The sequence below is a fragment of the Sinohyriopsis cumingii genome, chromosome 16 (genome assembly GCF_028554795.1).
Source record: "Sinohyriopsis cumingii isolate HCF-2022 chromosome 16, ASM2855479v2, whole genome shotgun sequence".
In the NCBI taxonomy this organism is placed as follows: domain Eukaryota; kingdom Metazoa; phylum Mollusca; class Bivalvia; order Unionida; family Unionidae; genus Sinohyriopsis; species Sinohyriopsis cumingii.
In genome coordinates this window covers 51,971,878-52,043,966 of record NC_142976.1, presented here as the reverse complement: position 1 = coordinate 52,043,966, position 72,089 = coordinate 51,971,878, and the positions used below count along the sequence as shown (strand labels likewise).

Below are 72,089 nucleotides of genomic sequence, written 5' to 3'. Positions count from 1 at the left end.
GTTGCTTTGGAAAATTTCGAGAAATGTTCATGGAACACGGAGGGGTCGATCCTTTGAAAGAAGCTTGCACCATTGCCAAAGCGTGTTCCTTAGTGTACAGACAAAGATTCATGCCTGAAAACACCGTGGCGGTCATCAGTCCTCAATCGACCAACTATGTCAAACGTCAATACTCGGTCAAAGCCCTACGTTGGTTACATTACTTGTCCGACAAGGAAGACAAATGGATTCAGCATGCCCGCAACGGAGGGGGCGAAAAGACCATTGGACCGCATTCGGTAGATGGCTGGGACTTAGAAAACCCCAAGATTGTGTACGAGTTTAACGGCTGCTTATTTCACTGATGTCCTGTCTGTTACCCTGACCGTAAAACTAAAAATCAGTTTCTACAACGAACCATGGAAGACTTGTACCAGGCCACTTGTCAGCGACGCCTAAAGTTAGAACAGGAAGGATAACCAAGTGGTGGAAATGTGGGAACACGAGTACGATCACCGTTTGAAAACCGATCCCGAGTTTAAATGTCTCGTGGAAAGTTACAAGCTGGTGGACCCCCTGAACCCGAGAGATAGTTTGTACGGAGGAAGGACCAATGCCACCTGTTTGATGTACCAAGCCGACGAAGAGAAAGGAGAAGAAATCAAATACTTGGACGTGTGTTCGCTGTATCCCTACGTGTGCAAATATTGTCGCATTCTTGCAGGGCACCCACAATTGTTCACGGAACACATCGACCTGAAAAACATTCGACAATACGAAGGCTTGATCAAGTGCAAAGTTTCGCCTCCCACGGACTTGTACCATCCCGTCTTACCTTACCATTGTCAAGGCAAACTGATGTTTCGAACATGTGCCGAAACGTGCAACCAAGACCAGCCTTGTCAGCACACCCAGGAAGAACGGGCCTTGACGAGAACCTGGGTCAGCGTAGAATTGTTCAAAGCTCTGGAAATGGGATACCAACTGTTAGAAGTGTACGAAATTTGTCACTTTCCCAAGACACAACAATACCACTAGGGTGACCCCACGCAGAAAGGGATTTTCGCAGACTACGTGGATGCTTTTTTGAAACTGAAACAAGAAGCCAGTGGCTATCCGTCCTGGTGTCACACTCCCGAAGACCAAAAGACATTCAAAGAGAAATACTATGCACAAGAAGGCATCTGACCACATCGAGAAAAACGAAGGCAGGCGATCGTTTGCCAAAGTGATGTTAAATTGTTTGTGGGGCAAAATGGCACAACGTCCGTGTTTACCCAAGACGGAGTATTTGACTGAACCTTCCCGCTACTTTCAGATGATTCACGACAAAACCAAATACATGAAACACGTGGACGTCGTTCGCGAGGATTTGATCTTGGTCAATTACGAAGACGATCTGGACTTTGTACAAGACGACCCTTTTGGAAATGTCATCATTGCGGCTTACGTGACAGCTCATGCTCGCTTAAAACTGTACGAAGCTTTAGAACTGTTAAGGGAACGCGTCCTGTACTTTGACACGGACAGTTGCATTTACATCCATCACCCGAGTCAACAGCACCCTGACATCGAAGGAGACCGTTTAGGAGCCTGGACAGACGAGCATCCCGACGACAAGATTCTAAGTTTCGCCAGTGGTGGTCCTAAAAATTACGGTTACGAATATCGGGACAAACAAGGAGAAGTGCACACGCAGTGCAAAGTGAAAGGATTGACTTTGAATTATCGTACCAGTCGAGTGGTGAACTTTGGGGTATTGAAAGAAGCCTTGCAGTCTGGAGAGGACGAACACTTTAAAGTGACCACCTATCAACCCAACAAGATTGTACGTCGAGTGGTGAACTTTGGCGTATTGAAAGAAGCCTTGCAATCTGGAGAGTGACCACTCACCAACCCACCAAGATTGTACGTTTACCCACTCACCACATCGTCAGTCGACCCTTGCAAATAGTCTATCAAATCGTGTACCAGAAGCGAGTGTGACTTCCCAATCATTTCACCTTACCGTATGGACACGTCGATATTGGTCTGTATATGAAACGGAACCCTAGGCAAGATCGATAGTTCATTGTGACTACCAGGACCAAGTGAACAAGATGAATACTTTCAGAGAAACACAAAACAAGTTTAGACAGGCACAATTCAAGTGTAGGGTTTCTGAAGTGGAATGCGCTTGTGAGCCTTGCAACTTTTCAACCTGTGTTAGTGACAGTACCAGAAGAACCCGTCACCCAGGACAGGACTGTCGTGGACATTCCTGAAAGGTCATTCCGGGAAGACACTTGTGTGACCGTACCTCATGCAGAGACTGTAAGAACATTACACACTGTCCCTAGGACATCTTGCTTACCCAGAACATGTTGCACAGAGACTTGTTTATATTCCACTTTGATCCTTTTGATGTGTTTTTTATTCCTGTACATCACTATTTGGCTTTTATGTATTTTTGTCTTTCGTATTATTCATATTTGAAACATTCAATAAACGTGTCCTGAAAAAAGTGTATAAACTCTCGTCTTGTTTTTTCGTGTCACAAGTGACATTCCTAACACTATGGCTACTTCTACTGTCTCTGCTCCCTCTTCCTCCACTGTCAAAGTCATCGACGAACACTAAGATCGTACCAGTTGGGAGGCTTTGTATCTTCGTCATCCCTTTAACATGCTCATTGCTGGACCTAGCGGTTCAGGCAAAACAGAATTTGTCAAACGTTTGATCGAACATAAACATCATTTGATCGATCGACCACCTCAACGCATCGTGTGGTGTTACAAAGAGTGGCAATCGGCGTACAGCCTCTTGCGAGAAAGTCAAGGCGATTCCATCGTGTTTGTGGAAGGCATTCCTAAAGAAGACGATGGCATCGTCTCTGACTCCCGTCAAACCCATTTGGTCATTTTTGACGACATGTTAGGAGAAGACGAAGAAGAAATTAAACTGTGGTTCACGCGCAAAGGGCATCACCGTAATGCCAGTGTCGTAACTTTGTTTCAACAAAGTAAAGCCCATCGCACCATCAGTCTCAATGCGCATTACGTGGTCTTGTTTAAAAACCCTCGAGATAAATCGCAAGTGCAAGTCTTAGCCAAACAGTTAGGAACGCCTTGGCTGACTCAGGCGTACGACGATGCCACTCACACTCCACACGCCTATTTACTCGTCGATTTGAAACCTACGACCCCCGAGGATTTGCGATTTCGTACCCACTTGTTTCACCACTGGTGCCAAGATGGAGGGCCTGTCCTGTACACGTCTCCGTCCTCGACTTAACTTCATTCCACAAAAAATCTATAAAAACCTCAGACCCTTTTCGTCTGTCTCACACACACAGTGTGAACATGACGTCCATTCAGTCGCATCTTCCCGTCAAATTGATTCGTGTCTTGTACGGCATCAGTCGAGAAAAAAATCCACAGATACGAGCTCGTGTCTTAGAAGCTAGTCTCAAAGAAGTCTTACGATGGTTCACGGTGACGGCACGTCAATTACTCCAAGGGATCATTCAGATTCCTCATCAAACCAAACGCTTTTTCGATCGAAACAAAGTCGCTTTATCCCAACTGGCCGATCCCCGCATTGACACTCAAACCAAAAAACAAATCATTTTGAAACCTGGAGGGAGCGGTACTCTAGAAAGGGTCATTATTCGCTCTCTCTTAAGATGGGATCCTAATGCTCCCAAAATTTTCCCCAAGACAAAAAAAGCAGTCAAACGAAGCTCCAAGAAGAAAAAGAAAAAGACAAGGTCCCCAAAAAGACCCGTGTCTGCAAGAACTTCTCCAGTGGCGGGACCCTCCTCTTACCAGACACCACCCCGGCAAAAGAAAAGAAGCCCTCAGAAAAAGAAACAGAGAAAAAGTCCCCAGAAAAAGAAAAGCCCACAGAGGAAAACTAGTCGCAAGAGAGGCACTTCGGCCAGGACGCAACCTTACACTCTCAAACCACGACCTGCCACGGCAGTGATTGCGTCTCCGGTAGCCTCAGGTTCCATCACTTCTCCGTTGATGTCACCAAGAACCGAACAGTACTTGGAGACGTTGATCACACCAAGAACTTCTCCGTTGATGACCCCAAGAACTTCCCCAGTGGCAGGACCCTCCAGTTTCGCAACAGTGGCTTCGGCTCACAAAGTACCTGCTCCCAAAGTCAAAGTCCAAGAAAGATCGGGCATGTTACAAAGTTTACTGGATTTGTCCAAGCAAGAACTGGCTCGATTTAGTCCGTTGCGAACCCCTCCACGACGTGTCATGCCTCTCCTCAAGTTGATACGACGTCAAGACAATCAGTGGCGACGCGTTCCAGTATAAAAAAGACCTGTGACCAAGTAGGATATCACTGTTTTTTTGGTGCTCCTGAAGACTCAAAGATGTCACCCTCCAGAAAACCCCAAGGAAAGAAAAGGAAAGGACTACCACCACGTTTAGTCAAACATGGGGACATGTTATCTGTCCTGTCCAAAGCTTCTCCACCCCTACGAAATAAACGCATTCAAACAGCCTCCAAAGAGGTCATCGATACCGTGTGCGAATGTTGTTTGAACGTCTTGAAAGGCACGATCCCTTTGTCCAAACACCAGAAACAATGCTTAGGTAAACAGCGTCACGTTCATCGCCAAATGGTTCAAAAGAAAATTCCCATTCGTCAAAAGAAGAAGATGTTGGTCCAACGTGGAGGCATTTGTACCCCTCTTGTTAGGTTCCTTGCTGAAAGGAGTCTTGGGAACCATGTTGGGAGGACTGGTGGGAGCAAGATAAAAAGGCCCTCGGAAGTCCCAAGATCTCAGAATTGACCCCTGACAACCCCATGGAAGGACGAAAACTAGCTTTAGTGCCTTACAAACGATGGATGGAATACCATCGGTGGCAAGAACAACGCACTCCGCATTTACCTCCCAATCCCCATTTGAGCGAGATGTCCCAGTTACAACACGAATTGCAGTCCTTGATGGATCGCCAAGATTTGTCCGAAACAGAAAAATCGCAAAAGTACGGTCAACTCTTGCAACGACTGCAACTCTTTCACCAGAAAGCTTTAGACGAAACAGCTCTACCCACTCTGAAAGATTTTAAGATCTTGATGAAAAGTCCAGCACCATCACCAGTACCAGTACCAGTACCACCACTACCAGTGACCAAGACAGAAAAAGGAGAAGAAGAAGAAGAAGGGTTTCAAACTCCACCAGAAAAAGTACGCAAGTTAACAACACCACCTGCGTCCAGAATTGGATGGATTAAAAAGATGATGGCCAACCCTTCTTCATCACAAGAGAAAAAGAAAGTGAAGACAGAAGTGAAGACAGAAGTGAAACAAGAACCGATATCCCCCGCTCAGACATCCTCCTCTTCAACACCTATTGCCGGTCGCACACGCAAAGCATTGCAATCCAAGAAAATACACCAAGAGAAAAAGAGTAGCATCCTCCAAGAGTGGGTGTCTTATTAACACACAAACACAAAAAAAATGGAAAAAGTCTTAGCCAGCATTTACTACGATCCCTCTCATCCTGCAGGTTACGCAGGAGTTCAAAAATTGTATCGTGCTGCCAAAACTCGATTGAAAAGTCTCCGTTTACCTGAAGTGCAACGATGGTTACAAGAACAAGCTACCTACACTTTACACAAACCCATTCGACGCAAGTTTACCAGAAGTCGCACCCGAGTGGAAGGCATTGATCATCAATGGCAAGCCGATTTAACCGATGTCTCTCATTTGGCCAGCTACAATCGTGGCTACAAATATTTGTTTTGTGTCATCGACGTCTTTTCCAAATTTGCCTGGGTCGTGCCCTTGACTTCCAAATCGAGCAGCGAGTTAGTGCGAGCCCTGCAACGAGTGTTGAAACAAAGTGGTCGTCACCCTCTTCGATGGCAAACGGACAAAGGTACCGAATTTCTGAACCAAACTTTCCAAAAAGAATTAAAGAAACGTGACATTCATTTTTTTTACCACCGAGAATCCCGAAACCAAAGCCAGCATCGTGGAACGTTTTCAACGCACTTTGAAAGAACGCATGTGGAAATATTTTACGCATCACCACACTCTGAAGTACATCGATATCTTACCGCACCTGGTGCAAGCGTACAACCAATCTTACCATCGAAGCATCGGACGTGCCCCGCAAGAAGTGACTCCCGACAACGAAGTGTTGGTGTTTGAGCGCCTGTTTGGTACGTCCCCGACGAGGGCTGTCCCCAAGAAAAGTGGAGAGTTGACCGTAGGAGATTGGGTGCGCATTGGCAAAACCAAACGCACTTTCGACAAAGGTTACTTACCTAACTGGACGACCGAATTGTTTCGTGTCACTGGACGAGTGCATGGTCGTCATCCTGCCGTCTATAAATTGGAAGACATGAACGGAGAAGTGCTCAAAGGAACGTTTTATTTGCCCGAGTTACAACGTGTCACCAAAAAAGAAGACGACGTGTACGACATCGAACGCATTGTCGAACGCAGAACCCGTAAAGTAGGCAAACGACGTGTCAAAGAAGTCAAAGTACGTTGGAAAGGATACCCACCAAGTTTCGATTCTTGGATCGACGCATCGCAAGTCATCGACTATAAAAAGAAGTGACCATCATGCCCTTTCACACAGACACTGCTACGTCGACCACTCCTTCACCCAGTTCTTCTCTGCAAGATTTACAAAAACAACCCTTGTGGGTGTGGTGCGGAGAACGAGTGCCTAAAACGCAAATCGTCTTTTTCTGCCAAATCTTCGTGGTGTATTGTGTCATCGGGGCAGCCATTGCCAATTTGAGTTTGCAACAAGGAGACAAACAATTGTGGACCATTTTATTGAGCAGTTGCATCGGTTACCTGCTTCCTAATCCCTCCCTGAAATTCACCTCGAACGGGAACCACGGAAACCTTGCGTCCAGTGCCAGTGCCAGCCACTACTCCAAAAACAACCCCATTTTGAGCGGAGACACGCCTCTGACGTCCAGCAACCCCTCGGACAGCCACAGAACTCTGGAATTATGACTCACCAAAGCCAATTTTACTTAACCTTACCCAGTGACAGTTCCATGGAGGTGTTTCCCAAGAACACGTTGTGCTGTTACACGGCCAAATTACCTCAGACCATCCCCTTAGATCACGAAGCCCATTGGGAAGTGGCTTTAGTAGAAATCATTCACCCGACCCAAGTCCTCAATGTCCTTCCCAATCAAAATTTTTTTGATGTAGAAGTTCATGACGAACAATTGCAACAGTACTTGGATACCTATGGCAAATATGACAAGAAAACCCCTGGCACAAAAAATCAAAAGTACACCACCTATCATTTGTTCATTCCTCCAGGCTATTATTTTAGTGCTCAAAATTTGGTCAGCACCATAACCTCCAGATTTAATGTCGTGTTTCTGAAAGCTTTGGAGAGTGTCAAAAACAGTGTCACCATGGAATACCACAAAGCAGCTCGTCGCTTCTTGATGAAATTTGACGGGAGTAAAATCCTGTCCATTTTATTTTGTCCTGAATTGTTTGACATGTTGGGCCGAGACATGGACATGAGAATGGCCATGCTCAAGAAAAACGAATTACCAATCGTTTACGACAACGAGTCATTTAGCAAGTTATTTCGTGCCCAGGTCGAACTGAACCAAGGACTGAATTTGATGTTTGTGTACTCCGATGTGGTGGAGTACAACGTGGTGGGACGCACCTCCGCACCGTTACTACGTGTCATTCCTTTCAAAGTGGATTCTGCCACGGCCACTGACGAAGAAGGTGGAAATACTTACCACGTCCACCGCGAATTTGTACATCCTCACTATTTGCCTGTCAGCAAGTCTTATTTGGACACGGTCAACATTGCTATAGAAGGAGATTTGGGACAAAATATTGCATTCACCAAAGGAAAAGTCACGGTGAAACTCCATTTTCGAAAACGGTTCTCTCACGACTCGTAAGTCATGTATCCAGTGTACCGAGGGGTTGCTCGACAGCGAGGACACGGTTTAGGAGATATGTTGAAATCAGCCTTTCGTTCGGTGGCCCCGGTGTTGAAACCGATGGTGACACGCGGATTGCACGCCTTGAAAGATGAGGCACTGACACAAGGCAAAGAATTTCTCCAAAATGTCATCATCGACAAACAAAACCCTAAAGAAGCTTTCTTGAGGGCAGGCAGAAATGTCTTGCTGCAAACGGGCAAAGACCTTTTGGACCGACGAGACACATCTATAAATGCCCTGCACGCTACCGAGTCAGGCATTCAGCAAGGACAAGGCAGAAAGAGACGAAGAAGAAAATACCCTTTCACCAGACTTCGAGCTAGAAAGGCAAAGAAAAGAAGAACCGTTCGAGACTTAGACGTTTTCGATTATTGAGAAACAGACAAAAAAATGATGCACCGAGAGTCTTGCGCTTGTTCCAAGTCGGAACTGGACCTGTTTGCCATGCCCCCTACCATGATGACGATGCAAGAATCCCAATGGGTGGAATTTCATCCCGTCTCCTCTTTGACGGATTCCGCTCCCATCGAGTTTGAAATCAAAGGACAACCCGAAGATTACATCGATCTGAATAGCAGTTACCTGTATTTGAAAGTGAAAGTGATCAAAACGGACAACACCAATCCAGGAAGCGATGCTAGAGTAGCTCCTGTCAACAATTTCATGCATTCCTTGTTCAGCGAAGTGGACTTGTACTTGAATAACAAACTGGTCAGCAGCAGCATGGATACTTACCCATATCGTGCCAACTTGGAAAATCTCTTGACGTACGGAAAAGAAGCCAAGAATACTCATCTGGATGCTTGCGTGGTATGGAAACCTGACACAGCAGGTGTAGGCACGTTTAGCGACACAGTCCTGACAGAAGATGACAATCCTCACAATGTGGGGTTTAACGACCGTCGTAAGAAAATTCTGCAAGGGCGAAGTTTAGAACTGATGGATCGTTTGCATTTGGACATGTGGTTACAAGAAAAGTATTTGCTGAACGGGGTGGATATCCGTCTGAGACTGAATCGTAGCAGTGCCGCTTTCCATTTGATGGCCCATGCCAACGAATACAAAACTATCATTCAAGAAGCCCGACTTTACGTGCGTCGTGTGGAATTGTTACCTAAAGTGGGAAACGACATCAGTCAGACGTTGAGCAGAACGACCGCCAAGTATCCGATACGACGCGTAGAAGTGAAAACGTTCACCATTCCCGCTGGACAGCGATCTATGATCGAAGATCATCTGTTCCAAGGACAGTTACCCAAGCGTTTGATTGTTGGTATCGTCAGGAATTCAGCCTTCAACGGAACCCACGATCAAAATCCTTTTGAGTTTCAACATTACAATGTGTCCAAGATTGAAGTCAGTCGCGACGGCAAGACCTTGTGTACCCGACCCTTTGAGCCCAACTTTGGTGTCGCAAAAAATTATTTGAGATCGTACTTGTCCCTGTACGAAGCCACGGGACAGATAGGAACCAACACCAGTCACGGTATTTCGTACGACGATTATGCAGGAGGCTATGCTTTGTGGGGTTTTGATTTCACTCCAGACCAAGGCAGCGACGAGGGACATTTCCACCCTATAAAATCGGGCCAGATTCGTGTGGAACTTCAGTTTGCAAATCCACCTCCAGATCACACAGTGAACGTCCTCCTGTATGCAGAATTCGACAATACCATAGAAATCAACAGTTTGAGAGAAGTCATTCTAGACTATTAGAAGCCATGGAAGACTGTTATCCCTCTTTGCCTAGTGGAGAAACTTTAGACATGAAATGTGAGGAGACCGTGGAAGGAGAATCCCAAGACAAAGACGAAAAGGACATCATGATCAAGTCGAGATGTCCAGAACAAGAACAGCAATTGGTCTCCTACTGTGCTACATACCTGGCAGACACAGTTACGATATGGATGAAGCATGATTACTATGAATGTCAAAACATCAGTCAAGAAGAAAAAATTCAAAGAATATCTGGACGAAGCTTGGAGTCTGTTTAAAAAAGACGTGTTACGTTGGTGGTATAAAGACTTGCGTGAACATTTCTGTCCTCCATTAACGACTCAAGAAATCCATTACATCAAAGCCCTCTTTGACAAATTCAAAGAGAAAGTTGAGATCGAAATTGATCACTTATTATCAGCAAAAGAACATTTAGTGACTTATTTTGATCATGGTTTTTCTAGAAACGATGAGAAAGTAAATCGTTGATTTTGTGACTAGTATGCTTATTTTGTTGTCTTCAGCTAGGAAACGTAGTGTCCATCCATGACTCAATGACTTGCAACAGTGGAAATCACAATTTCATTCACAACGTTGCCAACCCTGTTTAAAGTAGAGTGTAAATTGAAAAAAATGTTTGTCATATGAAAAAAATGTTTGATGTTATATTGTTGGATTATTGTTAAAAAATGTTAGAGTTGTTGGTTAGTGTTAAGTGATTTTGAATAAAAAATGTTGTGTTTTGAAAAAAATGCCTTTGTCTTTTGTTTGACTATAAGAATGTTGATTCATGCACTTTGACTTCTCTCTATCTTTCTCATGACATTCATTAAACGTTGCGAATCGAAAACCGTGGAGGGATGTTTTCCTTCACGTCCGCGCTTTGACTTTAAGAACCGGGGTAGCCTCCAGTCTAACCATCCATTGTTGACTCATCCTCCTATGAAGATGTGCTCCAAACTAGCTAAGCTAAACGAAGCCTACGTGAATTTGCATAGGGTCAGACACAGTCTGATAACGAAGCCAGAAGAAATAGAGAACGTGAGAATGCTAAAAGTCACTGAAGACCTGATCGAAGAGCTCTTCAGAGAAGAAGTGAACAGGGAGAAAGAAGAATGGACAGAGAAGTACAGACTTCAGAGACAGCAGCAACAGCAGCAGCAGCAACCTGAACCTGACAAAGGCTTTGTCGATTGTCGTATCGACACCAAAGAGTTCTACTTCTCTTTCCGAAGAAGCAGACCTATCGCCAGAAAGTCCATCCTGAGAGGACGGAGCATTCTTAGAAACTAAAAGATTGCCATAGCAAACAAAAAAAAAAAAAAAACAGCCCTTTTCAGGGCTACCCAATACTCTAGAAAATAAATAACAATCCAATTGCCAATATGTGTAGGTAGAGTAGTGTGTATATAAACACTGACTCTTTTATAGTGTGAGTGTTTGTGTTTGTGTATATGATTGTGTGCTTGTAAGTGCTCAAGTACGTTGGTGTGGATAAAATATTAAGATCAAGTTTTGTTTTAGGTCCGCGCGTTGTTGGGTTATGATCTAGGTAATATCAATTTTGTGTCTTAGGGGATGTTTTCCTTCACGTCCGCGCTTTTAGTATAACTTAAAAACTAATCGTCAGTTGAGCTACCCATCGTCGACCTGTTAACAGCAAGACAATGAATACAAGGATTGTAAAACTGCTAAAACTCCAGATGCACCTGGAATATGCCAGGCGCATAGTAAATGAACTGTCCGCGGAGGCTATCGTAGAAGAAGCAAGAATAAAGAAGGAAGAGGAGGAGAGAAGAGAGAGGGAAGAGGAGGAAAAGAAAATAGGAGAGAGGATGACTTACAAGATACCAGAGACAGAAGATTGGGGTGCTGAAGCGAATCATCCCGCCTCTGCACTCTCAAGACAAAAAGTAAAAAGAGACTGGAGTCGAAGATGTGTGTGTGGTGCCAGACCAGGAAGGTGCCAGCATTAGATAGGTGCATCTGAAGTTCTAAAACAAACAGCCCTTTTCAGGGCTACACAATACTCTAGAAAAGAAATAACCATCGATTTGCCAATGTGTGTAGGTAGAGTAGTGTGTATATAAACACTGACTCTTTGTGTGTGTGTGTGTGTGTGTGTGTTTGTTTGTAAGCGCTCAAGTACGTTTGTGGGGATAGTAAATTTGGGTTTAATTTTATTGCTTTGCGTGTGTGTGTGTGTGTGTGTGTGTGTGTGTGTGTGTGTGTGTGTGTGTGTGTGTGGATAGTAGATTTGGGGTTAGTTTGTTGCTGATTTAACTTATGTGGATAGTATATTATATGAAATGAGAAAAGTAGGGGATGTTTTCCTTCACGGCCGCGCGTTTTAAGTGATGATCTAGGTAATATCAATTTTAAGTCTTAGGGGGATGTTTTCCATCACGTACGCGCTTTCAGTATAAGAACCCACAGAGTTTGATGTTCGAACCATTCTACGGAATAATAAAAACGAAGATGGTGGTTGCAAGTCAGTTGTTTAACAACTTGGTACATATATACTATTGGATAATGGATAGTATCTATGTAGTGGAGAGACTAGAAAAAGAATGGAAGATAGCAGAGTACCTGTACTACGCTAAATGCCTAAACGTAGCAAAAGAAGTGATAGCAGGAATGATAGAAGAGGAGGAAAAGAGATTGAGAGGTATGATAAATCCCACCTATGTCAGAGTGGGAAGCCTAAAGGAAGCACTTGACAATGCAAGCAAAGTCAGGTGCTTTCTTGAAAATATGTCACATGGGACAGAGTGCTCTTTTGTGGAGAGAGGTCTGGACAGACTGAAGAAAGGAGAGGAGTTGATGAGAAAAGTGATGGAGGTAGAGGTCAAGAAGACTAAAGAGAGATGGAATAAAGAAAGAAAAGATCAGGAAAACAAAAAGAAAGAGGCAGAGTTTGAGCGGCTAAACAACAATTGGATCAAAGTCCAGGAAAAGTTCAGAGCCATGGGTCATCCTGACTGGATAACAGAGGAGAAGAAGAAGAAGAAGAAGAAGAAGAAGAAGAAGAAGAAGAAGAAGAAGAAAGGAATAATGGAAAAAGTGAGATCTTGGTGGAAGAAGTGGAGGAAATAGAAGAAGAAGAAGAAACACAAAGGCCCTTTTCAGGACCACTCCTATTTCTCGAAAAGAGAATGACTTTCAATTGCCTACCCCGGAATTATTATGTTATATATGTGTGTGTGTGTGTGTGTGTGTGTGTGTGTGTGTGTGTGTGTGTTATGTCCCTCTCCCCCTGTTCCCTTTCCATAGACCCATCAGGTCTGGACCCTGTTACAATTCCCCATGTTAAATTCCCCTTGTCGCTAGAGTTGCCCATGCTTTTTTCCCATGTTCAATCCCCTTGAGGCTAGAGTGGCCCAAGACTTTTCTCCATGTTACATTTCCCTTGAGGCTATAGTGGCCCAGGGTTTTTCTCCATGTTAAATTTCCATTGAGGCTATAGTGGCCCAGGGGGGTTCTGTAATGCTAATTCCCATTGAGGCTATAGTGGCCCCCTATACTACTTCTGGCCTAGTCACAATAAAAGTTTATTTTTATCAGTGCAGGTATGAAACACGATTCATTCACGCTGAGTAACATCTCATGGACATACCAATGCGGTGACAAAAGCTACTCAAGCAATTGCATACGTAGCATGTCCTACACTTATAAACCGCACTAATGCTATATACGGGTGAAAAGGTCAGATGAAGTCATCCGTCTGAACTCGGCTTCCAAAGGGAGAGATATTCTTTCACTTCGCTTTTTAGGCAGCTCTGTTTAAAGTATAATGCTGGCTACAAATAGCATGCACTCTTATATGTTCTCAAATAATAAAGGGATTTTATTCTGAAAAAGACAAACCGATGTATATATTGGCATAAATAAATATGGTATAGCATGCATAAGCTTCAATTAGAACCAGACAAAGTAATGTCATGTGGAATATCATGTGTATTCAATACGTTACTTGCTCAGATGAGTTGCTCAAATCGCAAGTCCGAAATAAAGACAGGTAGGCTCAGTACAAGTGAGGGAATTTGGAGGTATTGCTATTTTTGTTTCCACTGTAGTTTGTATTTAAACACTGTTATTTTCTGTCCAGTTGATGATCATCAAAAAGAGTTTCGTTATTCTTTTACGTCAGAGTCATACTGATACATAAATTATAAGAAATGTTTAATATTATATCATTCTAATTTGTGTCTACATAGTACCTACATATATGTATTATATACACAATTTTGTTCACAAACAAAAAACTTTTGTCATATAATCAAATATACAATACATTTCTAGATGATTTCTATTGTATAAATACAATTAGTTATTTATATCAACTCTTATCGAATAAGTTACACAAATCATCTAAATAATACAACTAACTAATTTACAAAGTAATTAGTAACCGCATGACCTGCATACATAACATTTGTACAGAAGCAAACTAGTATTCAAGAAACTAAATGCATCAGTTTCTTTAGTTAATTTCATCTTCGGTCATTGACTGCCGCTTCTACAGCCGATGTGATTAGTCACAATGGTAACGTGACCAGATGAGCTCCCTCGGAACATGTGACCTGTTAAATAAAATACATGTCCAACTAGTGTCACACCGACGTTACTGTGTTCCTCTCAAAGAGACAGAATTGTAGTTGGTGAATAACATCTGCATACTTATATCGACAATGGGTGGACCGTTGGCCTCTTTCATAGGATACCTTGTGTTAGGTAAGTGTCTTGTTTTAAGCCATGGGAGTTATTTCTTTATTAATTAAAAAAGAAATAGACTTATTTGTTATATGTGATAAAGTATTACATGATGGTTGTTTCGCTTATTCAAAAACCAGCATTGTACTTTTAAACAAATTGTGTTCAAGTTTTGAGTATGTCAAAGAAGCCCAACTGAACCGCAAAGCTAAACTTGTTAACGTTCGTCCAAGGTTTCGTGCCTTTACATAGCAACGTCTGAAAATAGTATGAAACAAAATTTGCATCATATCGAACTTTGATACATATGATACATTGGTATTAGGATATTTTCACTCACTCAAACGCCATAACTCTAGGACGCCTGGACACATATAAACAGCGTTATATTTCCATGAAGGTACACTTTAAAACATCATCAAGCTCCGGATCAACATAACCGTAAAACATATGAATAACTGAGACTGGTTAATTTATGAAAATTGACAATATTAGTCACTCAGGGACCACAACGCGAAAACCCAATAAATTATATCCTTCTTTTTAATGTAATGTATATCAAATAAAGGTATCGTAGCCTGCACATGCTTCGATTTAATCTCTCAATGTAGGCCAGACTTATTTTTCTTTAAAAAGTGATATGCAAGAAATATCTCACATAAATTAATAAATCTCATACTATCAAAAAGGTTCGACATCTTGCGCATATGTATCAACACGCAAAGTCAGGGAAAGAATATAGTCCTTAGAATGTTCCAATACAAGACCTAAATATTCGTAATGTCTTAAGAATATATACAATCTCTCATGTAATCTTTTGTGTGCATTATAAGCAGGTCTTATCTCCTCTATTGTAGAAACTACTTTCCGCAGCACATTAGCCGAGATGACTGTGGCGGCTATAGTATCGGCCGCTGCTAGCACAGTGAGCGCAGGTTCGAGCCTAACGGGTACAACGTTGAGTAATCTGATGAATAATAACTACAGGGTTAACTGTGGTATTGAAATAGAAAATTGGACAAGATTTCTTCTTACAGATCCTGTGGTTAAGATCGCCGGTGGAGCATTGTCTATTCCTCCTCGGGGTATACTTCCCTCCAAAAGAGAAGCAATGGTATGTAGTAAGACATCGATAAAATGTTGTATGCGATAAATATATCTAAATCTGAGTCAACCATGGGACACACACGGGGTTGCTAAATAAGGAGAAATAGCTGTATGCGGAAGTTGAGATATGCAGAATAAGTACACAAAGCGATATGAGAAACTGAGATGCGCAGAATAATTACGCATATGAAACATCGAGAGGCACTAAATGGATACTGGTAGAAATTTAAAAGTAGACACTTTATGTCAGCGTATCAATGCAGGCTCAAAGACAATAACAACAGTTATATTTGCATTCCGACGAATTGGTGTCTACCGTACGTCATATCGTAATGGGAGTATGGAGCCTGTCCTTCGATTGTCTGCAAGTGAACATCTCAAACAGGCACACTTGAACATACGAATAAGGTATTCTAGCGTATGATTTTCATCAAATTTCTTATTTTACTGGAATTAAAAGGCTAGATTTGTGAGACCGATTTTATTTGCTGGAAGAGAGCTAATTTGATGTTTACTTCCATATTTCTGCGGCTGTATTTGAAATTAGCCAGACTATTCTGCATCAGCAGCTGCCTCGCTTGGCACTCAACATTAAGATGCTAGTGTTTGGACATGGCAATCATTTGTCCTGTAATATGGCTGGGTGAGACATAATGATATATGTCTGAGACCCACTGCTAGATTAATACAATCTAGGTTGGGGCTTGCACCGGGACAAGGAAATCCTAGTCAAGGTGTTACATTATTTGTCTCCCCTCGAGACTTGCCGAGTGGGAGACATATAATGTAACCCCGCGACTGGGATTTCCTTCTCTAAGTATAAACCCCAACGGTGATTCTTTTTCTCACCCAATAACTTCCTTTAAAATAAAAGAAACTTCTTAGCAGTACACGTGCAAATGTTTACAAGCGGTGCATTAATATAAACATGCTAATGAGGAATGTGTCGTGACTGTGTCATCGTTTTTATGTGTGTGCCAAAACAATAACAACATAAAATGGTTGATGGTATCGAGGTATTATCACATTTAATATATGGATGTGAAATTAAATTAACAATAAATAGTTAATATTCACTACAAGAAAATGTTTCATTTTTATCAGTTTCACTTTATAAAATTGTATTTAAAAAAATGAAACGATACTAGGCCACAGATGTATTGTAGTGTATTATTATAACGAAAAGTTACATGTAGCATGAGTGTCCGTGCTTGGGTTATTCACGGGTAATTAGAGATCAGTGTCACTGGGTCTATCGTATATAACTCTCCCTCTCTTTGGAGGTGGAGAAACTGCTTGTGACCTACTTTTGTTGTAATTAATATTGATTGTAAAATTACCACCCTGTATGAAAGACCCTCCAAATACAAACCCTAGATGACAACCATGTGATGAAGATTCAAGTTCACAATTTCTTGGAAATTTATATTTTCCGTCTTGAAAATATGGCAAGTACTGCTATTAGTAGTGGGATAATTTGCTATATAGAAATTTGTTTGTGGAATAATGTGTGGACGAATAAATGATTCCCTCTGGCTGGTAAGTGCATTATTTGTCATCAAAGATTACATGCACATGTTTCATTCAACTGTGCCACACTGGGGATGTTTAACAAAATTAGAAGAAAGGATGGTTGACATAACACATTTCTGGATGTTATCATGTTTTCTGTAGTTGTCGAGAGAGTTGGGATGTTTGTGGCCAGTGATGTGTATAGCCTGAGTGTCGAGAACATTGTTTTCGATTAGTCTCTGACAGATATTTTCTCACGCTAGAGTTTGTAATGCGTTTAGAAGCCAGATCCGGCAAATTTCCTTTCATAGCAATTTTCTTGATTAGCGAATTAAGCTTTCCGGCACCAACTAGAGCACGTAAACACCATTCCTCATTTAGCCCAGGTACGTGCACGTAAGTTACAGAGATACGGTAAAATGGATTTTCAGGGTTACAAAAATCACTTCGACGTTCGTTCATAAAACATTTGTAGATAGTTACCGGACATCTATCTGGAAATAGAGGGTTAGCGTACATCATTTGGTTTGCCATTTCTCGTGATTTTATGTCCTTCCCTGTGCTCGTCTTCGTCTATCTCTCGTTAAGCTCTAAATAATCTAATTTAAGTCCACAATCCTGCTTTAGTGATACCCCACTTTATGTATCATTCTTCTCTCGCTCCCCGTACACCAAAGTTCAAAGTATTATTAAACCATAAAGTTTTCAGCAAACGTGAAGGTATGAGGAAGCCGAAAAGCGAGTATTTTTTATGTCATCATCAGTTACGGTATCAGCAGTTTTGGGTTTGTTTCCGTTTCCTTTCTTCTTTTAGATATTTCTTAATAGAATTCAGGGCCATAGAGTAATATGCAATTTGATCTGTTTAGTCTCAGATATCTTTCAAAACTTTCCGTCATAATTATAATAAATAATAATTAATTATAAAATGTATTGTATCTAAGGTAACAAATCTCAATCTCTCTCTCTCTCTCTCTCTCTCTCTCTCTCTTTTATCATTTGTCATCCACGTTGTGGAGGGCTTAAATTGCTTTATCAGTAAAGTTCTTTAATTTATAAGGCAATTTACCTTTTGAAACTATGAATAAAATTCTTGTTCATTACATAACATTTTTTGGGTAATTAGTTATTTGTCCTTGCACTCATCCAAAAATTCATTTATCTTTCAACAAATTTATAATATATCAGTTGCGCTATCCAGCATATTTTATTTGCTCAACATCATTCTATAAATTAAATTGTGTGTAATCAGTCAATATGTAGGCAATTTATTTTACCTCTCAATGTCGTTGGCTCCTATTCACTTTCATATATTGAAAGGAGTATCAACGCATAAAGCAATATTTGAGCTGCAACGACCAACGTGGCCTGGCTTATGTGCAGAAATTAATGAAATATAAGAAAAGGATACAAAGGATATGTGTATCCACTCCCTTTTTTATCGCCATACACCAATGGAGCTGTGGAAAAGACACACATACACACACACACACACATACACACACACACACACACACACACACACACACACACACACACATAAATATATATATATATATATATATATATATATATATATATATATATATATATATATATATATATATATATATATATGAGCCCCGAGTGGCTGAGTGGTCTAAAGCGCACTCCGATACGGATCACTGCGATCTAACCTCTGCGTGGATTCGATTCTCGGATTCGGCTAATGTGGGTATGTGAGAAAGCTTGCCAGTAGCTTCTCGTTGGTTGGTGGTTCTTTCCGGGTTCTTCCTCCACCATTAATACTTGTCGCCATGTATAGCCTATCGTGTGCTGAAAAATGGCGTTAAATCCTGTAACAACAACAACTATATATATATATATATATATATATATATATATATATATATATATGGATTTATAGTGTTGGTAACAAGCAATTTTGTATACCAATACTTTTAATATATGGCGCTATAATGGGCATATATAAACAGTATTACAATTGTGTGCTGTTGATTCTAGGCCTATATATGAGTGCTGTTATTTCCACTCATTAATCATTAGTAACGTATGAAAATAACGACAGCAAGTTATAATAATCACCCTTTTCTAAATCAAGGTAGTATTGTACACAATTTCATCGCAATCCTTTCTTCATTCCGTTCCCTTCCCTCTCATGCATAATGGACAAAATACGCAGAAATATGGAGTGAGGGAGAAAAATAATTTAGGCTGGATAAAAGTCTTGAAACTTAACGTACACCAGATAACTTACAAGAATATGGTTTGTCGTAAATGTATGTGCACACTTTCCTTGGGATTTAACTAGTGTTTATGTAATCAATGCTATTAAGTTGAAATAGTCCTTCGACATTATACGGTCCATGTTTTGGTTACGAGGCACACATAAAGTAATGTACTTAATGCTTTGTTGTTGCATTTGTTTTGTAGTTTCTTAAGCCGATTAATATGTTCTAAAAATAGATTACTATTATTAATTAAATATGAAAATGGCAAAGGCATCTCTCTCTCTCTCTCTCTCTCTGGACCATTCTAGTAAATTCGGGCTAAAATCCACGAAACGACGTGCGTACAGGATTTCCACCTATTTCACACGCCATTGTCTCTGAACCTAAAAATGACGGCAAATACTAAGTCAAATCGAATAAAGAAAAAGAAGAGAGAGAGAACATTAAGATAATATAATTACATCTTGATGGCTAGTTATTTCGCCATTTTTTATTTATTCCACACTTATTTAAATGCGCTTGTACGTGAATGGCTGAGCATTCAGTGTTCAAAAAGCTAACCGTGTGTTTGTAATGCTATATTGTTTTCATTAGGACCATCTTTCCTGTTTAAATCATAAGTGTGTCTAATATTGATTTAAAAAATGTGAATAAAAATAGAAACCCTACAAAGAAAACAATCAACTTATCATCTTTTCAATAATGAGTGTGAAGAGTCACAAACATCACAAACAAGCGAAGGCAGTCGGCAGGGATGAGAGCAGTTCATTCATTCCGTCAACACACAGTTATCTATAGTCAATCTTAACTCATTTTCAAGGACTAATATGCATATTTGTATGTGATATAAATAAAATATATGTATAGTATGTACGTTGTATTAATGATATACCACTCGTATAAATTTTTCATTAAAAAGAAACGGGGCAAGCTTGGTTTCCTTTTAATGAAAATGTATACATGTCGTGGTACATCACCGACACAATGTAAATACTATATATATATATTACCTTCCCGTCGTTTGCATTGACGTTGATGTATATGTCATCAGAGTTAACTTTCTGAGTTTGCTGCATTTGCGTCATTGATATTTCTTGAGTCCGCATTGAAAATCACGGAAGCCAAATTACGGTCTGGCACTCAGATACACCCTGATGTTTACAATTACAAAGTTTCCTATGTATTATATAGTCACCCGTGTAGACAAGGCATTGTTTTTATACGAAGGCATGTCTCTGTATTATATGAGCGACGGTGAAATCACTATATATGGATAATATTTCTAACACGTATATGTTATGATAATTGTATAGAAATATAATGATAAAGAAAATATTGAATGGGGAAATGTAAATATGATTTAATAATAATAATAATAATAATAATATCTCGTGCATTGATTTGCCATAATCAACTAAAATATACATGTATATGCAGGTGTATATGTATTTGAAACAATGAGACAAGTTACATGAAATTTTTGAAGTGATATTTTACATTCAACTTGAAGAAATATTTAAAACGACATGTACATTTTAATCACTGATTACCATTTTACATATACACATAATGAACATGAATGTAATGTATCGCTTTGAAAGCAATGTATCTGCCACCATTAATTTCCATTCCCTGTCTAATAAGTTAAAAAAAATGCAATTCGTTTTAACAAAAATACACCTATTTACATACATTTTTGTTTAAATTAGATCCAGAGAATTTTACATTATCATGTTTTCACAAAACTCAGAATTTACGTGCTATTTCCATTTTAACAGGTTGCTCGAAAGACGGCAGACACCGCAACAGGGACGTACGGAACAGTGTCATGGTTGGTCGAAGAGGAATCTCGCCGAATTGTTATAATGTGGTCAGCACCTTACGACTTTAGTTTCTTCAGCAATTGGCTCAGCGTAGGCATAACATCTCCAGGCGAGACATTCAATGCTCAAGGAAATGAGTGGTTCTACCAGATGTACTATGGTACAAGTTCTAGGTCTCTTGGATTCGTCAGGAGCGAGTATTACTGGGAATCAAATCCAGTGATATATCAGGATGACCTAATTCAATTATCAGGGTCAATGTCAACAGATCACCAGGCACAAGTGAAAATAACCGTTCGTCCGGTCAATGTTTCAAATTTAGCCGCTCCTATAAAAGCGATTCTTGAGTACTAACGGAAAGGTCGTTCAAACTCGAAAGATAGAAAATACCAAAATAGAACAATTAATTTAATTAGCGATGTAAACAAGCAAGTTATTAATGAAAGATGTGGTCAATCATTATTGCTCTCACAACCTCTCAAATTAAAACGTATTCACGATCATAATATTTTCCTGATACATATGGTTATGCCAGGTAAGAAAAATATTTTCTCTTAAGCAATGCAATTTTTTGTGTTGTAACCAATTTTATGTTTGTCATACGGTGTAAAGAAACTTCAGAACAATGCTGGTCCAGTGGTATTTGTTAGGAGTCAAATTATAATATTTTAAATATAAATAATTCAGACAAACTTAAGAAAGCCATCCAAACAAAGCAAGATTAAGTCAACTAAACCAGACATTGTAGCTTATGAATTATATCCGAAGAATATTTTAATTCAAAAAAGGGAAGTTGCAATCATGTTCTCCATATTTTCTCAAATTTTAAAGTATTTTACTATAACATTACAATATTTATATTTCTGCATTCATTTATGAAAATAACACATGCCTATGAAATAAACATACATATAATATCCTGTTAGCAACATAATACAAAGATATCAGACGTAAAAAGAAATAAGTATTCGACGCAATGTATATTAAGACACACACGAAACAACTGTAAAATAAAATCCCTAGATTAATTATCATAATAGTTGATTAGTATCGCTTATATCATTGCTATTGTTTCTTGTTTAAACAAAGGTAAAGTCAGTCGATAACTTTAAGGATATTTTATGTTCAAATTTTGAATAGATTCTCAAACAAATTTCGTTTTCAGAGTTAATTCATTAAACTTAGTGTGACCATATGATTCCTTACAAAGAATGTTCCTGAGATACATAAACATTCACGGAACCATCTCTAACCGTTTACCTGATAAAATGAATATTGTTTCACCGCAAATACTAGAGATATACTCAAATTTATGATCTACAATGTAACCTTTAAACAAAACTGCCAATATCTTTTAGGATTCATACTCTAAACTGAAAGCACTACAATATGCTCAAACGGCTACCCGTTAATTTAAACGATTTTTATTTCATAATTTGTTATATAGAAATTACAAGATGTATAATAAAAAATATCAAAGTACTAGAACGAAAGCCAAGGGTTTGAAATGTTCTCCTTTATTGATAAAAAGTTCCATATACGCATGAATATCTGGCGGATAAATTTGAGTTGTTATGACCGATATGTTAAACTGTTCAATAGTCAAAGTGAATCGGGTTTTGCTTAACCAAGGAAACCACGAAGAGCATTATAAATGTATGCATCAAAGCAAACTTGTTTGAAGTTTCAATGATTTATAGCAAACATCAATATTTGAGAATGTTTACTCCACATGGAATCGGTATATCGGTATACAAATATTCATTCGTAGTTAAAACATTGTGTGTGGGACTGATGACATTCGAAAAGTCATCTTTGGTAATAACTCCAGACGAAAAAGAAGTGATGTCTGATTGCTGCAATTCAACATCTACTAAGAGGTGACATGAGCGTATTATTTCTAAATAACTGCTAATGAATTTCTTTTTACCTCAGTAAGATATGAAGAATTTGATGTTGTATTCTAGTTCAGTATTATCACATTCCTATATGGGCATCGTCATTATTGAAGTTGTTAATGGACTCTTTTAGACGAGTATAGAAATATAAAATTTTATATTCTCGAATGAATACGGAAGGAGGTCATTAGCAATAAAGATTGTTATAACTTGCATTAACTGAAAGTGTTTTGCATTACCCACTTTGTAGAGAGCAATATCGCTAACAGCTGGCTGATGTGGGATGGGGGTGATTGAACCATTTGATATTTTGTGTAATATCATTTAAAATGTATTCATTTTGGACACAAGTAATAGACACTTTATTGTAGGTTATAATGAGGTTGCTTCCGACATTTCAGGACAAAATTTAAAGACTAAAATAACACATTTTGCCAGACTAATTAATATAGCATAGTGCATAATAAATGGAGACATGTGAAATTAAATGTAATGTGAAAGGCAAGCAAGCAAAAAACTTTAAACATGTAGATTTAAGGTGACTTTGGAGTTTAGTTAACTATTACAAAACCTCAGTTGATACATGAAGTGGGTTTCTGGGTAAATTAAGACCCCCACTACTCCATCTCGAAAAAACCCATTTCATTAACGAATAATCTGCTGCGCATCTTGAACTACAATGAAGTAAACGAAGGGTATAGATGAATTACATGCATACTAAAACGCAGGCTAGGCTTTACTTTAAAACAATCTAACTATAAAGACATGAAGTAGAAGGGTACTTCCAAAAAGATATTAACTACACGTAGATGGTGTACTGATGGATATAACTAAAGTCTTTCCCCATGTCTGCCTGATTATAATGTTAACTGCTAATTGTAAGCAACGGGTTACATTTCGTCGGATACCTCATGTAAAAATCTTATTGATCCATCTGAACAATGGAAATGTAAACAGCAAAATAAATTGTTTCTTTATTTTGCTCCCGCGAACTTTGACGTACTGATTGGCACAATTGTAAGCGAATAAACTTCTCATCAACCGTGTCACTGTGAACACACTGCAATCTAACCATCACACATGTTTAGATCTGTCCACTTAAATAAGATATTTTTGAATGAAACCTCTTGTCAACTTTACTGACGATATAACTGCGATAAAAGGTCCCGATTTCTAGAAATTTATATTCGTACAAACGCAGTTTGATACACACGTGAAACAAAATTCTGGTTGGAGACCGTTAATCCAACTAAACAACTTAAGTTATATCAATTAGTACTCCATCTACGAGTTGTTTGTGTCAATAGCTTTCTTACAGTCCTCTCATTCTGGTAATGCCATAGATGATACATTGAAAGCTTTACCTTAGAAGCTCAAATCGTTACATGCGTGTTATTTAAAACTTAGTTTGTACGTTAAGATCATAACCAGTAAATTACGGAGTACTAATCTGAAATTTCGCCGAGAGAATAACAGTTTAATCAATGTTGAAAGTGTGCAAGACGGTTTATATTCAGAGTTGAATAGGTCCGATTTAATATTTTTCTGAATTTATGATGACCATCTCAAAACGTAGGATGTTTCGGAATGCTTATTGTAATTTTCTTATGGACACTTTGCATAGAATGACTCATGTTCCAATGGGATAGAGAAATAGCATACAGGCTAGAAAATATTCCCGGAATCTGCTAACAATAAAGATTAGCAACTACAATGACTATGATCCCATACTAAATAATATACGGCAAATCATTTCACGACAAAATCTGATGAGAATCGAAGCAGATTCTTAAGCGTTTCAAAGACGAACTAAGACCCTTGTTTGACTACTTGACTCGGTTTACACAGAGGGTATATTTTCTTCCACGAATTTCGACAAGTGTGTCATGAGACACGTACATAAATGACAAAGGTAGTGATAAGATTACACCAGTTCGTTAACGTAACGTTCTAAGGCAGAATGCCACCTAACAGTTATGTGCATAAAATATTTTAAGTATGAATACCTCAGTCTCTTAAGATAGCGATAACATTTATGAAACTGCCGAAAAAGAGTCTCTCTGCTCAAGGGACATAATCTCTTCATATCAGGGAATTTCTTAATCCAAGTAGGATGCAGACCATAACCCCTACAGTATACATAATTTTTACGATACATATGTTAAACTAATAGTCTGTGTTTCGAATACAGAATTCGTAGATTAAAACAATTACACTGATGTTGAACTAATACATTACGTTTTTAATATTTTAACTCATTTAAAATTTCCTTAAACTAAACCTGAATATGCCCTGCATCCAAATCTCAGTTTAACTCTTTCAAAAACTCACTAAAAATGAAGGAACATGCCCTGTATCCAAATCACCCTTTAATTCAATCAAAATCTTCATACACTATAACTGAACATACACTGCATAATAATCCGTGATTAACTCTTTCAAAATCTCCATTCACTATAATTTAACAGACACTGCATGCCAATCTTTGTTTTACTCATTTCAGTTTCTTTGCACTATAAATGAACCGTCCCTGCATCCAAAATCTTTTATTCTTGCATGCAGTTTTAACGACATATATTTCTCTATATGCAAGGAGGAATGTGGTTGAATCATCCTAAATGAATGTTTAAAACGTCTCACATCATCCTTTTTATTAATTTCAATTTCCTTGGCATCTTTCTTTTGTAGTAACACATTTTTGAATCGCTTAAGTTGTATATCATGTGGCTCCTACCTAAACCGAGACTGCAGGTTCCTGTCAAACCGACACAACGTTGAGAGACCGTCTGAATAATGGTTACAGCTCCACATAAGACAAACGTATTTTTCCTCTATAATGGATTACTATATTGTCTGCCCGTCCTTATTATATTTTACCGACGGAAAAAAACAATAGTTAGTAGAAAGATTAAGATGTAATACTGTATACGACAAATCTCTCTACAGGATGTATATGAGAAAGAACAAGTTCTGCTGAATAAAGGAAACATCTATTGAAGGAAGGTAATATATATATATATATATATATATATATATATATATATATATATATATATATATATATATATATATATATATATATATAATGTGGACATTGTTGGATAATGTTGCAAGTTAAAAGTAGACTCCTTTTTCACAGCAGCATTGCAGGCTTACACAGAATGACAGAATGACAAAGATCATCTACGTTATTTTAAATTGTGATATCAATGGTGGGGGAGGATGTCTGTCGTAGCTTTGAGAGTTTTAGTGATGTCTAGCACTGCGGCATATGACGTGTAGCATCATATCAAACCTATTCACATTATCCTGACACCAGGTCGACCAGCCCTAATTCTAACCTCCTGAGTGCCAAGCAAGACAGTTGTTGGTACCGGCCACATCATTGGCGGATGCCCTGAATTATAGTAGTCTAAAGAGTAGAGCAGCTCCCAAATTGGCGTCATAGGCGATTTGTGCCTCGATCAAAGTAGAACCACCAGTTAGAGTTATAATAAATGTCCACTTGCAACTTAAATAAAGTCAAGAGACAGTTTATATTCTTTTAAAAGCTTTGCTATTGTGGGATAAGAATATGATTTATTTCATAACCAAGACGATATTAATTTGTACAACACTGAAAACAAAAAAGAATTGTCCGGTAACTGTCGGGTCAAAACTTCTTTCCCATTCCCTTTGTACCTTTCCCATTCCCTTTGTACCTTCCCCATTCCATTTGTACTTTTCCCATTCCCTTTGTACAAGGGCACGGTAAGATACTGTGGTTCCTGTATATACATCATGTGTAAAAATATCGAGTTGGACCATTACAATTGTATTATGTATATACCTATGTATAAAATAGAGTCAGACAATTAGCTTTGGACATTTTACTCTTGTTCATTATCTTCATGAAACCATTTTCTCTATTTTCTGGTGAGTAAGTTGAGCATGCTTACAATTATATCCAGTTGCTTTTAGTCAGAATGGGACAACTTAACAGTATTTCCAAACTGTTGTCTTACAAAATTGTCTGACAGATGTTTGCATACGGAATGCATACACGTTTGTGCTGTCAGATACTCTCAGTGGTTTGCCACCATAAGACTGATCGTGATTCTTCCCCTTCTCTCTTTTAATATTGGTCTTAGCTGTATTAATTGTAGAACGAGGCCCTACGCTGGAATTTCATGACCGGTATGTAATATTACAAGTATAACTATGTCTGTATTATTTGCAGCTGTATCTATGTTAAGACATATTTTTTAACAAATAATATATATGGTCATATAAAGGACCGTAACTTTGAAGAACTCATAGACTTGATACAAAATCTTCCTTCCAATGAAACATGTACAGATAGATATCAAGTATACGATTGTTTTTACATACACTTCATAGAATTTGTCAACAACATATTCAGAGAATTTGTATTATCGTAGCACTTACATGGAATCCTTGGATTAATTCTCAATTTTACATGGCGATGAGACTTAAGGAATGCGTGTCAAGCATAGTTTTATTTACAAATAAAAAAGAATTATAGAGTTAAAGAGTGTAAGAGGATAATGCATGTCAGAAATAGCATTGATAGCATATCTAATTTTTGTACAAATATGACCGGAGAATCTGATTACATTTCCAATAGAATGCTAAAACAAAATGTTGTCTGGGATTTAAATTCCAAAGCTTTCAGCGTTTCAATATTGTCTTCGTTTTGGATTCTTCCGCTTGTCAGTGGAAATAGCCTGTGTTAAAAAAATGTATTCAAATATGGATCTCATTCATCACACTATCGAAAATGATATTCTGTTTTCTCTGGAATATCTAGGAATGAAATGTCTTGAAAATGTTTGCAATCATCTTTAGTCTAATCAACCATTTTGTAAATGCCAGAATGGAATAATCCCCAGTAATCCAGTAATTCTACTGATTAAATACCAGTCTGGAATAATCCCCAGTAATTTAGTAATTGTAATGATTAAATACCAATATGGCATAATAGTAAGTCATTCTTCTGTTCAACTTCCAATCTGGCATAAAGCCTTGTCAATTTACTGTTCATCAGTGAATTGAAATGTATAATAAATTTGCATCATGATAAAGATATGAAATGTGTATTCTTTTGTGATATTTACATCCATGTCATGGTCTTTGGCACAGATGCCTGATTCACAAACATTTTGCCAATGGTATAGGAAACACATTATTTAATTGATTCATGAACACTATGTAAAGAAGTCGTATTTGCATTTATACATTTAAACATCACACATAAATCCAGCCTCAGTATATGGTTTTCGGAGAACTTTCTTATTCGATATTATGTTATATAATATTATATTATAATATATTATATTATATTATTTTATGTTATGTTATGTTATGCTATTTTGTGTTGTATTGTGTAATATTATATTATATTATTATTATATTATATTATATTATATTATATTATATTATATGTGTGTGTAAATGTGTAATGGCTAGCGCCATTATAGGTCTAAAGCGTTCATTTACAGATGACTCAACTTGTTATAGACCTATTACGGTATATGATGTAAATTAGTGTGATCAATCAGGACAAGCTTCGTTGATTTCAATTAGCAATGGTATTCGAACTAGTTCTTACAAATTTAATTATAAAAGACTTCATGCTTAATTATAACATAAATCCTAAATTAAAAATGAATCAAATTAGTGTCATTTTCGTCGGTAACCACATAAATTATGTCATTGGAAATGGATATTACAGTCGAGGACGTACTTGTAAATAGACAGTACAATCATGGGACTAATAGTATATTAATAGTACAATAATGGTCCTACTTGTACATGGACAGTACAATCAATGGTCTACTTGTAAATGGACAATGCAATAATGGGCCTCCTTGTCAATGGACGGTAAAATCATGGGCCTACTTGTAAATGGACAGTACAATCATGGGCCAAATTGTAAAAAAAAAGTACATACAAATGATGTTATTACTGATCATGCTCCAAAGTTTACATGAACACTATCGATGTCGACAATAAAAAAAAAAAAGCTTTGGACATTCGTTAGTCCCGTACTTGAATGTGTTTGAGACGTGTATACTAATTTATATGATTTTGATTCGTGCAGACTATTTTTTGTAAATTCAAATCAAAGAGGTCATTATACTTAAAGGCTTTTCTCTTTGCTTCGAAACTTTTAAATAAAGAATACATTATTACAAATCAATTTAGTACTGTAAATATGGTAGTATAATATCTCGTGCATTTCTCGGAAATTTTTCCTCCTTATTTAGAAAAAGTATCCAATTACTCTCTGTATGATTGCCAATAAGCGACAGATTGCCCCGTTCTAGGACCGAACGTTTTTCTACATATGTCGTTTCTATATCATTTAAATGATGAAACAAACGGCATCAATGAATATAATCTCACTTATAATGAATTAATACCGAAACTAACACATATTTATATTCTGGAAATTACTTGATTTAGCCAATCCTATTTAGGTTTTACTTACTGCATGCTATCAATAATTGTATATTCTTCCTTGTCAACGTAATACTTCATTCTTCGTCTCTTTCTCTTCCTATTCTATCCCATTTGATTCGCTATAATTTATTTACTATTGCCATATTAAGCATCTATTGTACATTCATCAACATTAGCTTGGTGCCTCCTCTTTTACCTACATATACATGAATACAAATTTTGTAACGAAGATGACCCTCTTTTTAAAATAATAATTTTGTAACAAAGATGACCCTCTTTTTAAAATAATAATTTTGTAACAAAGATGACCCTCTTGTACCGAGCTATTATTGAATAATAATTTTGTAACGAAGATGACCCTCTTGTACCTAGCTATTAAAGAAAACAAATTTTGTAACGAAAATAACCTTCTTGTACCTAGCTATTAAAGAATACAAATTTTGTAACGAAGATGACCTTCTTGTACCTAGCTATTAAAGAATAATAATTTTGTAACAAAGATGACCCTCTTGTACCGAGCTATTATTGAATAATAATTTTGTAACGAAGATGACCCTCTTGTACCTAGCTATTAAAGAAAACAAATTTTGTAACGAAAATAACCTTCTTGTACCTAGCTATTAAAGAATACAAATTTTGTAACGAAGATGACCTTCTTGTACCTAGCTATTAAAGAATACAAATTTTGTAACGAAGATGACCTTCTTGTACCTAGCTATTAAAGAATACAAATTTTGTAACGAAGATGACCTTTTTATACCTAGCTATTAAAGAATACAAATTTTGTAACGAAGATGACCTTTTTGTACCTAGCTGTTAAAGAATACAAATTTTGTAACGAAGATGACCTTCTTGTACCTAACTATTAAAGAATACAAATTTTGTAACGAAGATGACCTTCTTGTACCTAGCTATTAAAGAATACAAATTTTGTAACGAAGATGACCTTCTTGTACCTAGCTATTAAAGAATACAAATTTTGTAACGAAGATGACCTTCTTGTACCTAGCTATTAAAGAATACAAATTTTGTAACGAAGATGACCTTCTTGTACCTAGCTATTAAAGAATACAAATTTTGTAAGGACAATGACCTTCTTGTACCTAGCTATTAAAGAATACAAATTTTGTAACGAAGATGACCTTCTTGTACCTAGCTGTTCAAGAATACAAATTTTGTAACGAAGATGACCTTCTTGTACCTAGCTGTTAAAGAATACAAATTTTGTAACGAAGATGACCTTCTTGTACCTAGCTATTAAAGAATACAAATTTTGTAACGAAGATGACCTTCTTGTACCTAGCTGTTAAAGAATACAAATTTTGTAACGAAGATGACCTTCTTGTACCTAGCTGTTAAAGAATACAAATTCTGTAACGAAGATGACCTTCTTGTACCTAGCTATTAAAGAATACAAATTTTGTAACGAAGATGACCTTCTTGTACCTAGCTGTTAAAGAATACAAATTTTGTAACGAAGATGACCTTCTTGTACCTAGCTGTTAAAGAATACGAATTTTGTAACGAAGATGACCTTCTTGTACCTAGCTATTAAAGAATACAAATTTTGTAACGAAGATGACCTTCTTGTACCTAGCTATTAAAGAATACAAATTTTGTAAGGACAATGACCTTCTTGTACCTAACTATTGATGAAGAATAATTTTGGAACGAAAACACTCAATTAGTTTCGTAAACAGAGATATATTTATAAATTAGCTTACTTATTACTCACAGAAAGCAAACCAGATATTGTTCAACTTGATACACAACGTCATGGATGCAAGACAATCATAAAAAGGTGACACAAACGTTACGTTTAATAGATCTAAAAAGGCTATCATTAATAATAATGCGCAGCACACCAGCGTTTTTGCTTAACGGCTCTTCGCGACATTATATGTCCTTCTACCGACCAAAATGTGTCTCCGATATTAACCATGAGACGGAGATATTGTTTGTTGCCATGATACATAACTTTCAGACATATATGCAGAGTTTCAAAATGCAGCCGGATATAAAATTCCTGCTTCTACCATTGATCTCTTTCATGCAGGTTTTTTTGAGAGGCTCCGACCGAGCACTTGACATGGGAATGACATTATTATAATGACAGTTATTTACAGCGGGACTGTAGACAGTGTTGACACAGCTCATTTCCAATTGTGTGCAAAGTGTGGTTACTTCAGAGTTTTTCAAGCTTGCTCAGTTGTAAATAGCAAACCTTGAGGAAAACGTTGTTCGAACCTCATTTGTGAGTTTGGTAATACGAGATCAGAAAACGAGCATGGTTGTTTTATTTATGTTATTTTTATTATGTTATATTTCGACGGTAAAAGCCTGGCTCAGGTTTATGTAGAAAATTGATAAAAATATGGGTAGAGTATTTTCTAAATTGGATAGAAGAATAAACTTCAAGATTGCACTAAAATCATGTAGAATAACTAAACGCAAATTAAACTTATATATATATATATATATATATATATATATATATATATATATACAGAGAGAGAGATTAAAACATCTGATTTTCAAGAGAACGAAATACCTTTTATATGTTAAGTCTGTTTTTCAATTTATAATTGAATGAACGACGTATTGAGTGTTTTAAATATTTGATGATATATTTTAACATAAATTTGTTCAATGTTTCGGCAATAAATACATATCAAAACGCTGAGAAAATACATAATATTTGTTATTCATTGTTTTTTCTTAAAAACCAATCACAAGATGCAAAGTTTACCTTCTTTCGATAGATTTACTTTCTTATCAGTGTAATTCTATTATATTTTATCCTATGAATTTCAGAAGTTGACAGAATATCTTATTTGTTTATACTTCTGGATAAAACAATTATATGTTAAGATAAAACAAAAGTTTGTCTTCCGTACAGAATCCTTGTGTCTTACCTTAGACAGTGTCATGGACAGGTTAATGACGGTATAATTATGACTGTACCATATGCATTACAAATCATAATGTTATTCTAAACTCTAACCGAACACGAAATAAACACTGTTTATGTTTAACCAAGAAAAGAAATCCAATTTGGTCAATTTACTAAAACTTCTAAAAACGAAGTTGCATATTGATAATGAAACTAGAATAGCATAGTAGTCCATAACATTTTACTGCATCCATATTTTTTCAAATAAATTCATATCATAGCGAAAATGGTAGAATATTTTAAAATGTTGGCTTCTTCCTGTACGAAAATTACGATATTGTTTCACTATTGTGAACATATTGTTCTCCGATTATTGACATAACTATGTTTGTGTGAAGTAAAATTGTAATGTATGCAATAAAATAAAAGCTAAGTCAGAATGTATTAGTCAATATTTGCTGAGTTGAAATTAGTACCAACTCTGTACTTTAATATTTATACGCTAAGTGACATATATTGGTCAAAAGATTTTGCATGCAACAATCGCAAGAGAGAAACACAAATAACTACACTGTATGGCATTTTTATATGTTCTAAAAAGTAAATAACTACACTGTATGGCATTTTTATATGTTCTAAAGAGTAAATAACTACACTGTATGGCATTTTTATATGTTCTAAAAAGTATGGGATTCGTGTTCATATCTTCTTAACTCACGATATGTAAAAAAGGTAAAACTTGTATTATTATTACATTTACTTTGCCTCTAAAGCATCTGGAATTTTATATCTGAATTAATACGATAACCAAAGAATATATTTAATTTCGTTCAGAAATATAAATACAAAGATGTTAGCTCTTTAAATTATCTTGCATATAGAGAGAAAGACATTAATGTGAAAACATGCACTTTGATTATTTGAAAAGGAGCAACTTTGCTTTCTTATGAATCGTGATTCCATTCAAAATGTATACATAAACTACAACGTATTTTAACAATGTTCTTTGAAACCATGAATTATGGGTTCATTAAAGATTAAATTATCATTAATTCCATTGTGCTAACTTTGACCACAATGCGATATATATTCTTGCTTTCTTAAAAAGTAGTGCATACAAATTATTTCACTTTTGAAAATTTTATTTACGTTCATGGCTGTAATATTGTCATCCCGGTTCAAATTTAATAGTTCTGAGTAAGAAGATTTGAAATTTATTAATAATTGTTTGCTTGCTATACACAAATAATTAAGGCTTTTATAGCTTAAAGCTTAACCATAACGAAATACATTTCCACCACTTCCGCTTCCTGTGGACTGTTTAGTTGCCGCTCCGACATCGGCACCGGCCGGAGAATATCCCAGCGGTTGCCAAAACACCTTCCGTTTTCTCATCGGATTTTTTGCCAAATTGGTCATTTGCTTGAATGTGCTGTAGACATCCCTGAAAGGATATACCTTTGCTAAAATATGGTATCCATCTAGGTTTGGTAAATCATTTGATGGAATATTGTTACGAAGAAGTAGTGACAGAAGGTCCTTGTTTGAAGCAGTTTCTTCAAACGTATCATCATCGACATCAGAGCCATATGTTGCGAACTCAGTAAATGAATTCACTTTGTAAGTCAGAAGCAGTGTAATCGCCACACTGTGCAGGATGTATACTAAGACGGCCTTCATTGTCACAAGCTGCAACATAAAAAGAACTTTGATATTGAAACATCACGGTACTGGCAAAATATGTCAACATATAACATTTTTTTAAATGAGAAATAGGTAACCAGGCATATGGACGGAAGCTGAAAGCCATGCTTTAGGTCATTGTTATGTACTATACCCACTGCATTTGCAAGTTGTGGAAATTTTAGATTTGATATTGGCTAAGTTTGAGTTTTGTATCAGTCTACAAATAAGGTCTCATTATTACTATTGCTGATAATTTGTGAAATGTTTATAAAAAGCAGAAAGAAAGATAATTCAATTTTGAACGTTTATTCTTATTTCAGGTAAGAACATAAAGTAATAACGTATTGAACGCATGTCACGATTTCCATATAATACATAATATTAAAATACGATTCGAACAAAACACCGACGATATATAGCACTTCGTTATCCAGTTATGAACAACGTTTATGTAAAGCCCTGTCATCTGAAATACCCCAAATTCAACAGTTTTGAATAAAATATGTTTAAATCAAAAAAGCTGGAAGATATATATATATATATATATATATATATATATATATATATATATATATATATATATATATATATGCATGCATGCATGCATACATACATACATACATACATACATGCATACATACATTAAAGAGTCGAAAGCGCTCAGGCTCGAAAGCGCCCAGGCTAATTAGATACTAGTTTCGTACTGTTCGTTTTCAGTTTATTGCATATATATATATATATATATATATATATATATATATATATATATATATATGTATATATATATATATAAACTTGAAAATACAGTAATAACAAGGTTCTTAAAAAAGGCAACTACCAAAAATATACATCTGACGGGGCAACGCCCTCTTCCGTGCTGAGAATGGAATATTAGAATCATAAATTTAAAAAAATTAAAAAGCAGTCTGTAAAAAATCAGTCATATCAACTTAATAATTCAAAGTTGTAGAGACAGATTGTCATTTTGTTTCGAAATCATGATAATTATTTTATAAAAATGGCGCACTGAATGTATCCATTGTTATCCGATTTCCAGCGTACATGTACATATGAATGGCATACACACAAAAAAAACGTCACTCTAAATAAATAAATTTTGTTTGGTGTTGTTAGTTTCTTTATTTCTTTCTTGTTGTGTCGCGGGTAGGGGTGTTTGCTTGGTGATAGGTAGATGCTTGCATTTGTGAAACGCAATATAAGCTTCTGAGCATATTAGGTAATCGAAAGTAAGATCCCCTCCAGGGCCAAAATGAGATCCTTTAAAATCTTTATCGACCAAGTAAAATGGAAGACTTCCTAAACTGCATCATTTCAAGACTATTGACAATTGATGTTTCTCAAAATGCAAGGAGCTACGCATTTTATCAAGGCAGTCATATGGCCCTGACGTTAATCCCCTGATCCATATATTGAAGAATGCTTGAAAAGAAAGTACACGGAATTCGTTAAGCGCATCTGGGCTCGAATCCATAATTTACTTCAGGACTGACTGACATTGGAACAATGATCGCGACCTACAATTTAAGATTTTGTTCCGCTACGTCAATCATATGACTTCTCTATAAAAAATCAGTGATATTTTAAATGATACACAACCAATCAACATAATAGGTTTCAAATTGATTATAAACCATTTTCATCGAAACTGATATTATTCAACAAATATCAATGTTGTGATATGGCAAAAAAAAGAACCGTAAACATGTATATTTATAAAAATATTTATGTACTTCATAGTGGTATGTTCCAATCATTTTGACATCTTTAATATCATTCGATGTGGATTTTCCATGAAATTCATGCTGAATGGCTTTCAGGAATGATGAAAAGATTATTGAGGACTTGTGTTCAAATTTTAGTAAGAGTAAATGACAGTAATGATTAGCAAAAGGATGATTATTTCACTTTAGGATGTTAATTTTAAAAATAATTCGAGAGAGTGAAACTGCATAAGTGTGTTATTTTTTATTTGAAATAATGTTTGACTGCTGTACACATGATAATGTAAGTAATCTAGGATATGTGACATTTGTATGTACGTATCTGCGTATTTCATTGTTATAACATGATGATTTTCGTTTCATTGTGGGGGAAGGGAGCTGTTATAAACATATTTCTCAAATCGTTCATTTAGCCAATTACTGGATTCTAGGAACATGCCTAATAGTCTACATGCTACTTTATGATATCATGAATTAGTTTCCTACAATAGACCTTCCCTAATTTCTTAACATATGGACTTATAAAAATGTTCTCACGCATAAGTGTATTGTCCTCTAAAATAGGAATATTTATGTAATAAAGTTGTTGTACGGTGTTTTGAAGTACATGGCACTGAATATAGATCTACGGCTCAGAAAAGATTACTTACAGTGTAAAATTAGCTCTTGTGAATCTGTGGTTGGGGGTTGTTGATTAGAAGAACGTTATTTGTAGTGTTAGTAAGAACCCTCCAGTTAACGTATTTTGTCTTGGTGAAATAGGGAAACTTCGACCTCAAGACGGACTCAAACAAGTGCTCAGCACTGCGTGTTATACTCGGTATTGACATTCTGTTTCACCCCTTACGTATTAAATAACTTTGTTGGTATGTAGGACACAGGTCACAGAAACAGAATCAGTTCCAAGGTAATGTCCAGCATTAAGTGATGGATCTTATATAATGTTTCTTCCTGGTTCTTAACCATGTTGTGAAAATAACATAATTTGAAATGGAAAGGTATCGCTAACTTTCCAAAATCTTTCAATTATTACATGTATTGTCTTTAAGATGTCACCAAGTTGTTTTTTTTTTTTAAATTAAAGTTTTCTCCATCAATCACCATTATATCTTTAGACATTAAAAGCCCAGTCATTAAAAAGGACTTTTCCGGTTGCCATTACCATCATTTTTATGTCGTCAGCACCATGACAAGTAAATCCATCATCATCCTCGTCGTCGTCATCATCATCATAATCATAACCATTATTATCGTCCTAAGTTCGGAGTCTATATAATTCTATGTGTGTATATGCGTGTGTGTGCGTTAAAGCGTGCAAAAGCGCGTCCCATGCATTGTTGCGAATTTCCTCCTATATTCTTTTAGAGATAGAAAATTGAATTTTGTTTAATTGTATTTAATAATTTATCAAATATGTATAACAACTAAACGGCTGTACACAGAGTTATATAATAAGGGCAAAACTAGAACACGGAAATAAGATCGGGGAAAAAATGATTAAATCAGCTCACAGTCTAAGACTCACAGCGGATTTTATCCTTATTTTACTTGAATTATGTGTGATGATGTTGTGTGTTGTTTTTCTTCAGCGAAGAAATTTTAAATCGAGCGATAATTATATAAATTTAATAATATAAGTATAATTTCGTCTCATTCGTCTAAATTGGTGAGGAGAGTTGACGATGCAAGGGACACGGATCAAGGAAGAAGGGGTGTTACAATGGTGGTAGTAAGCCTCAAAGGAATTAAAACCCTAGTAGTACTGTTAGAATACTACTACTACTAGCACTACTAGTTAGTATTAGTAGCAGTAGTATTTGTAGTAGTATTTTATTTAATTTAGTAGTAGTAGAAGTAGTAGTACCCTTTGCATACATGCTTATCACAAAAAAAATATATATATTTATATATATATATATATATATATATATATATATATATATATATATATATATATATATATATATATATATATATATAAATCTTACGAATCGAAAACTTTTAGCAAGAATCAATTCCGTATAGGGGATAAACACATAACAAAATACAAACACCTCATATAAAATTGTTTACCAGTTTGCTCCCTTTTTTATTTCACTTTCTTTATATACTATGTAAAGGATGTTTTCAAAATTCAGATTTGTCACGGGAGTGTGTGGACTTCATGCATGTGCAAAATACGTAATCGAAAATGTGCTTGTGTTTCTTTGCTGCGAACATCATTGTCCTATGACAACGGTTGAACACAAAGTATGAAATTTGACTCAGGTGATAGTGTGCTTGTGATTCGCTACAGGTAAGTACAAGTTATTGGTCCAATGGAAATTACGGTATGAAGTCGAACAGGTCAAAGGCCAAATGGAATATAGGATAGTCATGGAGGTTCGCTTGACAATATTCTTGTCAATATGTTAAAACAATACTTGAAAATATCTGATCAAACCTTTGAGAAACAAAGAGTATCAAACTTAATACGTACTGCGATCAAAGAAGACGAGTCAACTAACGAATAGAAAGTGTATCAAAGTACAAAATCTTCATAAGGTGCCCTATGAAACTGAGGAATAGATACGTCCATGGTGTGTCCATAAGTACTTAAAGCTCGGCGTTGAAAAAATGACAGCAATCTTAATTAGGTTCCCAAAGGTAATTGCAAAAGACAATTTCATACCGTAAAATATGGAGTAAATTTGAGTTCATGACAGGGATGAGCTATCAACGATCATGAGGGAAAGTTGGTCATTGCTCTATTCTAACGCTATCAGCTTTAAATAAATCGTTCATTTTTAGAACTGATGTGTCCAACACAGCATTATGAGCAATTTCGCATCAAGCGTAAGAAGTGATAAAGTTACCATTTGTTTATGCCCTCTGCAAATTGCTACCTCGAGAGGAAAACTACTCCGTGATCGAAAAGGTGAGATTTTGTCACTGGTATAGGAATAGCGAAATTTCACACGTATCTTTTGGAATGGAATCGGGCTTTGAAACGAATCCCCAGATTCTTATGAACTTCAAAAGAGCTAATTCCTGCAACGCATGATCGGTACGTTGGGCACTGAATTGCATTCATTACGTTACCAGATTGAAGCAGTTAGATGGTCATAAACTGTATTATTTAGCCATGTGGGATTTAAAGATTTTCATTTTCTCAAGGTGTTCATGAAATGTATTTAATAAGTTTCAGTTTGTATTGTGTGCCCACATTTTGTGATTTTGTAAACGTGCTTTCACCTTTTCTTGAGGGGTTGAGGGCTATTGTTACTGGGTTATGTGTACTTAATATCAATGACTTATATGTGAACGAAAAATTATTCGGGTTTAGTTTCCGCACACAGCATTGCTGAGGCGGCTTTTCTTTGTAAGCCTTAACTATTGCAAAATGCTTAGTTTGAGTAAACCACTGCTGCACGCGCAGAGCGCCAGTAGTGACAAATCTATTTTGAGTGTTCTGGTTGTAGATTTGACTAACACCAAGGTACATAATCCAAAATAAATCTCTATATAATCACAATAAAACTGATTTTGTGATGAAGATTGTGTTAAATCTGTGAATGGACGTTATGCGCACGAGTATAGTGTCAGATTCATTCATTGTTCATTAACATTATAAATAAACATCTCATTCACAAAACTGGTTTTATTTAAAACTAATCTCATTCCGATTTCAGTAGCATTGTTAAAACTAATCTTGTTCTGATTTCATCCTTTTGCAATATACAAAACGTATAAACCGTCTGAACAGAATGATAACTAGAAAAATAGTGCACCTTCTTTAGTAGAAAAATACTGAAATCAGCAAAGAATCATTATCGAGATAGCCGAATGGCTTAGACATTATCTTTATTTTGTAATCTTTATTACTTCTTCTTCTTCTTCTTATCTTGCCTAGGATGCGGAAGGTTGCGGATTCCAACCCAGGCCAAAAAAAATCATACCAAAGACTTAACAAATTGTACTAACAGATGTTTCGCTAGGCTTTAAGAGGTGAATGTTCGAACTGGTTACCTTAAAAACTGCCACACTGCAGTCATGGTAGCGATATGACTGAACAATTGTTAACGCTACGTTAGAAATCCAAATCGCACACACACTAACGCACACACACACACACACACACACTCTTCTTATTTTTGTTTCATCAAAGTTACTTTATAATGTTTGAAATTTTGACGTGCTTCACCAATTCGAACTCATACAGCGCGAAAAGGCAAACAACGGCAGTCTTCCAGGAGGAGACAATATTAGTCTTCAATGAAAAGGCCAGGGTAGTTTTCAGGAAGCAGACCAGGATAATCATTAAGGAGCGAACCAGAGTTGTCTTCAGAGAGCAGACTAGAGTTGTCTTCAGATAGCAGACCAGAGTTGTCTTCAGAGAGCAGACCAGAGTTGTTTTCAGAGAGCAGACCAGAGTTGTTTTCAAGAGTAAACCAGACTACATTTTCAGGAGTAAACCAAACTACTTTTTCAGGAGTAAACCAGACTACATTTTCAGGAATAAACCAGACTACATTTTCAGGAGTTAAACCAGACTACATTTCAGGAGTAAACCGGACTACTTTTTCAGGAGCTGATCATAGTAGTCTTCAGAGAACTGAACAGACTAGCAGCCAGTCAACAAACCAGAGTATTATTCAGGAAACAGACACGAACAGTCCTCACTCAACGGACCAGAGTAGTCTTCCGGGAACAGATAAGAGTAGCCTTCTGCCAGCAGATGACATAATAACAATAGTTTGCCGCTTACGTAGACGAATGTGCATCTTATGAATACCAGTTTGTGTAATCACTGTTGATGATTTCTAAACGAAGCTTTGGCAGCTCTGGTAAGGGTGGTTTTCTCATAGCGAAGTTCAGGTAAAAAAAAAAAATATATATATATATATATATATATATATGTGTGTGTGTGTGTGTGTGTGTGTGTGTGTGTGTGTCCAATAAATCTGAAAGCCCCTTACTAGCAAAATTAAACGTTAAATTCCATCCTACTGTTACGTGTTTAGGCTCGAATAAACAGTAACACATGAAAGAGTGAAAACAACAAGCTTTGAATAATTTAACAAATTATTTATTTCCCTCGAAAAATGCTGTAAAGCATTTAAAAATTATAACTTACAATTTTAAGAATCAAATCCAAAATTAATCCAAGAATAATCCACGAATAAAATTTTAGAAGTCCTAATATTGAAATGTTCTAATGAATTCGAGTCCCGACGAAGAATTCATGATGGAAGGCATTGACTTATATTGTATCCTGTTCAATGTTGTTGTCTACATACAGTTCCTTGTAGAAACACAAGAAAAAGTACTCTAGTTTTGGAAATCGAAATAATTTTTTTAAGAAATGTCTTTATTCACGAATTTTGTACGAGAACTCAAAATATTTCCAGATAAAAGACTTAATCATTTTAGACTCAAAATCATTCGAATGAATATTAAATATAATTCCTAAAATGACACAACTACCAAAAACACCTTAACGAGCCAGTGTTTAGAAGTCCAACTCATATTATTTCCATAAACAATGGTTTAAAACTTGAATTTTACGCAAAACAGATGCCCGGATAAGGGTCACGTGATCATGTTTACATATAAATCACGTAGCCCATGTATGTCCTTGATAAGAACCAATCATTTTATTCAAGAATAAAAGTTTTTTTACTTCACTAAACCCTATTTACAAGTCGAGGGTCACGTATCCAACACAGCTTCTCTCTCAACCTTATTATTCCCACAATAAAATAAATTAAAAATAACTTGTTCACGTGGCTGTTACTAATTTTGAATTTCGGTAGGGAACCAGGTCAGCCTTATGTTTAAAATAATGAACAGTCATGGTCAAACTATTTTCTAGAAAACGTATGAGTTCCTAGGAAACAGAACTTCATTATTTAAACATATAATGAAATGATAAAAAAAATTTTTTAAAGCTTACAAACAATTAAATCAGATATAAATTAAATCAAATATGCATAACACTACTAAATAAAAAATTTAACTTACACAAGCTTAAATCTGATAAATTTTGATGGCACCAAAGCCTAAAATTGGGATGGCTCTAGGTGATATCAAATATGGATTTGACCTGTCCTAGAATATTCAAGGAAATATGTTTATGGAAGTCCTAGTCCAAACATTGTTTCTGGGTCGTGTTTAGTAGTTTTAAATTCATAAAGTTTTATACGATGACTTTGACGTGTATCCATTGCTCGATTTTGATTCTCTTAGTCTCGATATTTGATGAAAAGATCAGATGACGAAGGGATCAGATGATAAACAGATCAGATTGGTCAGACGATTTATGCGTAGTTAAGAATAACGACTCATCGTACTTTATTTGTACAACTTCTTTATTTGCTTGCATTGCGGTAACACGATGAAGTATTGTGATCAAAATATATTTACTTTTTAAAATCTTTTGTAAAAGTGTGTACAGTCATAAACTACTATTTGAAAAAGTTGGGAAATTCTAAAAATATGTTGATCTTCTCTCTTTCTCTCATTGTACTGTTTTTCTTGTCACTGATTCTACAGATAAAACTACTTATTCAGTGGATATTTGGGGTTTATTGAGTGGATTATTTTAAATCCACTATTAAGTTAGATCTGAAAATAAGTGTTTTATAACAAGAACTATCGACGAAATAGAAGTGACAAAAAAGTTCATTCGTCTTTTTTTTTCCTTTGGCAAATTGAACGATTCTGCTGTTAAGAAAATGGTTTTGAATTCGTTTGCAGGATGAACTGAACTTATAAAGTTCTTACAATACATTTTTATATTTTGTGGACATATATATGTTACATACATACACGCACGCACGCTGCACACACACAAGCACATACATACATACATACATACATACATAAATACGATCCCCGGGTGAGTCATACCAACAGCTGCCTCGCTTGGAGCTCAGCATTAAGAGGTTAGTGTTAGGACTGGTCGGCCTTGTGTCAGGATAATGTGACTGGGTGGGACATGATGCTACATGTCTATGGCATGATGCCCCAGTACTAGACATCACTATAAACTGCCACACTGCTACAAATCCAAATCACACACACACACACATACATGCATGCATACATACATACATACAGACACACATACACACATACATACATACATACATACATATATACATACATGCACTTATGTGTGCTATTCAAACTTGCGTTCCCATATTTAGGATTGTCACATCTTTTCTTCTTCTTCTTTTTCTTCTTCTTCTTCTTCTTCTTCTCTCATCCTCTCTTGCTTTATCCCTTTTCTTTAGAAGGAAATGATCTTAAAATATCAAGATTGCAGTAAATGTTATATCACTAAGAGCAGGTGCCATAAAAATGTCTAAAAACGACAAAATGCATCGTGCAGAAATTGTCAGTGACTGAACTTACTTGCTGTGTTTCCATTCGATATTCAGTGATACCCATACACTACGGCAAAAGGTACAAGTTGATGAGGGACAAAATAGATAGGGTAATAGAGTGTGTGCGTAAGGTCGCAATCATAATCGTGTTTGATGCAGAATCGAGCATACATAAGTGTTGGTTGCAAACCTAAATTCAGTGACGATTGAAATCTAGGTGTATAGACTCTTACAGACTTTGACTGAAAGCATGCCATACCACATGATTAACTTTTGAATGCAGAAATAAGGAAAATAACGGAACAAAAACATTATAATTAAATTTACAATCATTAAACCTTCTGTGTAAATACGTTCCGCTTGAAAGTTTGTTACACACAACCTCTCTATCAGGTTGTAGCACCACCCAACAGTGTTCTCTGCATCAAGAAATGTTAAAACGAAAATAAATATCTCTTCAATTTGGTATGAAAGTATGCATTCATCTGACAATACACAATTCGAAACTTTAACTTTGGTATGAAAGTATGCATTCATCTGACAATGCACAATTCGAAACTTTATTCGTATGAACAAAACTGGTAAAACGTCCCTGTGCTAAAACTATTGTAAAATTTCCGCAATCGTTTTCATTTCATATAGTTTAAACATATGTCATTACCATAAATGTTAACAAATGGAGTCACTCTACAAGTTTTCACAACTTAGAATAAACCGTTCGCCTGCAATCGATGAGAAATGTACATGGAAAGGAGAACTAAATTAATGTTTTCATACAATTATATGTAAACGGGAATGATTCGGGAAAAACAGGTATGAGAGAGAGATGAATAAAGTATCGCTCGTGGAAGAATCTGGACAATAGTACATAAAACAAAAGGAATACAGTGGTTACAAAACTAACAAAATCATGTCTTGAGCAAAACGGAAGTAATTAATTGAGTAGAGAAATCAAAGTTGTAATACTCCTTAATTATATAGAGCGTTTCGTGCCTTTAATGTATATTTTCATTGAGTTATTCAGCGGTTAATCGCATAGTCACAAAATAGAGACACATACATTCATCCAAAGTGATTGATTTTAACTTAAAACAATATTAGATGAAAAGAATATTCACGTTTTCAGAAGATATAAGGAAATATTTCTTTTATCATGGGGAAACATTTTGTGTCGTCACGAGCTGTGTCACATGTGACAACACAATGTTTCTAATTCACTCATGAAATATTTCCTTATCAATTCGAAAAGAAACAAGAAACGAATACGTAAATGTTATCTGTGTATATTTTGGACTCGTTACGTGGTTAGAACATAAGCATTATTTGAGGAAAATAAGCGGTTAACACGTTTATAATATTGTTATGGTGACATCGACATTAGGTTGACAGAATCGTATTTGTAGGTATGGGTGGGTGAGTGGGTATAAATGTGGATAGAAGTGATGCCTCCATCCCATTCTCATTCGTCTTCTCTCAGCATTAATATTGATTGTAAATGGCAATGAAGATAACAATTTCAATCTAATTAAGTAAATGGAACTTCTCGTGATGCCAGATCCGCAAATGTCTTAGTAGATAATAATGCCGTGCATGGATCAGCGTGATATCTCCTTTACTTCCTTTACAAATGTCAGCTATACAGTATATGCTTAATTACCTGTCTTCACATTCGATCGTGTGACTCATTCTTTCAGTATCCTGGGTTTCTTTGATAAAATGCATGGGGTGTGTGTGTGTTTCCATTTTCCCTCAGCTATGTCACGTCTAACCACATAAATTCAAAATGTGCTTTACGTTGATCTGTGTCATTCCTAACCACATAGTCTTAGTTTAAACTATCTTGAACATCGTTTGTTTCGATCCGTGTTTCACTTATGACAATATAGAAAAATTCATAAAATTACAAGTTACATGCGAACATTGATTATTCTAACATTTAATCGTGAGTGGAACAGAAGTCGAAAATATTGGCATAGCGCCATGAAGCTTATTTTGATTTAATTTTCCTTTTTCATCTCTTACGACTGACAAACACTTTCGTTATTGCCTGCTAATGATTCTTCATTCCCATATAAACTTTAATAGTTTTTACTTTTACTTCATTTGTTAACCTTTTTTCCACAGATAACGAAACACACACACACAGTCACACATATATGTGTGTGTGTGTGTATTTTGAGCGATGTTCTAAGTGCATATCTAATCAGATTTCAAATAATTTTATTTTTTATGAATTGACGGCGCTTTCTACAATTTGATTGGATGTGCAGGGTCACGTGATACTTATCTGGCTTTGTTTATACATCGGTAAATTCTGAGGACTACTTTTGGTTCCCTGTTTCCAGGCCATTTTGATGTGAAATTTTATCGCTATCAACGCCTTACATCCTAATAAAAACAACAACAAGCCCAATCCACCAAACCCTGTGACTAAATCTACAAAACCCAGAATAAAATAGACTATTAGAGGTTAAAACAATGTAATAGCGCAAACTTCCTTGGAAGGCTTATGGCAGACTTTAGAAGCCAGTCTTCACAAATGATTGCAGTCCGCTTCGACAGCATATTCCAGCATCTGTTATTAAAGGTCAGGGTCAGATATCAAGCAAGGAATCTCACTAAAATGGACACGGTTTTGCTTTTGAAAGATCGAAATTCGTAAAAGGTAACAACAATGGATGCTATAACAATAGGTGCCATACGCAAGGGTAATTTTAGAAACAGGAGTAGCCCGGTTTAAATAGCATCAATCATTTTTAATATATTAAAATAATTATCGTACCAGTATCTCACTGGCATGACCCGTGATGACACTCTACCCTTTAGTACTATATAAAGAATCGACGACTCTTGGCTTGCGACGATCAGACTATGTATTATGACGCAGTTAAAAGGCTAATGAAAGAATAATTATTTCAACATTAAAGTGAATGTTTGTTGCTTTTTTTTTTTTTTTTTTTTTTTTTTTTTTGATGAAATATGCGGATCCGATAACAGAAGGGAAATAAATTGGAATTATAAGGATAAAATAATTATGGTTTGGTATTTAACGATGTGTAAATTTTACCTAATCACTTAAAGTTAGCATCAAGTCCTTCGGACGTTTTTTACTTTGTGAGTGATTCACACATCGATAAATACTCAACCATGATCATTTAATCCTATGGTGTGTGTGTGTGTGTCTGTGTGTGATTTGTATTTTTAACGTAGCTTTAACAATTTTTCAGTCATATCGGTACGATGTCTGCATTGTATCAATTTATAGTGATGTCCAGCACTGGGGCTCCATGCCGCAGATATGTAGCATCATGTCCCACCCAGTCAGATTATCCTGACACCAGGTCGAAAAGTCATAATACTAACCCTTTAATGCTGAGCGCCTTGCTAGGCAACTGTTAGTACCATTTTTATAAGTCTTTGGTATGACTCGGCCAGGGTTAGAATCCGTGACCTCCCGTATTAGAGAATACAGACGGTCCAGTCGACAAATCAAATGAGGACCATTCTAGTCTTCAAAGCATACAATAATATATTTGAATTGTTTCCATCAAATATTTTAAGGCTTTCAATCATTCTTAATCGAGCAGATCTTACAAACCAGTACTAGTTAGTTCAAGGGATAGGATGTCAAAATGAGACTAATATAAATTTGTAGCTGAACTGACTGAAGCAATAATAAAACAAGGGCTAGGCATTTCTCTCAATGACCCTAAAGCATTTTGATCAATGGGGTGGCCCAAATATGTGTTCTATAAAATAAAGTACTTTTTGTTAGAATTCAAACTTAAGTTCAACCCCCCAGGAATCTGGCGTGATATTTATTGCAAGCCAACAAATTTAAAATTTATATTGCTTGGTTTTAGAGCACTTTCAGCACTTCGTTTAGGTATATGACGCCCGATGATATTGGATATTTCTGCCTTTAACAAGGACAGACCAAAGGCGACTGACCTGGACTGGCCGAGGCGCGTATATCGACAACGAACCGATTTCGAGTTGCGGTTCGTCTAGGAGAGTATGCTTTCTTTTAAGAGGTAGGTATGTATAGTCCCATGTTTCCATTTTTGTTTTAGATTTTTTCTTCTTATCTGAATACCCAAGAGATGGGACGATGGGTAACGTTATCCACGTCAAAAACTTGAGTGAATTTAAAAATGTATAAAACCCATTTAGTGGCCTAATGATGACATATCAATAAATTTTCTTAACTTAATATCATTCCATATACGGTTAGAGATCAGACCTAAACGTCTTTTTTCTATTAATCTAACTCACTAGGAACTATGTAGTGTGGAATAGATCGTGCGTTCGCTAGTGGGGAATAGACCCGTGTGGTCTGTATAATGTAGAATAGACACATGTGATATATTCAGTTTGGAATAGATTGGTACGGTCTCTGTAGTGTAGAATAGACCCATACTGTCTCTATAGTGTAGAATAGATCCGTGCGGTTTCTTTAGTGTGGAATAGACCCGCGAGGTCTATATATTGCAGAATAGACCCGTGCGGTCTCTAGTGTGGAATAGACCCGTATGGTCTATATAGTGTGGAATAGACCAGTGCGGTCTCTTTCGTGTGGAATAGACCCGTACGGTCTATATATTGATGAATAGATATGTACGATCTCTTAAGTGTTGAATAGACCCGTGCGGTCACTATATCGTATAATAGATACGTGCGGTCTCTATAGAGTGGAATAGACCCGTGCAGTCTCTGTAGTGCGAAAAAGACTCGTGCGGTGTCTGTAATGTGGAATATACCTATGCTGTCTATGTGGTGTGGAATAGACCCCATGCGCTCATCTGCATGTCTTAAGCGGCGACTAAAAGAAGCTAAAGCCATGTTACTAAGTAATTAGTGTGACTCGCTACCTAAAGGGTCTAAGTTTGAATCTCGCCATCGAATAAATTCTTTCTACTAAAGAGGTGTGTTCTTCGGCAAGACACTGTTTTCCAACACCAACTGCACTAAATGGTCTCCTTGTGTTTCTCTGCATTAAACTACCAAGCTAATTTATTGTACATTCATGGGCCTGTTGCAAAGTACTTGCAGCGATTAAACAAAGCAGTGAGCTTTCTGACGTCTTTCTTGTTGAAATCGTATTGTTTTACTGTGATTAATAATTTACCTATTTCTATAACCAGGCTATAGAATAGGTATCACTCCTGAAAGTGTTAGGTAAGAATAAGGTATGTTTTCTGAAACGATGCACAAGAAAATAACAACACACGGACAGGAAAAACGTTCTCCTAAGAATATCCAGCAAAAAATACAATCAATATAAATAGAAATGGTATAACCTATAACTTGTTTTCTCTCTCGTACGCAAAGGAAGCCGAGAAAATGCGACTTAAAAGGTTGAAGCAATAATCCCATTGAAATTACCATTCATTGCATTAGGTAAAGTACCTCGATTTATACATGCAAATAGTGTCTGACAGGTGTTATTAACTTCTTGACACTAATGGCTCATCATCAAATTGGAAGTGGTTTTATTTATTCTGCATTAATCACGAGAGAAACTTACAACATGAACTCTAGTCAGTAGATTGATAAAGACTTTTTTCAAATGGCTTCAATACAATAGCCTGTCCAATCCACTTCCGAGAATGATGCATCATTATAACTGTTATTTTGTATTTCGGATTGTTTTAAGCTGTCATCATGAATAAATGCGAGTGCTGGTTTATATCGCTAATAAAACAGCCACTTGCAACCACTAATACACATTTTAAGACTATTAACAACGCGTTTACCAGCACAATAGACTAACGACAAAGACAATAGCAAGGACAGCTGAAAGGTACAAGTTTAATCTGCTTTACAAATACAAGTACGTAATACATTTATAACTCTTCCTCTCCTTTCCCATCCCAAAGATCATCTACTATCATCATTATCGCCAACACGAATATTACTACTGGTAAAGTCAGCAACGTAAGTCTCAGTCTTCTATATATCTTACACATAATTATGTTTGCTCTATTTGCATATTAAATTAAAAAGTACTTCCTGGCATATAATATAACCACTACATGCATGTACCTGATTCCAAAATGTATAACAACTGCTTGTATATTATACAGGTGCCATATCTGATATTGACAATGTGCAACCTCTGCATACATATTACATATGTACATATCAGCTACAAACAATGCGTAACCATCGCTTGCATACTTTATATGTACGTATATTTGATACCAATATATTGCTGATGTTGTAAGGTTTAACGCCATTTTTCAGGACAAGAAAGACTATGCATGGAGGAGGAAGAACCCTGGAAAACCCCGGGAAGAACCACTGACCCACGAGAAGCTACTGACAAGCTTTCTTACGTACCCTCGTTAGCCGAGTCTGAGACTCGAGCCCACACAGACAGATGTGAGATGGCGGTGATCCGAAACGGTGAACAATGTGCAACCGCTGCTTGCAAATTAATAGTGTACATAAATGACACCGAAATGTTTAGCCACTGTTTGTATATTAGATATGTACGTATGTTATACCAGCAGAGTGTAACCACCGCTTGCATAAAATATATGTACGTAGCTTATATCAAACTTTGCAATATCTGTTTGTATGTTATATAAGTTAGTATCTGATTCCAAGAATACGTAACCACTGTTTGCATATTGTACATGTATGTAACTGAAACAAATATGTGTAACCACTGCTTGCATACTATATATGTACTTATTTGCTACCAACAAGGTCTAACCATTGGTTCAGTGATATATACGGACGAATCTGACAAAAACATAATGCCGATCGACTAAATTCGGAACCATTCATATAATATATACGGACGTATCTGACAAAAACATAATGCCGATCGACTAAATTCGGAATCATTTATATCAAAAATACTCATCAAGGACCTGAATTAAACTTTCAGTCTTGAACTAAAGTCAGGATTATATATCAATGAATGATCATCAAACACCACAGAAAAGTGTGTGTGTGTGTGTGTGTGTGTTTGTGTGTGTGTGTGTGTGTTTGTGTGTGTGTGTGTGTGTGTGTGTGTGTGTCGTATTATGCTAGTAACGGTCTTCAAATATCCTTAATGATTTCCATTTCAAAATTAAAATTGTATTTCCATGATTTTTTCAACCAGCAGTTTAGTAGTTATTATTAATATTTACTTTTAAATATCGAATTACAACACATCTATAATAAAAAAAACGGGATGTAGCGGTGTATGTTTGTATCAGTAAAATGCACGGATTGTTTTACTTGCCAAAGTAATTGTCATTCGAACACTTTTCAAAATTTGCATTTTTATTGTTACATTTGAGTCGTTGGTACTCGTAATCCTGACAGTACTATCCGAAAGTACTCAGTGGAATCCCTTCGCGAAAGAAGATATATCTCAGTGAAAACGAGCTTGTCTAAGAAAACACGCGCCGCATATACTAATAATAATAATAATAATAATAATACAAGATCGCATATAATAATATAAAACCACATAGACTAATTTAAGACTGCATATACCAATTTAAGAAAGGCAATCAATATTCCAAGACCTCGTTTGCTAGTTCTGAGTTCCAAATGAAGAATTAATACTACACAAAATTCAGCAGCTAAACCTATACAAAATCCATCCGCTAAAACTATACAAAATTCACCATCTAAAACTATACACCAGCTAAAACTATACAAAATTCACCAGCTAAAACTACACAAAATTCACCAGCTAAAACTATAGAAACTTCACCAGCTAAAACTATACAAAATTCATCCGCTAAAACTATACAAAGTTCACCAGCTAATACTATACAAAATTCGCCAGCTAAATCTAGACAAAATTCACCAGCTAAAACTATACACAATTCACCAGCTAAAACTATACACAATTCACCAGCTAAAACTATACAAAATTCATCAGCCTAAACTATACAAAATTCACCAGCTAAATCTACACAAAATTCACCAGCTAAATCTACACAAAATTCACCAGCTAAAATTATACAAAATTCTCCAGCTAAAACTATACAAAATTCATCCGCTAACGTCGCTTACTATCACTAAATAAAAAAAATCACAAGTTGAGACAACATAAAATGTATCCGCTAAAACTATATAAAAGGTCACCTACAAAAACGTCTTAAAAGTCACTCTTTAAAACTACATAAAAGTCACCCATTAAAATTACAAAGGCATCTGAAAGGAAATCCTAGAATCTAGATATAGCTTGCATAAAATCACGATAAAATTCAGTTACACCATCATTTAGACCAATTGTTTAATAACAAAAGATGTTTAAGCATTGCATTGAAAACTGGTGTATTCAAATTCAAGTCTTTGCTAACATTATTTTAGTAATAATAACATTCTTGGGAATCTAAACCGCAGCTCATCTGGATTAACTCTAAAATGAACTTACACAACACTCACATCGCCAAACAATTCTAAATAATTTTCCTTTTTTATTTCCACATGATTATGCTATAGAAAATATAAGAAGTAATTATTATGTTTTGCTTTCACTTCCTGTGCTGGGGGGGGGGGGGGGGTCTTGCTAAGAACATTAAACATGCCCCATCTCGTATATTGATCCCCAACAATTTTCGGGTGGGTATTTAAAATGTATGATATAAATAACGTTCTTCTTTGATGCTTTATGCCTACCACAGTAATGAAGAAAACCTCATAAGACCATAGGTTGGTAACAGTTGTGCAATAACATAACATAAAACGAGTACTGAGATAAATTCTACCAAGAGCTGCTTTCGTTTGGTGTCAAATAATAGAAGTCACACTATTATCACTGTGGTTTATTTCAAAACCTAAAATTCAATATAAGATGAACCATATAACTAAAATGAACATAATTTTAAGAATCAAAGACTATATGAAGATCTATTAAAAAGACAGAAAATATCTTTGGGCAATATGATCAACTTACCAAAGGTATTCTGATTGTATACTTACCAAATCACCTGATTCTACACTTACGAACTTTATCTGATTGCACGCTTACCAAATCATCTGATTCTACACTTACGTACTTTATCTGATTGTACGCTTACCAAATCATCTGATTCTACACTTACCAAATCATCTGATTCTGCACTTACCAAATCATCTGATTCTACACTTACGAACTTTATATGATTGTAGGCTTACCAAATCATCTTATTCTACACTTACCAAATCATCTGATTCTGCACTTACCAAATCATCTGATTCTACACTTACCAAATCATCTGATTCTACACTTACGAACTTCATCTGAATGCACGCTTACCAAATCATCTGATTCTACTCTTACGAACTTTATCTGATTGCACGCTTACCAAATCATTTGACCATCTGATTGTAGCCTTGTGAAATCATCTGACTGCATACATGCCAGCCATATTAATGTACGCCTAACCAAATTATCTGATTGCACACTTACCAAATCAAATAACAATACACTTACAAAATGTATCTAATGGTACAATTACCAAATCAAAAATAGTAGAAAAGCTAAAAGAATGTTTCTTAGCTTTACATGGAATGACTTTATTGAGGGAATAGATAGGTCTATGTGTATATATGACTACTCAAAAAGTGTTTTGGTTTAGTTTGGTGTTTTACTGCAGAGTAAAACAAGTAAATTATTATGTGCGGAGGCAAATGGAGTAAAGTGACTTGCACATGACGCAACACGGTAGCTGACCCACGCTCATCCGATGGAAATGTTTGAACCCCCATCTTGCTTAGTCGCCGCGGCTTCTGTCTCCTGTTGTCGACACTCATGTAGGCGTCTCGGGTCTGTTTGACATCTCTGAACCTGCTTTAGGTTACTCCAGCAGAAAATCCCAAAATAAAGTGGGGAAAGGGTCCCTATCAAGGGATTCTTGAAGACTCAAGTATCTCATTATTATTATTATTATTATTATTAAGAATTGCTGTCGGAAAATTTGTTTGACTGAATGTAATATTCCTCTCAAAACTTATCATAAATTTAGAAATTATTTTAATTTTGTATGAATGTTTTGACTAGGAATTCAAAACCTTACTAATAGTACTCATTTAACATATTTCCATTTCAGTATTTAATTTGGCTTTTGAAATTAATGGAAGACAGTATTGAGCATGTTCATTTTGTAAAACGTTACTCACTCCGAGATTTGAATTTATATATGGGAGATAGTTTTAATTAGAAACAGACAATCAAGAACGATACATGAATTCGTATTAGTATAAAAGCATATATTCATCGCATGCGCAAAATAAAATACTCCTCTTGATGATTGTATTAAAGAAGAATATATATAGATACGAGATTGCAAAATAGACATATACATGGCTTATATATATATATATTATATATATATATATATATATATATATATATATATATATATATATATTGAGTTGCAACTGTATTTCAGATATGAGAAAATACTCTGTGCAATATGAGGCATGTATTATAGTACAATAAAGTTAATTATTTAATTGTCGCGATTTTGTCTATAATTTTCTTTAAAACTTTGAACCGAAAATTACAGAAAGAACTTCATGCAATGAGCTATTTTCCAACTTTGGATGGGCAGAAGGACTTTTTAAACAATTTTACTTGATCTAAATTTTTACTGTTGGGAAGCAAGGACTGATACGTTCAGATTTGGATTTTTCAGGGCTGTAATGGTATTATAATGCATGTCTTCAAGTTCTTATGGTATGGAATATGGTATTATAATGTATGTCTTCAAATTCATATGGTATGCAATATGGTATTATAATGATGTCTTCAAGTTCATATGGTATGCAATATGGTATTATAATGTATGTCTTCAAGTTCATATGGTATGCAATATGGTATTATAATGTATGTCTTCAAGTTCATATGGTATGCAATATGGTATTATAATGATGTCTTCAAGTTCATATGGTATGCAATATGGTATTATAATGATGTCTTCAAGTTCATATGGTATGCAATATGGTATTATAATGTATGTCTTCAAGTTCATATGGTATGCAATATGGTATTATAATGTATGTCTTCAAGTTCATATGGTATGCAATATGGTATTATAATGATGTCTTCAAGTTCATATGGTATGCAATATGGTATTATAATGTATGTCTTCAAGTTCATATGGTATGCAATATGGTATTATAATGGATATCTTCAAGTTCATATGGTATGCAATATGGTATTATAATGAATGTCTTCAAGTTCATATGGTATGCAAAATGGTATTATAATAATGTCTTCAAGTTCATATGGTATGCAATATGGTATTATAATGGATGTCTTCAAGTTCATATGGTATGCAATATGGTATTATAATGGATGTCTTCAAGTTCATATGGTATGCAAAATGGTATTATAATGGATGTCTTCAAGTTCATATGGTATGGAATTTAAAAACAGGATGTTAATGACACAAGCAATAACTTTACATGGGTAACAGCATTCAATATCGAATATAGCGTTGACTTTCTTTTTATCCTAATATTTCCTTCTGAGTGAATAATCCGTGTTAATTTGTAATGACTCTGTATGTATCTGCATGTTTCTGTGCATGAGTGCGTACGTGCATGCTTACAACTTTAAGGTAATATGGTAGAAAATAATTTACAGATAAAATTAAAGATCAAATTCAAAGTTGTAAAATTAGAACTATTAATTTCTGTCGAAATACATAAAGACTGAATAAGAACTATGACAAAAACCATTCATATAGTTTGATACTTCGCATGCGTCATGCCTTTCTTCAATACATATAAAACACAAATCTGGTTAGCATAAATACGTTTCAAGTTGTTTTAAATAAACGTGTTTTAATCAGGTTTTGTTTTTATGATCTTAAAATGATTTAAAATAATCGTGTTTTTATCGGGCTGTAACAGTATGATATTGAATATTCCATATATGGTTTAGATTTGAAGCTACTTTTCTTAGAGTTTAATGATGAAATGTTTTTGTTTTGTCTAAATTTAGCAATTTAATTTTTATTCAAGATAATTAAAATGGAAGATTGTTTCCACAAAATTTCATAAATACCATAGAGCGTTCCCAGTGCTAAAACAACCTAGTTTATTCCATCAGTTTAATGCTGTAAGTTCATGGTCCTGGTTTTAAAGAAACTTACTGACAATATTTCGACAATGAAATATTTATATTTACTGTACTAATCATACTACTAAATATTTCATATTGTATTGCGTATTATAACACATGTGAAATGTATGTTGTGCATACATACCTTTAACTGGAATGCCTTCCGTTAGTATTTAGAAAACTCTTTAGGTGTTCAGAGCTAAATGTCTGCGAAGCCCAAGTGTTCTCTTTGTAACTCCTTTGCATGCGCCGGTTTAGTTTTGCACGGCGTATGAAAACGGCTGACCTTCACCATCAAGCAACCGCCGCTATATACCCATCCCACGCAATGCTACAAACAGTTCAACACGCCGTGTGTTACTACTATTGCAACTCATTTGACGAATTGGTCGATAATACTTTGCAGCAACGTCATCTATCGGGTCACTAGCGTGTTTCTGTCAAGCAGCAGCAAAAGAAATCAGGCAAGTTACGTTTTATCAAGGGTCATAAAAATGTAATACACAGATAGTCGCCTGTAGGAAAATTGGGGGATTAGCCGGAGTTGTGAGGGAAAACGTTAATATAATTAAATATGTTTATCGTGCATCACTAAATTGATATAGATCGGCTATATTTAAAAGATCATCGACAATGGCACAAATTAAATCAATTTTTTTATAGTTTCCTGTTAGTAATTATGTCCGAACAGGCTTAGGTTCGGTTACTAAAACTACGGGTCCAAACGCAAACCATTATGTGGCAATATTATGTGCAATAATGAAAGAAACTAGCATTAAAATCGCGAATAATATTTAAGCGATAGCCAGATTACAAAATGTTATGTTAAATCAGCGTGTGTTCATTTGTATTCTTCATCACCTGAAAGGCTTTTCCATAACAACTAATTCCTAAACCATCATTAATACAGGGCGCTGACAAGGAAAGGAACAATTATGAAAATATATCTATTTAGCGGTCTGAAAACAGAACGGAGATAATGTAATTGGAAACATCGACCTTATAGGATAGTTAACAATATATGTTAATGCTTTACTTCGGTAATTGCATCTATGAATCGCTTTATTACAAACGTCACGGACGTAAGTTGAGTCATCTGACCACATATAAAACAGATAAGAATTAGGGTGATTATTTTAGGCTTGTATAATTGTGACAGCAAATGTTAGCATTCTCAAACGTCATTGACAAACTGTAAAACATCGTTTTAGTTAAAAACGAATATTGAAGTAAAACCAAAACACACGTATATCTTCGAGGAAGCTTGACATATTCTAATTCAATTTTAGAAACAACGAAATCTCTGTTAACGATTCCTGCTATCACATTCACAAACTACCACATTTATCTCGACAAAAAGCAATTTACAACCAGATAGGTGTAACAGAAAATATTTTCTTGATTTACATCTCTTGTTTTTTTTTTTTTTTTTTAACAGGACGTCAAATTAGACAATTCTGTTTCAAGTATATCTAAACTGTCTATTCGCAAAAGTTCAGTCATTGCATTCAAAAATACGATTTATAAAATGCACTTATACTTGTATCAAAATTATAGGTGGTTTTGTCCGAAATGTTGATTAAGATAATATAATGCAAAACTAAAGTTTCCGAACCATATTTGTCTTCTTGACATCGACTTAAACTAGCTTGTAGAACTAGCCATAAAGATAGCGATAATGATCATGAAAATACCATTCTGTCTTCTCACAGATTATTGCTAGAAGGTATCTGAAACAAAGCAAGAAATAGGCTAGATGGAAACAAACACTTCATTGACGAAGAAAATATGTGTAATATTGTCCACACAAATTAAACTGAACATTTAGAGTTCATACCGCTGTTGTCAGAAAAAAAGTCAGACCTTTTCCAGCATTTTTCCAGACAGGTTTGCAATTTTGTCCAGATCCTACTGGCATACCGAATAAAATCGCTTATAAGTCGATTCGACTACAAGCCGACCTTCCCTCTTTTTATTGATACAAACAACAATTTCTTTGACCATCCTATAAGTCAGAGTTTGTTTTGCAACTCAAGTCGGGGTGTATTTCGCAAATCAAATCTGTTTGAAGGAATGAATTGCTGTCAGCGAGTCAGAGTTACCCTTTTGTAAAAAAAACATAACCCCATCTGGGTGGATGGATGAACGGACGCATAGACGGAAGGACATTATGGCATGTAGACATACAGACAGACATACAGATAAATGGAAAGAGAGACAGATACATATACAGACAGACAGGGAGATAGATAGATAGATAGATAGATATGAACAAAAATTAGGCAAACAATTTAAGATACAATTGTATTACTGAGTGGAACATATCAGAAATAAATTGAGAACTTACATGTTGTCCTAATTAAGGAATTTAAAATCCCCTTAATAAAGAAGTTTAAATCCATCATATTGACAGGCTACATTCATTTACATGATACAATTCATGAATTTTGCAGGACTAATTAATTCATCAATACATCAATCAAGCGAACAATTGAACATAAAGCTGACTTTGTCATATTTTGGTCACGTGTAATTATGTGCTGAGTTGTTTCAAAAAGTTAGCTGTACGAGTGTGCCCATAACAATAAATTATAATTAATATTATCTGACAATATGGTTAGTTTGTCAGTTCTTGTGATTTACAGTTAACCATCTTTTCAATAGACTTTAGTTCTGCATTATTTTTTGTGAGCTCTCTTGTATATGACTTGGAAAGGGACAAAAGCTGTCCAGCTGCCGCTGCTATATTTGCAAAGGTATCAGATGACTTCAATAAATTATCTCTATTTACTTCTACTCGTCTCCACTTATTCTTTGGGTCGTTCCAATCTATTAGTTACTAATTTTCTCTTTTTGGCAGCAGATGTTTTTCATTCCTCCCCCCCCCCCCGCCATCCATCAAGATATCGTTTATATCGTTGTCTATCTAATGAGGCAGAATCCAGCAGGTCTTCTATAACAGTGAAGTTCTCAACACCTGCAATAGATTTAAAATGGAGTTTGAATATATTCCTGGATATCATTGTTCTTTCAAAGATAATGTCTGTAGATATATATGTGCTTACCGAAAGACGTCTTTCGACAGTGACTTGCCCATGCCATAAATGCCATAGTAATAAAATTTCTTTGTCACTTGCCATAGCTGATTAAATTCTTTTTTTACCACGTGGTGATACATAAGCACATCCAGACGAGACTAATCTTTCTCAGATTTATTAAATCCATTGCTCGTTTCTGTCGTTTTAAGAAAGTCACAGTGGTAAAGGGGGTCCCGAGTGGCCGAGTGGTCTAAAGCGCTTTCCGTTACGGATCACTGCCATCTCACCCCTGTCTGGGTGGGTTAGAGTCTCGGATTGGGCTAATGTGGGTAAGTGAGAAAGCTTGCCAGTAGCTTCTCGTGGGTCGGTGGTTCTTTCCGGGGTTTTCCCGGGTTCTTCCTCCACCATTAATACTGGCCCTCATGTATAGCCTATCGTGTGTTGCAAAATGTCGTTAAACCCTACCAAGTTTAAAAGAATAGTGAACAAAGTCCATAGACTCCAGTTTTAATTCTTGACCTTGTTTATCAATTCAGGGAGATCAAATACCTTCCAGATGACATTCAATCTGTCCAATGAAAATGGCACACGTTCTTGCGTCACAAAGGAAGAGCAAGCATTGTCAACTTATCATAGAGATTGTCTGCATTGGCATGGTCAATGCATTCAGAAATATGAAACCGTGTGGCAACCTGGCCTTCCTCTCAAAAACCAGACCTGATGAGCGAAATCCAAATGAGTATATGGTATCCGCATGTCTTAAAATAGTGTCCACCAATCACAAGCGAGTGATAGGTCACGCGTGTTTCAACAACCGCACTGAACCGTTTTGCACCAGTTGACCGTCCAACCCCGCGAAAATAAAGATCGACTCAGCACATGAACAAATGTAAGCATCAACTCAAATTACCTACGGCAAGTTTAAATTTCATAATTTTCCAGACCTTTTGGGCAAATCTTTTCTTCTAAATCTGGAAAAGTACTTTCATTCTAGTCTCTTTCCAGAGTTTGTATGAATCTTGGCATTGTAATCTTAAATTCATGAACTTTATATGAACAGCATTTATTACGAGATCGTTTTTGACTTAGTTGGGATAAATGCAGTGATTCCGCCACAGCATATTGTTATGTATATCTATATTGTGTATTTAACTTTGACAATGAAATAAAAGTTTGTCCATGATTGTAAGTTGTAAGCATCATGTTTACGCAGCACAAGTTCAAAGTCAGTCTTCTTTACAGTTAGACTATGTTTGTCATTTGGAACGTCTTCATATTCTATTATGTTATAAGAGGTGTGAAAATCTGTATAAAAAGCGACTTGATAAATAAATAATGTATTCATGTTTAAAGACCAGTATGCCGCATTCACTTACAGTTGTGTTGTGATTCGAAAGAAATTATTTCTTAAAATTGTTTATTTCAATTACTAAGTGCTCATTGACTATTTATTGCCACCTTATTTTGGAAATATTGAAAACTCTTTAAAGGAAATTATGGATTGCATCATTATGGTACATCCAGACATTCGCGCCCATTGGAATCAAATCGTAAAATTGTATTTTCTTTGGACTTGTGGTGTGAATATTAGGATTAACTGGGATTAAATTCACAATACTGTAAGTGATTTACCTTTTCATTTTGTATTCCAACAAAATAAATTGTTTTCAGATTTTACTAATTGTCTTGGATTCGCTTCTTTCTGTTTCGTGGTTTAAGGCTCTATGTTGCAACAATACAGTGTTTGTAAATATTTAATTGTGCGATAGGTGCAGCTTGTTCTCGAGATCACATCACAACCTTTCCAAAGCACAACATGGCAGAGTCTTCCCAAATACTAAAAGAAAACTGTAAAGGCGAGACTACATCAATATCATTTTGAAACACTAAATGAAAACTATATTGAGGCAAGCCCAAATCAAGATCTTTTCCAAAGACTAAATGAATACTATACGAAAGTGCGGTAAATTCAAGATCATTTCCAGGCATTAAAAAGAAAACCATATGTAGGCCGAACTAATTAGTTCTCTTCATAAAAATCTTCAAACCGGGTTTAATCTGCCAGTCCTCGTCTTTATGTTTACTGCCGACGTTTTAGATAGGGAAATAATGTGATAGTAGCATTCAGCTTGGAACACATTTACATGGAAAAGAGGGCACATTATGCAATATTGACTTCAACATGAGATGAATATCCAGACCCATTTTGGAGCAACGATTTATAAATATAAAGTATTCTCACTAACCACAGGCCATTTTCATAGATTATAATCCGACAATATTGCATAAACTCGTGAGTAAAAGATGAAACCGTCGACACAAATAGTCAATTTAAAACGTCTTCGGTAACATAATAATAATAAAACAAGACAAAAATTCACAATCATTTCGCAATATTGTCTATTGTCATAATTTTGGTTGGTCTCTCCTTTATTATCTACCCTCCGCCATAGGTATTCCATTGTTTTAATCAAACATCATGAGTCACCTAAACTCTCTGTACTATTTACAAACATCTTCTTTTGTGTAAGTAATTCAAAATCTGATATTCAGAACGCATACATGCACTAGCCGGTACTATCCCAAATAGACTGGTTGTGATTGGTTTCTGTAATCTTTGGATAGAGCTCGTAAAAATACTGGTTTGTTTTTCAAACTACAAAAGAGGTAGATTTCCACCATAAACAGGAGTGTATTTTAGACGGCCTTTAAAATGTGGTGGCAGAATGACATTATGATGTGGCTTGGTGCATAATGGCATGTATGATGTGGCATGGTGCAATACTTTTTATGGCAGAATGACATGTATGGCGTGGATTGGAGTAATACTTTGATGGCAGAATGTTGCAATACTTTGCTTGAAGAATGACATGTATGATGTGGCCTGGTGCAATACTTTGATGGCAGAATGACACGTATGGTATGGCTTGGTGTAATACTCTGATGGCAGAATGACATGTATGGTGTGGCTTGGTGTAATACTTTGATGGCAGAATGACAAGTATGATGTGGCTTGGTCTAATACTTTCATGGAAGAATGACATGTATGTTGTGGTTTGGTGTAATACTTTGATGGCAGAATGACATTATGATGTGGCTTGGTGTAATACTCTGATGGCAGAATGACATGTATGGTATGGCTTGGTGCAATATTTGGATTGCAAAATGACATTATGATGTGGCTTGGTGCAATACCCTGTTGGCAGAATGACGTATGTTGTGGCTTGGTGTAATACTTTGAGGGCAGAAAACTATTTATAATGTGGCTTGGTGTAATACTTTGATGGCATAATGGCATGTATACTGTGGCTTGGTGAAATACTTTGATGGCAGAATGGCATGCACGGTGTGTCTTAGTGCATAAATGTAATGGTAAAATGACATTACGATGTGGCTTGGTGTATTACTTGGATGGTAGAATGACATGTATGGTGTGGCTGTTGTAATACTTTGATGGCAAAATAACGTGTATGATGTGGCTTGGTGCAAAAATGTGATGGTCGAATGACATTATGATGTGGCTTGTTACAATACTATGATGGCAGAATGACATATGATGTGGTTTGGTGCAATACTTTGATGGCAAAATGACATGTATGTTGTGGCTTGGTGTAATACATTGATGGCATAATGACATGTATGGTGTGGCTTGGTGTAATACATTGATGGTATAATGACATGTATGGTGTGGCTTGGTGTAATACATTGATGGCATAATGACATGTATGGTGTGGCTTGGTGTAATACATTGATGGCATAATGACATGCATGGTGTGGCTTGGTGTAATATATTGATGGCATAATGACATGTATGGTGTGGCTTGGTGTAATACATTGATGGCATAATGGCATGTATGGTGTGGCTTGGTGTAATACATTGATGGCATAATGACATGTATGGTGTGGCTTAGTGCAATACTTTGAAGGCAAAATGACATGTATCACGTGGCTTGGTGCAATAATGTGGTGGCAGAATGACATTATGATGTGGCTTGGTGCAATACTTTGATGCCTATAAAGAATATTGTGTTGCTTCAGATACTTTGTGTATCATGATTAGAAACAAATTATATCAACCATGTGTGTTTGTGTGTGTGTGTGTGTGTGTAAGTGTGTGTTGGGGTGTATTTGTGTGTGTGATAGAGAGAGAGAAATCCCAATCACACATGATTATATGCCCTTCTGTCATGTTAATATGTTTAAATTTGTAGCAGTAGTTTAATAATAATAATAATAATGTAATCAACGACCAACAACAAACAACTAGAATCTAGCAGGGTGTTCAAAGGTTTTTGAAAACACTCATGTACTGTGATTCTCTGTATTAAGCTTTTTTCTACCAAAACCCACTTCCATCAACGTGTATAATTGTCTTCCTCCTTCTTCTTTCCTTCATTCCTAACCCATTTCTAGACCCGTGTTCCACCTGAAGGTCCGATACTGAGATAGCAATGCTTGCCAAGATAAAATATAATTCACGTGAGATTTTGCTTTTAGCATGTAGTGGTGCCGAAATATGGTTTAGTACAAACAGAACTACAAACAAAAAAATGATCGTCATTCTTGTTTTGCTACCAGTATTTGCTGACTCCTTATTCACATAAATTTCACATTTATAGTTTGTTTTTGCATATAGACTCTTTGAGTTCAACGTGCAGTTTGGCATATGTCACAATTCTAGGGGTCTCAAATCCCCAAAATCGATATGGATACCAGGTTCTCTTGAAATCATTATAATTTTCTGACCTCATTTTTATCTGCAAGTTAGATTTGCCAAATACACTGCTACCAGACGATTTATTTGCCACTGTACATATATTAGTTAGTTTAGAATGATAAATAGTCTATATAATATGCTTCAATAATGATTACTTTGTTTGAATCTGTACGAAATGCCCATGCACTACATATTTATTTAAAATCTGTACATGCTGCCACAATATAAAGTATTACGTTTGAATCCGTGCACAGTACCGGAATGACTCGTATTGTACCATGTGCTGCAGTGCTAAATTTTTAAATACAATTTGTACGTACAATAATATCGCAGTACTTCCTATCTATGTTTAAATCTGTACATAGTGCCGCAGTACTACGCCTATAATTTAAATCTGTACAGTGTCATACTATTTTGTATTATATTTGAAACTGTACATAATTCCGGAATATTCCGTATTATCTTTCACATTTGTTATTGATTTTTGCGACATGTCAAGCTAAGTCAGAATTTGCTTCCAAATGCTTTGATTTTTGGAGCACGGCACTAATATGCACTTAAACTAAAGCTGACGTTAACTTTGGTAAACCTGTGAAAACACCATGATATTAAAAATTCAAAAAACTTAAACTCTTTGAGTGCTTATAATCAAACTTCTATTTGTATAGATGAAACCTGGACGTCAGCTTTGATGTAGAGGAATGGATATGAGCCGTAGCATTTTCTGAATCTGCATGTATATGAAACATGTGCTTTCAATTCCGCACAAAAGAGTTAGGTGCTAATTTTAGTAATGAATGTTCCAAACTCATGATTATTAAAAGATTGAAATTCCATCAACAGAACAATCTCTATATTTTTTTCTCACTTACAACTAGGATAAGCTCTCAACTGATTCTTTTTCCTAAAACATAACTTACATAATTAAGCAATCCTGGTCAGCCAAACCCAATCATACTCTATTTTATGTTCATCCATTTCCAGGCTGGTTCCCATTTTTCCATATCATTAGTACCCTGTGTCCTCTACCGATGCTCTCTGTAGTATCCATGAACAAAACCGGAAACAGGATGTTCCATTAACGCTAAAGCACCTACAAGCAGCGTCAACGTTAATGGTTCTTCCTGCTAAAATCTGCCTCTTATGTCAAATAGCCGTTAGAATCGACAGCTGTATCTGTACATGGAGATGATTTAATAGATTTGACCACAGGACACATTTTCATACAGGCTAAGCATTTATAACATCTCCATTTTCATGTCTGCATGTGGTATTTTCTTCTAGGTTTGCCGAACACTTACGTCAGGGTTTGTATCTACCAAAATGTTTCCCATGAACGACGAGAAATTTGGTAAATAAAAGTTTTTAATTTATTGCTGATTATGATTTCCGATTCTAGTATTTGACTTCCTGACTGATAGGGTCTATACATTTGTGAATTATGAGGTTCTCGGAAAGCACCGAAGCTTTGTATAACATACTTCCGCTTAATTAATATCCAATTCAGCAGAATAAGTGTCAGTTATTTGAGAATGTAGCTTGTTCTTTTCATGTTTATATACACCATTTACCAACGGCAAATCTACACAAAATCCAAATTAAACTCCCAGTTGCAATATAGAATATTTTCTTCCTCCGATTTAATCATGTCGTGTGACTACTAATGTAAGCTAGTCAATCACAGGATATTATTATGGATAGATAATAAGACTAACAATGGAGTTTTGTTTGTATGTATGAAGAAAAGTATATATACTTATATACCCTGGACATAAAGCTGTCAATACAATGGAGTTTTGTTTGTATGTACGAAGAAAAGTATATATACTTATATACCCTGGACATAAAGCTGTCAATACAATGGAGTTTTGTTTGTATGTACGAAGAAAAGTATATATACTTATATACCCTGGACATAAAGCTGTCAATACAATGGAGTTTGTTTGTATGTACGAAGAAAAGTATATATACTTATATACCCTGGACATAAAGCTGTCAATACAATGGAGTTTTGTTTGTATGTATAAAGAAAAGTATATATACTTATATACCCTGGACATAAAGCTGTTAATACAATGGAGTTTTGTTTGTATGTATAAAGAAAAGTATATATACTTATATACCCTGGACATAAAGCTGTCAATACAATGGAGTTTTGTTTGTATGTATCAAGAAAAGTATATATACTTATATACCCTGGACATAAAGCTGTCAATACAATGGAGTTTTGTTTGTATGTACGAAGAAAAGTATATATACTTATATACCCTGGACATAAAGCTGTCAATACAATGGAGTTTTGTTTGTATGTATAAAGAAAAGTATATATACTTTTATACCCTGGACATAAAGCTGTCAATACAATGGAGTTTTGTTTGTATGTATAAAGAAAAGTATATATACTTATATACCCTGGATATAAAGCTGTCAATACAATGGAGTTTTGTTTGTATGTATAAAGAAAAGTATATATACTTATATACTTATATACCCTGGATATAAAGCTGTCAATACAATGGAGTTTTGTTTGTATGTACGAAGAAAAGTATATATACTTATATACCCTGGACATAAAGCTGTCAATACAATGGAGTTTTGTTTGTATGTATAAAGAAAAGTATATATACTTATATACCCTGGACATAAAGCTGTCAATACAATGGATTTTTGTTTGTATGTACGAAGAAAAGTATATATACTTATATACCCTGGACATAAAGCTGTCAATACAATGGAGTTTTGTTTGTATGTACGAAGAAAAGTATATATACTTATATACCCTGGACATAAAGCTGTCAATACAATGGAGTTTTGTTTGTATGTATAAAGAAAAGTATATATACTTATATACCCTGGACATAAAGCTGTCAATACAATGGAGTTTTGTTTGTATGTATAAAGAAAAGTATATATACTTATATACCCTGGACATAAAGCTGTCAATACAATGGAGTTTTGTTTGTATGTATAAAGAAAAGTATATATACTTATATACCCTGGACATAAAGCTGTCAATACAATGGAGTTTTGTTTGTATGTATCAAGAAAAGTATATATACTTATATACCCTGGTCATAAAGCTGTCAATACAATGGAGTTTTGTTTGTATGTACGAAGAAAAGTATATATACTTATATACCCTGGACATAAAGCTGTCAATACAATGGAGTTTTGTTTGTATGTATAAAGAAAAGTATATATACTTTTATACCCTGGACATAAAGCTGTCAATACAATGGAGTTTTGTTTGTATGTATAAAGAAAAGTATATATACTTATATACCCTGGATATAAAGCTGTCAATACAATGGAGTTTTGTTTGTATGTATAAAGAAAAGTATATATACTTATATACTTATATACCCTGGATATAAAGCTGTCAATACAATGGAGTTTTGTTTGTATGTACGAAGAAAAGTATATATACTTATATACCCTGGACATAAAGCTGTCAATACAATGGAGTTTTGTTTGTATGTATAAAGAAAAGTATATATACTTATATACCCTGGACATAAAGCTGTCAATACAATGGAGTTTTGTTTGTATGTACGAAGAAAAGTATATATACTTATATACCCTGGACATAAAGCTGTCAATACAATGGAGTTTTGTTTGTATGTATAAAGAAAAGTATATATACTTATATACCCTGGACATAAAGCCGTCAATACAATGGAGTTTTGTTTGTATGTACGAAGAAAAGTATATATACTTATATACCCTGGACATAAAGCTGTCAATACAATGGAGTTTTGTTTGTATGTATAAAGAAAAGTATATATACTTATATACCCTGGACATAAAGCTGTCAATACAATGGAGTTTTGTTTGTATGTACGAAGAAAAGTATATATACTTATATACCCTGGACATAAAGCTGTCAATACAATGGAGTTTTGTTTGTATGTATAAAGAAAAGTATATATACTTATATACCCTGGACATAAAGCTGTCAATACAATGGAGTTTTGTTTGTATGTACGAAGAAAAGTATATATACTTATATACCCTGGACATAAAGCTGTCAATACAATGGAGTTTTGTTTGTATGTATAAAGAAAAGTATATATACTTATATACCCTGGACATAAAACTGTCAATACAATGGAGTTTTGTTTGTATGTATAAAGAAAAGTATATATACTTATATACTCTGGACATAAAGCTGTCAATACAATGGAGTTTTGTTTGTATGTATGAAGAAAAGTATATATACTTATATACCCTGGACATAAAGCTGTCAATACAATGGAGTTTTGAAAAGTATATATACTTATATACCCTGGACATAAAGCTGTCAATACAATGGAGTTTTGTTTGTATGTACGAAGAAAAGTATATATACTTATATACCCTGGACATAAAGCTGTCAATACAATGGAGTTTTGTTTGTATGTATAAAGAAAAGTATATATACTTATATACTTATATACCCTGGACATAAAGCTGTCAATACAATGGAGTTTTGTTTGTATGTTCGAAGAAAAGTATATATACTTATATACCCTGGACATAAAGCTGTCAATACAATGGAGTTTTGTTTGTATGTACGAAGAAAAGTATATATACTTATATACCCTGGACATAAAGCTGTCAATACAATGGAGTTTTGTTTGTATGTACGAAGAAAAGTATATATACTTATATACCCTGGACATAAAGCTGTCAATACAATGGAGTTTTGTTTGTATGTACGAAGAAAAGTATATATACTTATATACCCTGGACATAAAGCTGTCAATACAATGGAGTTTTGTTTGTATGTATAAAGAAAAGTATATATACTTATATACTTATATACCCTGGACATAAAGCTGTCAATACAATGGAGTTTTGTTTGTATGTTCGAAGAAAAGTATATATACTTATATACCCTGGACATAAAGCTGTCAATACAATGGAGTTTTGTTTGTATGTATAAAGAAAAGTATATATACTTATATACCCTGGACATAAAGCTGTCAATACAATGGAGTTTTGTTTGTATGTATAAAGAAAAGTATATATACTTATATACTTATATACCCTGGACATAAAGCTGTCAATACAATGGAGTTTTGTTTGTATGTTCGAAGAAAAGTATATATACTTATATACCCTGGACATAAAGCTATCAATACTATGGAGTTTTGTTTGTATGTACGAAGAAAAGTATATATACTTATATACCCTGGACATAAAGCTGTCAATACAATGGAGTTTTGTTTGTATGTACGAAGAAAAGTATATATACTTATATACCCTGGACATAAAGCTGTCAATACAGCTCTTCAACTTCATATTTAGGCCTAATAAAAAAAGTATGTGAAAAGAAAGTATCGTTCCGAGGTTCTAAATGTTCGTTTATTTATGACCTACCAATAAGTTTTAACAAAACGTCTATTTGGCTATACTTGATATTTTTTATTTTTTATGGATCTACTGAATGTACGATGGCTTTAAATGAATATTTAAATAATGTGGCAAGTCAAATAGTTTCATAAAACCACAAAAAAATAAAGAAGAAATTTTAAAAAAACCCCAAAAAACACAGATATAGAATAACATAGTAATTAACACACCAGATGGAAGAGGTAAATTGACATGAAAGTTAAAACTGGGATAACAATTCAATATATATATATATTGTACAATGGCTTTAAATGAATATTCAAATAATGTGGCAAGTCAAATAGTTTCATAAAAACCAAAATGATGATGTTGATATTTCCATTACAAGATAAAAGATTATATTCATAGCCAACAACGTGGGTATCTACATAATTTAAAGTGAGGCAAACAAACGAGGGAGCCTAAAACACTTTCGCTGTTGAAGTCCGTTCTGTTTGGGCCTAAACCTGCGATCATTGGATAAGAGCCCAGTTATGCTATTTGCGGACAGTTTATCTGAATTTCACATTTCCGCTAATCAATCAATGACTTAAATAAGGCAGACAGATGTGAAAATTATATTTTCACTGTCGTCAGTCTTTGCTGTATAAAGTGGTCTTAAGCTCTACGGGGTCAGTGGTCAATGTAAATACTGACAAGTAAAGCTAAACCATATGAGAGAGAGAGAGAGAGAGAGATTAACAGTAACTTGTATATACTAACTATAATGTACGTATATTTTATGTCTGAATTATATGTTCGTATTCTATAGTTTCTATTGGTTCCGAAAAAATGATAAACCAAAAACATACATGTGGTCTATTTCACTAAGAATTATAAATGTTGGATTTTTTAAATAATTTTATTGCTATTTCTTGATTTCCCCCTTTATCGTTAAGACGACTCTCTAATTAAAGACAGGTATCTATAAAGAGCAATTTTACCATGATTTTGACCGTGTTTATTACTAAGTTTTTCAACAAAAGTTACGAAATGGTAAATAACTGATTTTATTCATTTATTGGGGATACCGAAACCTATCTTAAGAAATGCCTCAAGTAGAAGAGATGAACTAAAAGATTTTCATCATTCTTATTAATAAAGAGTTTGCTGCAATTGTTATTGCTGTTGCGATTCTAATTGGTATTGCCATTGTTGTATTCATCGCCGACGAATGTTATTGTTTTTATCATTATTAACGTTATATTGTTACTTCGGTTAATGGTATGCTATATGGCAGGATTACATGACAAGATTAAGGGTGAGTAAGAAATAATGTTACAGAAAAAAATAAGATAAATAAAAAATTGTCATCAATTATAATGTTATATATTTATATATTTAATTTGTATTGCACGTTAGTTAGAATTTTATTATTTTTTTTATTTTATTTCACGTTGCTGTTAACAATGAAACATTGCATTTAGTCGCTAACTTTGTCCAAAATCGGTACCAATTTTTAAAACAATTTCTTTCTCGAGTTAAAGAGCTGTGTCAAGGACATTGTATTTTATATAGCTATACTATCTGATGATTGTCATAAGTTTTATTATCATTTTCGTGATGGGTTTGTGCGCGCGCACGTGTGTTTGTGCATGTAACTTGGACTTTTAATGTAGCTTTAAAAAATGGTCAGTCATATCGCTGTGACGTCTACCGTTACGGATCACTGCCATCTCACCTCTGTCTGCGTTATGTTCGAGTCTCGGATTCGGCCAATGTGGGTATGTGAGAGAGCTTGCCAGTAGCTTCTCGAAGGTTGGTGGTTCTTTCCGGGGAATTCCCGGGTTCTTCCTCCACCACCAATACTGGCCGCAATGTATAGCCTATCGTGTGCTGAAAAATGGCGTTAAACCCTACAGCAACAACAACTGTGATGTCTGCAGTGTGGCAGTTTATCGTGATGTCTAGCACTGAGGCATAATGCCGCAGACATGTAGCATGATGTCCCACCCAATCATATTATCCTGACACCAGGCTGATTAGTCTTGATAATAACCACTTAATGCCGGGCGATCAGCGAGGCAGCTGCTAGTACAATTTGTATGACTCATTGGTATGACTCTGCTCGGGTTCGAACCCGCGACCTCTCTCATCCGAGGCGGACGCTCTAAACACTAAGTCAATGAAGCTGTCGATCTTGGTGAAGGACTGTTTCATTATAACTAAGATCTTTCTTGCGCAATTCACTTTTGACCCTAATCCTAGGTCTCCTTTTACGTATTAACTTTAAAAAAAATAAAACTTATATATTTGAAAATTAGTCATTCGTACTTTAAGATCTTGGCAGAATCAACTACATTAGTGTTGCGTCCAGAAATTCATTTGAGCTAGAATTGCATGTAATTAAATCATTTAATTCAAGTGATTCCTATATAGAAATACAAAATGCTAGTCAAACGTAACAATCGTGGAAATAGAGACTTGAATGTATACTGAAATTTCAGATACGAATTTAATTCGTATATTGCATTATTGTGATCAAAGAAAAAATTGTTGACATGTCAACATTATACGAGCTAAACAGTCACATCGAAACGTTCAGCGTTGGAATTAATTTGGATTTCTAATCAAGTTTATTCAAAACTTTAATGATTAGGACTTGTGTCTGTGATTACAGGTGTATGGGCGATTTCATTTGCAATATTGTAATTTCCTTTTAACCTTTAACACATTTGTATTCAAGAAAAATACATTTTTTGTTGAATTGTACAAAGCTTGTTGCTTCTCACCCTTTTCTAAGACTTATCTGATGACCACAGATTCGTAATAATATGCATATGAATGGTCAAACTTTCTTCCGGTTCTCTTTCATGCAAGTTTCAGCAAGTCGTTGTGTTCCGTGGACCAATCGCTGCCTGAAAGCCACAGCATGTTCTTACCTGAAGGCCACATCAATTCGTTGTGTTCCATCAACTATTCACTGTATAGAAATCCCAGCTAGTCGTTATGTTCTATGGACCAACTGCTGTCTGAAAGCCACAGCAAGTTCTTACCTGAAGGCCACATCATTTCATTGTGTTAGATCAACTATTCACTGTATAGAAATCCCAGCTAGTCGTTGAGTTCTGTGGACCAACTGCTGATTAAAATCCCAGCTAGTCGTTGTGTTCCGTCAACTATTCATTGTATCGAAATCCCAGCTAGGCGTTGTGTTCTATCAACTATTCACTGTATCTAAATCCCAGCTAGTCGTTGTGTTCTATGGACAAACGTCTGTATAGAAATCCCAGCTAGTCGTTGTGTTCTATCAACTATTCACTGTATAGAAATCCCAGCTAGTCTTTGTGTTCCATCAACTATTCACTGTATCTAAATCCCAGCTAGTCGTTGTGTTCTATGGACAAACGTCTGTATAGAAATCCCAGCTAGTCTTTGTGTTCTATCAACTATTCACTGTATAGAAATCCCAGCTAGTCGTTGTGTTCTATCAACTATTCACTGTATAGAAATTCCAGCTAGTCGTTGTGTTCCATGAACTATTCACTTATCGAAATCCCAACTAGTCGGCGTGTTCTATGGACCAACGTCTGTATTGAAATCCCAGTTAGTCGTTGTGTTCTATTAACTATTCACTGTATCGAAATCCCAGCTAGTCGTTATGTTCTATGGACCAACATCTGTATAGAAATCCCAGCTAGTCGTTGTGTTCTATCAACTATTCACTGTATAGAAATCCCAGCTAGTCGTTGTGTTCCATCAACTATTCACTGTATCGAAATCCCAGCTAGTCGATGTGTTCTATAAACTATTCACTGTATAGAAATCCAAGCTATTCGTTGTGTTCTATGCACCAACGTC

General features: G+C 35.5%; 1 long non-coding RNA gene and 1 pseudogene across 2 annotated transcripts; one reads left to right on the top strand and one right to left on the bottom strand.

The window, feature by feature from the left end:
* The first annotated feature begins 14,344 nt into the window (after positions 1-14,344).
* On the top strand, positions 14,345-21,505 carry LOC149780405 (tereporin-Ca1 pseudogene; annotated as a pseudogene). The gene is made up of 3 exons (XR_016414858.1): positions 14,345-14,387; positions 15,224-15,480; positions 20,995-21,505. The product of XR_016414858.1 is annotated as a tereporin-Ca1 pseudogene (transcript).
* An 11,357-nt stretch (positions 21,506-32,862) lies between these two features.
* Positions 32,863-55,596, bottom strand: LOC149780404 (uncharacterized). Its single transcript, XR_016414892.1, has 2 exons — positions 55,306-55,596; positions 32,863-33,984 (listed from the first exon to the last, which is right to left on the bottom strand). It is a non-coding gene; the product is annotated as an uncharacterized LOC149780404 (long non-coding RNA).
* Positions 55,597-72,089: the final 16,493 nt, after the last annotated feature.